Genomic DNA, 72,089 nt, shown 5'->3' with positions numbered 1-72,089 from the left:
AATTATATTAAATCAGAGGCCGACATTTGTGTTTTTTTTTAGACAAGCCTGCTTAAAGGGTATGAAGAAAAAGAGAGCAGATGGAATGTAAAATTCCGCAAGTCCATTTTCCTTGTTTATTGGTGAAACAAATGGCAGGGAAGCTGAGTGGCCTCTGGTTTGTAGTGATGACTAGGACTCAAGCCATGGGCTTTCCTGTTGCAGCAGCCAAGGAAAAAGGAGACAATGGAGGTGGTGCAGTATGCCATTCATGATGGGTTGGAGACTGGCCCTTCCATTAATTCTGCCCTCTAGTGTTTGCTTAGTGGAAAACCACAAGCTGGATTGTGAGCGTATGTACATTCGTCTGCGGACTGCAAAGAACTACTTGTTCTTGCCTATGACACCCAAGCACTATCAATTTACTGAACATGTCACTCAAGTACTTAGTCTATTGTATATAATTCTTTTGTGTGACTGTATGCATACTATTACCTTATATGTGTTACATGGTCCTTGTGCTGTGTATGACTGTTGGTACTGTGTTTTGTACCTTGGCCCCAGAAGAACACTGTTTCAGTTGGCTGTATTCATGGGTATTCATGTCTGGTTGAATGATATTTGAAATTATTATTCAAATCAGGCATTAACTTATTGTATTCTAGAAAATATTTGAGAGGCTGAATATCATCTTCTATTATGTACATTTTCTAACAGCATTCAGCTTTAATATCAAAGGGATTTTTGATAAGAGTTAATGTGAACTTAAAATTAAAATTATCTCTTGAGCAACATTTCTACCCATAACCTTTTAAAAATTCATTTGTGATCTTGTGGCAAGAACAGCATTCATTGCCCATTCTTAATTGCCCTCAAAGGTATCAATAACCGGCCTTCTTGAACCACACCAGTGCTGGTGACGGAATTCCTATTGTGTTGCTGAGTAGGAAGTTCAGAGAGACATATCATAGCATCGAAAGTGCACAGTGCTGAAAGAGGCCATATATCCTATTATGTCCATGCTGTTATAGAACATGGAACAGTCCAGCACAGGAACATACCCTTCAGCCCACAATTTTGTCCCAAACCAACTAAATTACTAATCAAATGGCCAACTAAACTGAACCCCTCTGCCAACACAATGTCCATATACTACCATTTGCCTCACGTTCATGTACCTATCTAAAATTGTATGTCCTTAAAATTCTTTAATGTATCTGCCTTTACTACCACCCCAGGCAGCACATTTCAGGCACCTATCACTCTCTTGATAAAAAAACTTGCCCCTCACATCATCTTTAAAATTACACCAACAGAATCAACAAACTCATTCGTAAGGCCAGTGATGTTGTGGGGGTGGAACTGGACTCTCTGACGGTAGCGTCTGAAAAGAGGATTCTGTCCAAATTGCATGCCATCTTGGACAATGTGTCCCATCCACTCCATAATGTACTGGTCAGGCACAGGAGTACATTCAGCCAGAGACTCATTCCACCGAGATGTAACACTGAGCGTCATAGGAAGTCATTCTTACCTGTGGCCATCAAACTTTACAACTCCTCCCTCGGAGTGTCAGACACCCTGAGCCAATAGGCTGGTCCTGGACTTATTTCCACTTGGCATAATTTACTTATTATTATTTAAATATTTCTGGTTTTATTTTGCTATATTTCTACTCCATTCTTGGTTGGTGCAACTGTAACGAAACCCAATTTCCCTTGGAATCAATAAAGTATGTCTGTCTTTCCTTAAAATGCATTCCCTCTAGTAATAGACATGCCAACCCAGGGAAAAAGATACTGCCTGTCTACTAGATCAAAGCTTCTCATAATCTTATAAACCTCTATCAAATCTCCTTTCAGTCTCCACCATTCCAGAGAAAATAGCCAAAGTTTTTCCAAACTCTCATTATAGCCCATGCCCCCTAACCTAGGCAACATCCTGATAAACCTCTTCTGCATCTTCTCCAAAGTCTTGACATCCTTCCTGTAATGGGCCTGTCCAAAGTAATTTTTAGGTTAATCCCAGTTCCCAGCTGTTGTTCCCTATCATAAGACAATACAGCAGAACTAGGCCATTTAGTCCATCAAGTCTGCACCACCATTTGATCATGGCTGATTTATTTTCATTCTCAACCCCGTTCTCCTGCCTTCTCCCCATAATCTTTGATACATTTACTAATCAACAACTAATAAAATTCTAAATCCAGTGACTTGCCTTTCAGAACCATCTGTGGCAAAGAATTCCACTGATTCACCACCCTCTCCCTTAAGAAATTCCTTAATATCTCTGTTATAAAAGGACATCCTTCTATTCAGAACCCATGTCCTCTGATCCTAAACTCCCTAGCTATTGGTAACATTCCCTGCATGTCCAGTCTTTCTAGACCTTTCAATATTTGGTAGATTTCAATAAGATTTCCCCTCACTCTTCTAAACACCAACAAGTTCAGGCCAAGAGCTTTAAAAAGCTTTTCATATGATGACCCTTCCATTTCTGTAAACTTCCTCTGGATTTTCTGCAATGCCAGCACATTCTTTCTTATATCGGACCCCAAACTGCTCAAAATACTCCAAATGTGATCTGAGAAATGCCTAATAAAGCTTCAGCATTACATCCTTGCTTTTATATTCTAGTCCTCTGAAAATGAGTGCTAACGTTGCAACAAATGAGCTGGTTGTGGACTACAGGAGGAATGGAGACAAGCTAATCCCGATTGACATCAATGGATCTGGGGTTGAGAGCTTTAAGTTCCTCGGCATACACATGGGATCTCACGTGATCTGTACATACCAGCAGTGTGGTGAAAAAAGCACAACAGTGCCTCCTTCACCTCAGACAGTTGAAGAAGTTTAGCATGAGGCCCCAAATCCTAAGGACTTTCTACAGGGGCACAATTGAGAGCATACTGACTGGCTGTATCACTGCCTAGTATGGGAACTGTATCCCCCTCAATTGCAGGACTCTGAAGAGAGTGGTGCAGTCAGCCCAGTGCATCTGCAGATGTGATCTTCCCACTATTCAGGATTTTACAGTGACAGGTGCGTAAAAAGGGCCTGAAGGATCATTGGGAACCCAAGTCACCACAACCACAAACTGTTCCAGCTGCTACCATCTGGGAAATGGTACCACAGTATTCAAGCCAGGACCAACAGGCTCCGGGACAGCTTCTTCCACCAGACCATCAGACTGATTAATTCATGCTGACACAACTGTATTTCTGTGTTATATTGACTGTCCTGTTGTACATACTATTTATTACAAATTACTATAAATTTCACATTACGTATTCAGACAGAAACATAACGTAAAGATTTTTACTCCTCATATTTGTGAAGGGTGTAAGTAATAACGTCAATTCAAATTCAACATTGCATTTGCCTTCCTTGCTACTGATTCAACCTGCAACTGACATTTAGAGAATCCTGCAGTAAGACTCCAAGTGCCTTTGCTCCTCCAATTTCTGAATTTGCCCCCCCATTTAAAAAATAGTTTATGTATGTCGTTGCATCTTTTCTGAAACTGAATAGGCTCCACAGAGAGTGAAGGATCTTTTCCCATAATTCTTTTCTAATCATTCAATGAATTAAAACTTCTTATTGATTTATTTGCAAAGGAAAACAGATTCTCTCTTGTTAATCTCTTTAGATATCTTATCAATTTTGAGCACATCAAGTATATCTTCACTTCAGCTTCCCTTTTTCCAAAGAAAACAAGATCAGCTTAACCAATCTCTCTTCACAATTGTAAAACCATTATCTTGTAAACCATTTCTCTTTCTTTTTGCACCCTCTATATCCAGGATATACTCATAGTTGCCGCTTTATTAGGTACACCTACTCACTGATGGAAATACCGTATATAATCAGCCAATTATGTGGCGGCAGCCCAATGCATAAATTACGCAGACATGGTCAAGAGGTTCAGTCGCTGTGCAGACTGAACATCAGAAAGGGGAAGAAGCGTGAGTTAAATATCTTTGACCGTGGAACGATTGTTGGTGCCAGATGGGGTGGTTTGAGGATCTCAGAAACAACTGATCTCCAGGGATTTTCACATGCAGCCTTGTCTAGAGTTTACAGAAAATGGTGTTAGAAACAAAAAAAAATCCTGTGAGCAGCACTTCTGAGGATGAAAACATATTGTTAATGAGAGAGGTCGGAGGAGAATGTCCAGTCTGGTTCAAGCTGACTGGAAGGAGACAGTAACTCAAATACATAGCAATGTACAGAAGTGCATCTCTGAATGCACACCACATTGAACTTTGAAGTTCATGGGCTACAGCAGCAGTAGACCATAAACATACGCTCAGTGGCCACTTTATTAGATACGGAAGTACCTAATAAAGTAGCCACTCAGTGTATTTTTCCAAATCAGCCCAATGTTTGACTTTGAGGTCACTTGTTGTTTTGCTATTTGAATTCTTCTTATGGGACTATACTTTGTTGATAAGCATCAAGAGAGTTTGTGGTCCTATCAGAATAGTCCATGCCAGTAGCTGCATTATATATTGATGACAGCTGCTGTTTTCTTGTGATGCTAAGAATTCAAAGGACCTGATCTGTAGCTGTATTTTTACCCAGCATGTATATTGATAGGGACTCCATTCAGTACAGTACATCTCCCCACATAGTAATGTCAAGATCTAACATAAAGTAAAAACAAAGGACTGTTCATCTCTATCCTTCCACAAGTTATGCGAAAACATTGCTGAAACATCTTCCATGCTATTGTATTTTATTTTACATAAAAATGTGCTTTCTAATTAGCTGTAGAGTACATGGTTGAATTAATACTGTAATCAAATAAACAATGCCTGTTCTCAAGTGTAATTAAGTAAACTGGACTTTTGCCAGCCTCTGCTGACCTGCACTGTCTCTATTCATTTATAGGATGTGGACATTACTGCCAAGGCCAATATTTAATGCCCAGTTGCCCTGGAGTAGTTAGTGAGGTGATTCCACCTAGTCAAGTGGATGCCCTGCCAAGTTTTTTCAGTCAACCATATTGTTGCAGGTAAGGTTGGTAGATTCCCTTCCTTCAGGGACCCTAATGAAATAAGTAAGATTTTACAATATCCCAAATATTTCAACAACCCAAAAATATTGTTACTACATTTCATAAGACTAACACATATATATTTTCTTAAATTTATGGAATTAATGTCCTGTTGGCATGAAAACTCATTTCTGGGCCACTAGAGCAAACTTTGGATTATTGTTTCTTCAGAGCGTAAGAAAATAAGAGTAGGAATTGGCATCAGTTTCTTAGTGGTCAGTATGTCATGGCTGGTCTGCCCTAGGCCTGTTTCCCACAGCCCTCAATTCCCTGGTCTTTCAAGTTTGTATCTAATTCCTCTTTGAATGTTCTGGATTGCATAATGCCCTCTGGGATGGGGAATTGAAGAGACTGACCATGGGTCTTTCAGAAGTGAGTGGCTTCTATAGCTCACTACAAGCCCATCATGAGAACCTCCCTCCAGGGACTCTGGTCTACATTTCTCATCGCCTCAGAAAAGTAGGCAACATAATTAAAGGCCCTTTCCACTCTAGATATTCTCTCTTCATCTCCTTTCTATTGGCCAGAAGATACAATAAGAAGATGAACTGATTCCACAACTTATGGCTTCACTTTCAAGGGGACTCTATGACTCACATTCTCAGTATTATTTGTTTACTTCGTGTTATTTGCGCAGTCTGTCTTCCTTAGCACATTAGTTGCTTGTCAGTCTTTGTGTGTAGTTTTTCATTGATTCTATTGTATTTCTCTGTTCTACAGTCAATGCTGGCAAGAAAATGAATCTACAGTATATGGTGACATAAATATACTTTGATAATAAATTTACTTTGAACTTTGAATAATAAACCAATTACATTTCAATAATTTATGCACTTTTACCCTTTCCCCAATAATTCAGTATTTGAATCTATTGCACTATCCCCCAGCTGTGCTGAGAACCCAAATGTGGATTTACAATAAATAACATTTATTCTTATTTTATGGTGAAATACCTTTTCTTGAGGTAGAGAGATTCACTCTTGAACTCTTGATGTCCCCATCTACCTCACTGTGCTGCACATGCTTTATCAGTCTACCTGCACTTCCCCTATAACAGTAACACTACTGTGTTCTGTTTTCTTTCAACCACAGTTATGCATGGAATGATCTGCCTGAATCACACACAGACAATTTATTTTTCATTGTATCTCAGTTCATCAAAGTCAAAGTCGAGTTTATTGTTATATCCATGACTACATGCATGCACAGTTGCAATGAAAAATTCACTTGCAACAGCATCACAGGCACATAGAATCAGATGCAGCCTGTCGGAATGTTCTCCACAGTACATCTATAGATGTTTTCGAGTGTTTGAGTTACAACCAAATTTCTTCAAACTCCTCAGTTTTGCTTTCTTTATAACTGCATCGATATGTTGAGAGCAAGTTAGATCCTCAGAGACCTTGACAGCCCAGAACTTGAAATTGCTATCTCGCTCCATTTCTGATCCCTCTATGAGAATTGGTTCATGTTCCCTCATCTTACCCTTCCTAAAGTCCACAATCAGCTCTTTGGTCTTACTGACATTGAGTGCAAGGTTGTTTCTGTGACACCACTCATCTAGCTGGTATATCTCGCCCTGTATGCCCTCTCATCTCCTTGGATGCAAGTTCAATTGTAACATTTATGAGAAGTTTGGATAGGTACATGGATGAGAGGATCTGAAAGGATGTGGTCTGGGTTTATGTAGATGGCTGTAGACAGACGGTTGGGTCAAAGTGGACTGGATGGACTAAAGTTCCTTTTCTGTTCTGTAGTACTCTATGACTCTATAACACAGAATATACCATTTTAGTGCAAAGTGATCAAAGTGTTGCCACACTGAAGAAGTTATTATGGTTTGGATGGATGGTTCAAGAACCCAATCATTGAAAGAAGTAGCTGTTCGTGATCCTGGTGGCGATGGACTTCAGACTTCATGTTACAAGAATAAACCTATAGAACTATTGTGATCTTAATAACAAGAGGATACCTTTTCTTTTCTTATTACTTCTCTAAGCTGGATTTAATGCATATTCACAACAGTTATGGGGGGCAATCCTAATTATCTGACGAGCTACAGCTTCCAGAGTCTGACCAAGTCAACTGCAATAGCCTTGAAGTTCCATGGCCATGAACAATAGCTTCTGCTTTGATCTAGCACTTTCACAGCCCCCACTTCATCTTTGACCAGAACAAATCAGGCTCTCTTTCTGTCTTCTGTGTGGTCTGTCTGTCAGCTGTTTAGCACTATCATTAATAATACAAAGTCATAATTCTGAATTGCAATCCAGGTGATTTAGTATCATTTCAGTAGTTATAGTGGGACTAACTGCAATGGGAACTTGGGTTTGAAAGCAATTCAGGGAAATTACACATTTGAAATCAGACACATTTTAGCTCAAGAATTTTCAAACAAACTTTTCCCTGTTACTGAACTAAACTAACCCTATTCCACTTGTAAACAGATACCTTCTGCATATCAGCATTTCTAAAAGCTTCTTACAATAAAAGAAGCTATTTTACAACAGTATTTGTGAATATTATAGCTGTGTAGTTATTCAAAAACCACAAGAAGCCAGGCTTCTCTCTCACTTTTTCTCCTCCATGGAAGAAAGGGAAGGGGCAGGAGCACAAAAGGGAGGTGATGGGCAGATAAGAAGATAAGGTGAGAGCGGGAAACAGGAATAGGGAATGGTGAAACAGTAGGGGCAGGCAAATACCAAATGTTACCTTTCTTCCATGGTCTTCTATCCTCTCCTATCAGATTCCCCATCCTCTACCCTGTTCACCTATCAACTTCCCAGCTCTTTACTTCACCCCTCTCCCACTCTCCCCCCCCCCAGTTTCACCTTTCACTTATCACCTTATACTTCTTCCTCCCTTCCCCCCACCTTCTTAATCCAACTTCTCAACTTTCTTTCCAGTCCTGATGAAGGGTCTAAGCCTGACTGTTTATACTTTTCTGTAGATGCTGCCTGGCCTGCTGAGATCCCCCAGCATTTCTCTCTTAATGAGCCTTTATTTGCTCAAAAAGTTAATTTTGTTCAATTTCCGGAACTGTGGGTGCAAACTCCCTCTTACAGCACCACCCCTGCACAGATGTCCAGCCCTATTAAAACAGCCGGTCTGAGGAATCTAGGGGGCAGCGATGAGAGGGGTGGGAAGCAAAAGAATCAGTTGGGATAAGGTTTTTGTATCAGTAGGCACATTGAGGTAATCTGTTGCACAGTTATTGCAATATTACACTGAGGTTTATATTTCAACTTAATTATGTATGTGTAGTGTATTTTATAGTTCAGTAATATTGTAAATAAATTGTTTGATTCATTCTTATATAATTCTTTATGGGTTATATATAAAAAGTATGTGTACAGCAAATGCCATTATGCCATGATGTCACATGTGAGAGACTCAATAATAAGTTGTTACGAACCCCGTAACTGGGTCACTTACCAGCAAAGATGGAGATGTCCGTTGAAGTCTGATGATACTATTTTTAACAGTATTTATTAGTAAAAATACGCAAAAATAATATCAATGCAAATATACAGATAATATACGTCGTCAATACTAAATCTAAAAGTGCGGGTATAATAATAATCAATAAGAAATAAGCTCTATCATTGTCTAGGGGATAATGTATTGTCCAATGGAAATATAAAGTTCACTCAGTTCATGCAGGCTGCAGCCGTTGGGGACCGCTGTGTTGCAATGGTTGGAGAGAGAGAGAGATTTGGAGAAAAACTTGCTGACTTTCCTTTTATGATTTCGATCCGTCAGGAGTCTCGTTGTCATGGCCTTTCACTTGTGGCCTCTCCTTTAGCTAGTTCTTCCATGATGAGCCCGCCACCCTGGCAAGGGAGGACTCACACGAGCTCTCACTGGCTTTCGCTATAAAACGCTATCACGGGATTTCTAACGTTTCTCCTGGTGCGTCTAAAGGGGTTGTTCCCCAGACCCCTCTTTCATCCTTACTCACGGGGTCTCAGATGTCAATCAGGTTGGGATGATGCAATCCCTCAACCAGACCACTCTGGTTGTCCCCTGAGGGTTTTCAATGAATAGTACAGTACCCAATACACAATTCCGTTTCCAAGAGACAATAGCCGTTATCAGTGGTTTCGTTTCGCTGAGGTCAGGACACATTCCAAACCTTGTGTATTCTGGATGTCTCTCTCTCATTTCCTCGGTCTCAGACCCGAATTAATAGCGATCTTGAAATTCTCAAAAAGGGGGGGGGGTGACTTTGTACCCTCAGAGTTGCTTCACGTTCATAACAAAGTAAAAAGTGAGTAGACATGCATCACTCAGCTCAGCTCCTGGGTTTTTGTTTTGATTTTTTTCTGAAGTTATAAAACATGACAGTGGCAAACTTTTTGATTTTAAAATGAACCCGGTTGAAGGGCATTTTTTTTCTTTGCAAGAGGAGAGAGAGAGAGAGAGAGATGTTCGAGTTTTAAAAAAGCGCAGCACATGTTTCTTCAGTAGGGGAAAAATACGGTGAAATTATAAAAAAAGACATAAAATAGGCAAAATTCATGGGTGCATAAACAACGGGAACCTGGCGATAATAATAAATAATAAAGTATAAATGGCTAGCTACATCAGGAAGATAGACATGTTCGATTACACAACAGATAAATGGATGATGTATACTGATGAACTGAGTAGTATTTTTAAACAAACGGTATAGCTGATTAGAATTGAGTGCCAGTGTTGCAGGGTGCAATAGATGGAGAAACATTCAGCTTGGTTAGAAGTTTGACTGCTCCAACTAAACTAGCTAAATGAGTGCATCAAATGAGCTTTGATGATATTGTGAAATTAAATCAGGAACAGCTGAAGCTAAAATCATTCTAATTGCTGAACATTTTAGGTTTCATAAGCAAAATCAAAAGGAAGGGGATCTATTCAATGTACGTGGCTGTATTGAAGGAATTGTCCAGGCATGTGATGTAACTAAATGATGCACTGAGTGATCAATTAGCTTGTGAAATCTTACAAAAAAGCATTCAGAAATAGCTCATAAGTGAAGCACAATTCACATTCAAAAGAACAGTTGAAATCACTGTATCAATGGAAACAGCAAACAGACACACAATTGAGCTGCAGTCAGGAATGAGAGTGAGCATGAAAAAATTTGCAATGTTTAAACAGAAAGCTACCTGACCAAACAAATTGTGTTACAGTTATTGCAGGGGCTCACATGTACTAGACCAATACGGGTTTAAAGGTGAAACTTGCAGAAAATGCAACAAAGTTGGACAAATACAAACAGCATGTCAGGCAAAAGAAAATGGATAGCATAGGGTAGAGATAAAGATAATAAGTCAAGTAACACACACAAACTGCTGAAGGAACTCAGCAGGCCAGGCAGCATCTAGGGAAAAGAGTACAGTTGACGTTTCAGACCGAGATGTACTGCTGAAGGGTCTCAGCCAGAAACATCGACTGTACTCTTTTCCCTAGATGCTCACTGGCCAGCTGAACTCCATTTTGTGTGCGTTGCTTGGATTTCTGCAGAGATTGCTCTTTTCTGTAAAAAAAATCAAGTTGCAGTTTCATGCAGGTGATGAAAAATTTGATAATAATGAGAGTTGTCTAGAGATTTGCAATGTGAAAACTAACAAGAGACAAGCAATGACCATAAGTGAATGGCAAATTCATGACAAGTGAATTAGACAATGGCTCAGCTGTTTCAGTAATTTCACAAGATGAGTTTGAACAACGTTTCAAAGATACTGAACCTATACTGGAGAAAAGAAAACTCATAAGAACATAAGACATGTGAGTAGAATTAGGCCATTTGGCCCGTAGTATTTGCCCTGCCATTCAATCATGGCTCATCTTTTTTTTACCCCTCCTCTGCCCCACTCTCTGGCCTTCTCCCTGTAATCTTTGATGCTATGTCCAATCAAGAACCTATCAATCTCTGCCTTAAGTACACCCAACGACCTGGCCTCCACAGCTGCCAGTGGTAATAAATTCCACAAATTCATCAAACTCTGAGTAAAGAAATTTGTCCGTATCTCTGTTTTAAATGGATGCCCCTCTATCCTAAGGCTGTGCTCTCTTGTCCCAGACTCCCCCACCATGGGAAACATCCTTTCCACATTCAAAAGGTTTCAATAAGATCTCCCCTCATCCTTTTAAATTCAGTGAGTACAGACCCAGAGCTATTAAGTTAATCCGTAAGATCATCCTTTCACTCCTGGAATCATCCTCATGAACCTCCTCTGAACCCTCTCCAATGCCAGCACATCTTATCTAAGATGAGGGGCTCAAAACTGTTCACAATACTCAAGGTGAGACCTCTTCAGTGCCTTATAAAGCCTCAGTGTCGCATACCTGCTCTTGTATTCTAAACCTCTTGAAATGAACGCTGGCAATGCTTTGACTTTCCTCACCACTGACTCTACCTGTAAGTTAACCTTTAGGGTTTTCTGCACAAGGACTCCTAAGTCCCTTTGAATCTCAGATTTTTTGGACTTTCTCCCAGTTTAGAAAATAGTCTGCCCATTTATTTCTACTACCAAGGTGCATGACCATGCATTTTCTAACATTGTATTACATTTGTTACTCTTGTGCCCATTTTCCTAGTAGTCTACCTATTTCCTCAACACTACCTGCCCCTTCACCAATCTCCCTAACATCTTCCAACTTGGCAACAAAGCCATCTATTCCATCATCTAAATCATTTATTACAGCCTAAAAAGAAGTGGTCCCAACATCAGCCTCTGTGGAGCACCACTAGTCACTGACAGCCAACAAGAAAAGGATCCTTTTATTCCTACTCACTGCCTCCTACCAATCAGCCAATACGCTAACCATTCCAGTAACTTTTCTGTAATACCATGGGCTCTAATCTTCGTAAGCAGACTCACATGTGGCACCTTGTCAAAGACCTTCTGGAAGTTCAAATATACAACATCCACTGCATCCTCTTTATTGGTCCTTTTTGAGTAATCTCAAAAAACTCCAACAGGTTTGTCAGGCAAGATTTTCCCTGAAGGAAACCATGCTGACTTCATCCTATCTTGTCCTGTGTCTCCAAGTACTCCATAACCTCATCCTTCATAATCGACTCCAACATCTTCCAAACCACTGAGCTGAGGCTAATTGGTCTATAATTTTCTTTCCGCTGTCTTCCTCTTTTCTTAAAGAGTGGAGTGACATTTGCAATTTTCCAGTCCTCTGGCACAATGCCAGAGTCCAATGATTTTTGAAAGATCATTACTAATGCCTCTGCAATCCCTACCGCTACCTCTTTCAGAATTCCAGGGGGCAGTTCATCTGGTCTGGGTGACTTATGTCCCCTTAAGTCTTTCAGATATTTGAGCAATTTCTCCCTTCTCTTCCCTCACATCCTTCAACATCTGGTGCACCACTAGTATTTTTTCCACAGTGGAGACCGATGCAAAATACTCATTTCCAAACGTTTGTAGTTTATCTGCCATTTCCTTGTTCCCCATTATTATTTCTCCAGCTTCATTTTCTAGTGGTCCTATATCCACTCTCAACTCTGTTTTATTTTTTAAATACTTGAAAAAGCTTTTATTATCCACTTTGTTATTGTTTGCTTGCCTGCTTTCATATTTTATCCTTTCACTCTTAATGATTCTTTTAGTTGTTCTCTGTAGGTTTATAAAAGCTTCCCAATCCTTTATCTTCCAGCTAATTTTTGCTTTGTGGTCTGCCCTCCCTTTTGCCTTTACATTAGCTTTGAATTCCTTTGTCAGCCACGGTTGTACTACTTTGCTATATGTGTATTTCTTCATTTTTAGAATATATCTGTCCTGCAGCTTCCTCATTTTTCCAAGAAACTCACACCATTGCTGCTCTGCTGTCATCCCTGCCAGCATCTCCTTCCAATTTACTTTGGCTAACTCTTCTCTCATACCACTGTAATTTCTTTTACACCACTGAAGTACTGCTATTTGTCAGGCTAGATTTTCCCTTGAGCAAACCATGCTAACTATGGCTATTTTATCATGTGCCTCCAAGTATCATAAGACATCATCCTTAATAATGAACTCCAACATCTTCCAAACCGCTGACATCAGACTAACTGGCCATAATTTTCTTTCTTCTGGCTCTCTCTATTCTTGGAGAATGCAGTAATATTTGCAATTTTCCAGTCTTCTGGAACCATTCCAGAATCTAGTGATTCTTGAAAGATCATTACTAATGCTACCACAATCTCTACAGCCACCTCTTTCAGAACCATGAGTGTGTACCATCTGGTCCAGGAGAGTTATCTACCTTCAGACTTTTCAGTTTCCCAAGAACCTTCTCTCTAGTTATGGTAACTCCATACACTTCAGGACCCCTGACAGCTGGAACTGCCACCATATAGCTAATGTCTCCCACGGTGATGACTAATGCAAAATACTTATTCAGCTCATCTGTCATTTTGTTGGCTTTGACTTCTCTTGTTAGCCATGGTTGTGTCATCATTCCTTTAGAATGCTTCTTCCTCTTTAAGATGTTTATATCCTGGAAATTCTGAATTGCTTCCAGAAATTTCAGCCATTGTGGGTCTGCTGTCATCACAGCCAGTGTTCTTTTCCAATCAACTTTGGCAAACTCCTCTCTGATGCCTCTGTAATTTCCTTTACTCCATTGTATACCAATATATCTGACTTCAGCTTCTCCTTCTCAAATGGCAGGGTGAATTTGCTCATAGGGTGATGACTTCCCCCTAAGAGTTCTTTTAATTTAAGCTCTCCAATCAATTCTGGTTCATTGAAAACACCCAATCTGGAATAATTGATCCTCTAGTGGGCTCAACCACGAGCTGCTCTAAAAAGCCATCTCGTAGACACTCTAGAAGCTCCCCTGCCTGGAATGCAGCACCAACCTGATTTTCCCAATCTACATCCATATTGAAGACCTCAGGACTGTTGTAACATTGCACTTTGGCCATACATTTTCTACTTCCAATTGTAATTTGTAGGGCACGTTCTACATGGGGGTGTGTATAAAACTCTCATCAGGGTCTTTTTACCTTAGTGGTTCCTTAGCTCTATCGACAATGATTCAATACCTTCCAAACCTATGTCGCCTCTTTCTAATGATTTGATTTCATTTTTACCAACAGTGCAATGCCTGCCTTCCTGCCTATCCTTTCAATGCAATGGGTTTCGTTGGACATTTAGCTCCCAGCTATCATCTTGTTTCAACCATGATTCCATGATGCCTACAACATCATACCTGTCAATCTGTAACTGTGCTACAAAGCTCATCTACTTTATTCTGTATTTGGTGCACATTCAAATACAACATCTTCAGTCCTGTATTCATCCGTTTAGAATTTGTCCACCTTTTGCATTGCAACTCATCTTGTTGACTGCAATTTTGCCCTATCAGCACACTGCCTCTGTTTGCAAACCAGTTGCCTCAACTTCAGCAATACTATCTGCCTTTCCTACAGTACTTCTTGCATTGAAATACGTGCAGCTCAGAACACTGGTCGCACCATGCTCAACCTTTTGATACTGAAATTTGTCTGAGGTCTTACCAATATCTGCCTCCACAACCTCTCCTCTAACTGTTCTGGAACTCTGGTTCCCATCCCCCTGCAACTCTAGTTTAAACCCCAACATGCAGCATTAACAAACCTTTCTGCTAGAATATTAGACCCTCTCTGGTTCAGGTGCAAACTGGCCCTTCTGTACAGATCCCACCTTCCCTGGAAAAGAGCCCAGTGACCCAAAAATCTTATGCCTTCCCTGCCAAACCAATTCCCTAGCCACATATTAAACTGTAGAATCTTCCTAGTTCAGGCTTCATTAGCATGTGGCATGGGTAGCAATCCTGAGGACACATCCCTGAAGGCCCTGCCCTTTAACTTAGTACCTAACTCCCTGAACTCCCTATGCAGAACCTCGTCACTTGTCTAACCCATGTCATTCGTATCGACAAGGTCCACAATTTCTGGCTATTCACCGCCCCCCCCCCCCCCCCCCCACTTAAGAGTGTTGTGGACTCGATCTGAGACATCCCAGACCCTGGCACCTGTCTGGGAATTTTGTTCTCACCTACAGATCTTCTTGTCCGCTCCCCTAACGAATTCCCTATCACTATAGCGTGCCTCTTCTCCCCCTTTCCTTCTGAGTCACAGAGACAGAATCAGTTCCAGAGCGTGACCACTGTGACTTTCTTCTGTTAGGTCATTCCCCCCGCCCAGCCCCAATATTATCCAAAGAAATATACCTATTGTTGAGGGGGATGGCCACTTCGGTACCCTTTCCCCATCCTGCCCCTCACTTAATTTCCTGTGTATTAATCTCCTTAGGTGTAACTACCTCTCTACATGTCCTATCTATCGCCCCCTCAGCCTCCTTAATAACTGGAGTTCATTCATTTCCAGCTCCAACACTGGAGTTCTCCCTGCCTTTCCACATCCCACAAGAGGAGCATTCAACTATCCTCCCTGACATCTCTACTGTCCTAGGTATGAAGAAGGGAAGAATAAAACAAGCTTAACTTTGAGCTTTTCTTTTCTTTGGGGTGTAAGACATTTCAACCAGTACTTGTATGGGAGAGAGTTTACCCTCATTACTAATCATCAACCACTTGTGTCCATTTTCACTCCACAGAAGGGTGTTCCACTAACAGAAAGCAACATGAATGCAGAGGGGGCTCAGTTTCTTGGGGGACACAATTACAAGAACAAATTCAAGAGTAACAACCAATGATGAAAATGCTGAAGGTTAGAATGTTCTCCACAGTGTATCTGTAGAGGTTTTCGAGTGTTTTAGGTGACAAAGCAAATCTCAAACTTCAAATGCCTTCTTTATCACTGCATCAATATGTTATGATCAGGTTAGGTTCTCAGAGATACTGACACCCAGGAACTTGAAATTGCTCACTCTCTCCATTTGTGATCGCTCTATGAGAATTGGTGTATGTTCCCTCATTTACCCTCAGAAATGGAAATACCTAAAGAATTTACAAAACAGGACACTGTCTCAAGTCCACATGGCAACTCAAAATGGCTGGAATGTGAGGTAGTAATTTCAGTTCCCCCATTTTTACTAGCACCAGGATGAAATTGCCCTTGAGGGGGTTTCCTTATGTGGGGATTGAGAGCTGTTGTATCATCCAATCTAAGAGCTAAAATGTTGGAGGAGCCACATGCTGATCATCTAGGCATGGTCAAAATGAAAGCATTAGCCCAACTCTCTGTCTGATAGTTTGGGATACATCAGCAGATTGAACAACTTCCAAGCAGTGTTCAGGATGCCAACACATCCAGAAGATGTCAAGAGCTGCACCTCTCCATCCCTGGGAATGGCCTGCATTGCCCTGGCAGATAATTCATGTGGATTTTGCTAGATTATTCATGGGCACAAATTTCTTAGCACTAGCGGACACAGCGACAAAGTAGCCAGAGATGTTTCCAATAGCCTCCACTACAGCCTCACATGCAGTTGACGTGTTGAAATTTAAAATTTACTATGCTCCGGATGTCTATATACTAGTTGTTATGTTTTGTAACTTCAAAACATTAAATTAATTCAAAGGAAGACATAGTAGTCTGAAATGTGAGTGTAACATTGGGTTTACTTTAAGTGAGGCATATATGTATCACCTGATCGCATGATGACATAAGCAATTCACGTAATTGTACATATAACCCATAATTAATTATTTAAACAAACAAAAATGCTTAATCAAACAATATATATACAAGGTTGCTCAAATATTGTTGAAATATTAAACACATAACAGTCCTCCCTGGTTAACTATAAACTCTAACCCAATAGAGAATGCATCTCAACTCTATACACAGTATATTGTATAATACAGCTACTATATACTAACATCCACAGTGTAGTAAATTTTAAATTGTCCCATTCCCCCAAGGGTTTAATTGCTGTGGAGGATTTCTTACTCTTGTGGGATAACATCTTTCCTGACAAGAGTCATCACTCTGCTTGGCAGGTGAGGCTTGTGGCTGTAAAAACAATCTCAGTTTCTTGGGCTGCCTCTGTGGTGCTTGTAGGTGTTGACTCAGATGGCACAAAGAGGTTCTCTCAGCAGTAGCCACCTTCCTTCTTCTTCCCTTTTCTTCATCTATTTTTTACATCTTAGTCTTGGGAAGATGGATTTAGTACTCTGGATTATCTCTTTTAATTATTCCATTATCTGCTTTACAATCAGAACTTCCCTCTTGGTTTCCGCATCCACAACATCATCTGACAAATCCTCTGTTTTCATATTTCCATTGACTCCTTTCTTTTCGACCTTCCACTCGTTCAGCTGGGCTTTGCATCTACTTTTACAAGCAGCTTCTTGTCTCCCACTTGATGTTCATGCAGTAAACTTAATGCACACAGAGTAGATTCTGGTTCATTGTCCTCACAAAAGCCAAATGCTTGCAACTTTCCTGGAGCTCCTTGAACGCTCTTCCAGCTTGAAACCAAACCACATTTTGCAAGTAACTGTCTGATTAAAATATCGGAAACTTTCTCAGATATGTTGCCTACGAAAACAGTCACAGTATGACCATTGCTATCGTCATTTCCATGATTCTTCTAAATATCATGATCCTTCCTTTGCCCAATGTGCTTTCCAACCAGACGCACAAGGGTAGGTAACAACACCTGTTGTCCTCTGTTGGACAATGGTTCATAAAGTACAGCATGGAGACAGTGTAGCATCTTCCAGTACAATTCGTACTTCGCTTTTATATGGTTTCATTATAGGGGATGTGGCGTGCAAATGGTGGATGGATCTTCAGTCAAGTTGTAGTTGCCTCAGCCAATCACAGTCTCACAATGCTGGTCTTTCTGTTTCTACCACATACAAGCTTAATGTATTTAGTTGGTTGTTGTATTTCAGTTCTGGATGTCTTTCCCACCAGAGTTTTTGTTTTCCAGTACAAATTCTTAGTTAGGTATCCATAAGCTTCAATTTGGCATCATTGAAATGCCTTTCAAACTTGTTTCGTGGAATGGTGGAAGCAGCTTTTTCATTAATTTGCCATTCACTTCTTGTAAGCCATATTGCTTGTCTATTGTTAATTTTCACACTGTTAATCTCAAGGCTGCACAATTCTCTGTTACTCTCAACATTATCAAACATTTCATCAACAGTGTGCTCTTTTTGCAACTACAACTCGAAATTTTATCTTTTTGTCTCCCCTGTGCAGTCCATTTGTTTTTGTCTGCCCCACATACATTTTTTATGTGTCCTACTTTGTTGCATTTCCTGCAAGTTTTGCCTTTAAATCTGCATTTGTTTGGTGAATGTGAGTCACAATAGTAACACAATTTGTTTCGCCAGGCCAGTTTGTTTAAATGCTACAATTTTATTCATTCTAGCTTTCATTCCTTTTTTAAATTTTTTTTTATTGAATTTTAAAATAGGTTACAGAAAGAAAAAAAAATTATCAACCCTTCCCCCCTCCCCTTAACCCCTCCCCCCTAACATATCCCTATAGAAAAAAAAGAGAAGAAAAAAGAAAGAAAGAAAGAATGCCTGGATATCGGAAGATCTCCACATGCTTCATGGAGTTCATAATAGCTTTATTATGTATATTTATTTCTTTCCCCAGATAACCAATAATTTTATCTTCGGAGCACCTATATATTTAATCCTATTTTTTGTAAATAAGGGCGCCAAATTTTCAGAAATATTTCATTATTTATCTCTTAAATTATGTAATTTTTTCAAGTGGAATGCAGCTGAAAATTTCATTCTTCCAACAATCTATACTTAAGTATGAATCCGATTTCCAAGTAACTGCAATAGCCTTCTTGGCTACTGCCAATGCAATTTTTATGAATTCTTTCTGATATTTATTCAATTTGGATTTCGATTTTATCCCTTCAATATCGTCTAGTAAAAATAATGTTGGATTATGTGGAAGTTGTATTCCAATAATTTGTTCCAATAAAACTCTTAAATTTGTCCAAAAAGGTTGAATTTTAAAACAAGACCAAGTAGAGTGTAAAAAAGTACCAATTTCTTGATTACATCAAAAACATTGATCGATAAATTTGAGTTTAATCTATTTACTTTTTGTGGTGTAATATATATTTGATGTAAAAAGTTATATTGTACTAATCTTAGTCGAACATTTATTGTATTTGTCATACTGTCAAGACGTAATCTTGACCAACTTGTTTCATCAATTTTAATATTCAAATCAGTTTCCCATTTTTGTCTTGACTTATGAATTCCTTGTTTAATTGCCTGTTTTTGAATCAAATTAAAGACACCAGAAGTAAATTTTTTAATTTTTCCTTTTTGAATTAAAGTTTCTATTTCATTAGGTTTCGGCAATTACATTGCTTGACCCAGTTTATCTCTTAAATAAGCCCTTAATTGGAAATAACAGAAAAGAGTGTTATTTGATATTTTATATTTATTCTTTAGTTGATCAAATGACATTAATATACCTCCTTCAAAACAGTCTCCTATATATCTAATCCCTTTGTGAAACCAGTTATATAGAAGTTGATTATCCATTGTAAAAGGGATAAGTTTATTTTGAATTAAAGGGTCTCTTTGCTAGTAAAGATTTCTTTATCTCATCATCAACATTTATCTTATCCCATAAATCAATCATATGTTTTAGTATAGGAGATTCTTTCTTTTCCCATATCCATTTAGATTCCCATTTATATATAAAATCTTCTGGTATATTTTCTCCTATTTTATCTAATTCTATTCTAATCCATGCCGGTTTATCTTCATCAAAAAAAGATGCAATAAATCTAAGTTGATTTGCTTTGTAATAATTCTTAAAATTTGGTAATTGTAACCCTCCTAGGTCAAATTTCCATGTCAATTTTTCCAACAATATTCTTGACATCTTGCCTTTCCAAAGAAATTTCCTCACACATTTATTTAACTCTTGAAAAAACTTCTGCGGTAATTGTATTGATAGTGTTTGAAATAAATATTGTAATCTAGGGAATATATTTATTTTTACAGCATTGACTCTACCTATTAATGTTATTGGTAACATCATCCATTTATCAAGATCTTCTTGAATTTTTTTCAATAATGGCAAATAATTTAATTTATATAAATTCTTTATATCATTATCAACTCTTATACCTAAATACTTCATACCATTTATCGGCCATCTAAATTGAGTTATTAATCGACATTGACTATAATCTCCTTTAGTAAGGGGTAGAATTTCACTTTTATCCCAATTTATTTTGTAGCCTGATATTTTCCCATATTCTTCCAATCTAGAAGATAATTTACGCAACGGATGCAATGAGTTAGTTAGATAAATCAGAACATCATCAGCACATAAGTTAATCTTATATTCCTCATGATTAACTCTGAAACCCATAATATCTGAGTCAGTTCTAATTAATTCAGCTAATGGTTCTATCGCCAACACAAATAAAGCAGGTGATAATGGACAACCTTGTCTAGTTGACCTTGTTAACTGAAATGATGTTGATTTGTTAACTGAAATGATTTGGCCATTTGTCACCACTTTAGCTTTGGGGTTAGAATTTAAGGTTTTAATCCATTTTATAAAAGATACTCCTAATCCATATTTTTTGAATACCTTAAATAAAAAATCCCATTCCAATCTATCAATTGCTTTTTCTGCATCCAAAGCAATTGCCACACTCATTTCTTCCCTCTTTTGTGCCAAATGAATTATGCTAAGTAAACGAGTTACATTATCTGCCGATTGTCTATTTTTAATAAATCCTGTTTGGTCCATGTGTATTAATTTTGTTAAGTATTTAGATAATCTATTAGATAAAATCTTTGCTATTATTTTATAGTCCGTGTTCAACAAAGAAATAGGTCTATATGATGTTGGCTTTAAAAGATCACTGTCTTTTTTTGGCAATACTATTAAAATAGCTGTCGAAAAAGATTCTGGAAGTTTATGCGTTCTTTCCGCTTGGAGTATTAGCTCCATAAAAGGAGGAATTAATAAATCTTTAAACTTTTTGTAAAATTCAGGCGGAAAACCATCTTCTCCTGGGGATTTATTACTCTGAAGTGATCCTAGAGCTTCTTCGACCTCTTTTAATGTAAAAGGCACATCTAATCCCTTCTGTTCTTCCGAATTCAATTTTGGGAGAGTTATTTGTGATAAAAACCTTTCTATTTCAACAAAATCATTTTGTGATTCTGATTGATACAGTTCAGAATAAAAAATTTTTAAAGTTTCATTGATTTCTAAAGGTTTATAAGTAATTTTATTTACACTTGTTCTAATTGCATTTATCATTTTGGAAGCCTGGTCTATTTTTAACTGCCAAGCAAGAATCTTGTGTGATCTTTCACCTAATTCATAATATCTCTGTTTAGTTCTCATAATTGCTTTTTCTGTTCGGTATGTCTGAAGTGTATTATATTGTAGTTTCTTATTAACAAGTTGTCTTTGTTTTTCTTCTGTCATATATCTTTGAGATTCTTTTTCTTATTTTGTAATCTCTTTTTCCAATTGATCTATTTCTATCATATATTCCTTCTTAATTTTAGAAGTATAACTTATTATCTGGCCTCTCAAATATGCCTTCATCGCTTCCCATAATATAAATTTATCATCAACTGAATGTGAGTTTGTATCTAAAAAAAACTGAATCTGTTTTTTCATAAAATCACAAAAATCTTGACATTTTAATAATATTGAATTAAATCTCCATCTGTAAATTGATTCCTCCTTATCCATCATTATCATTGTCATTATCAAGGGGGAATGATCTGACAATATTCTTGCTTTATATTCCATATTTTTCACTCTGTCTTGAATATTCGCTGATAGTAGGAAAAAATCTATCCTTGAATAAGTTTTATGTCTATTTGAATAAAATGAATAATTTCTCTCTCTTGGGTTAATTCTTCTCCATATATCAATCAAATTTAAATCTTTCATCAATGATAAAGTTAATTTTGCTACTTTTGGTTTTGTAACAACCTTTGTTGACCTATCTAAAACTGGGTCTAGACAAAAGTTAAAGTCTCCACCTATTAATATTTTATCGTGTGCATCAGCCAAATTCAAAAAAGCCTCTTGTATAAATTTTACATCATTTTCATTTGGTGCATAAGTATTCATAAGAGTCCATAGTTCTGAAAAGATTTGACAATGTATAATTACATATCTTCCTGCAGAATCAATCAATACATTTTGTATTTTAATTGGTAAAGTTTTGTTGACCAAAATTGCATCTCCCCTCTCTTTTGAATTAAATGAAGCTGCTATAACATTTCTGACCCAATCTCTCTTTAATTTCTGATGTTCTATCTCTGTTAAATGTGTTTCTTGTATAAAAGCTATATCTATTTTCATTTTCTTGATGTTTGTTAAAATTCTTTTTCTTTTCACTGGTCCATTAAGCCCATTAACATTAAAACTTTAAAAATTCAGTAAATTAGTCATTATTTTTAACGGGGTTACTCCAGTCTGTAATAATACATAATATTTCAACTCTCATAGTACCTTGGGGAATTATTTTAAAATTCTCCATGTTGCTATGTATCTCCCCTCCGATCATCCAGGCAAAGAAAGAAAGATAAAAGAAAAATAGATTATAAAGAAAAAAACCAAAAAAAAACCTGCTAATGTTGTGAATGAAAAAAAAACATTACCCCCCTCCGTTGTGCAGGTCATGGCAAACGCCATGATTACACACATGAATCCCATAGCAATCGATCCGAAGTTCCCCCAGCTCCCCCATAACATGAAAAATGTATATATAGAGAAGAAAAAATAATATCACTACTCTCGATTAATATTTCTCAAATTTTTACCTTTCTCCCCCTGCATCATATAATTAAGAGTATATTTAAATATTCTTCTGTCCTTAATGTCCATCAACTCACTTCAGTGTCCCCATCTTCATTTTTAATCTGTTTCATTTTTAAATCTTTACTGTGTCTAGCAAATATTTGGGAGTTCTTGTGCAAACTCCTCTGCATCCCGATGATCAGTAAAAAATCCTCTTTTTCCATCATCCAAAAAAATTATCACTGTTGCCGGGTGGCGCAATATAAATTTATAACCCTTTTCCCATAAAACTTTTTTCTCTGGGTTAAATTCCTTCTTTCTCTTCAAAAGATCATAACTTATATCAGGATAGAAAAGAACTGCTTTCCCTTCTATCATCAATGGCTTATTTCTCTTTCTGGCACATTGGGCAGCTGCCTTCAGTATCTTTTCTTTATCTTGATATCTTAAGCATTTTATCAAGATTGGTCGTGGGTTTTGATCAGGTTGAGGTTTTGGTCTTAAGGCTCTGTGAACCCTTTCGATTTCAATCAACTGGGTTCCCTCTTCCATTTCCAAATTTTCCGGGATCCATTTTTGAAAAAATTTTATTGGATCCTCTCCCTCTATCCCTTCTTTAAGACCAACAATTTTAATATTATTTTGTCTACTAAAATTTTCAAGCACGCCTATTTTTTCCAACAGTCGTTTTCTTTCTGATGTCCAGGGAAGAATATTATCTTCCATTTTATTCACTCTATCAATAGTGTCTCCCATTATTTCTTCCAGCTTTTTAACTTTCTTGTCCATTTTCTCCTGTTTTTTCACCATTTTATCAAGCATAGTCTTCATATTTTTAATATCTTCTTTAATTATTTTTAATGTTTTAAATTCTTTTAATTCATGCATTATTTGTGCCAAAGCTTCTCTTATGTCTCCAGAATATCTTCCACCTCCAACCTCTTCCCCTTGTTCTTCTTTTACCTCCTCATCTTCATCTGTATGTTCCAGAGAATCCGAATCCACCTCGGGTTCATTTTCACTTCCACTTCCAATCGTAGCTGGGATTTGTAGTTCAAATTGCTCATGTTTGCGCATGCCCTTTCCTGCGCGCACGCGCAGTTCCTGTTGTTCCTTCTTGGAGACTGTTAATGTTGCTGCTGATTCCTTTTCTGTATCGCTGGAGGTAAGATGCACTTGAGTCCGAGGCTTCTTCATGGTAGCCGGCCCTGCTTGTACTGTCTTCAAAGTAGAAGTTTTCTTCTTTGTCTGTTTAGGAGGCATATCTAAGGAAAATCCTGAGTAGTTTAGATGTAATTTTTAGAAAATATTTACTAACTTTTCTTCACTTAAACATTAATTTATTAGTTTTTTACGGGAGAGCTGGATTTCCACGTCTCGATCCTATGTCATCACGTGACATCCCCTTGGCTTTCATTCCTGACTGCAATGCAATTGCATCTTTTTCTGTGGTTTCCATTGAAATAGCACTGGAAAGTGCTTTTATATAATATTCTTTTGAGAAGTGTAGAAAAGTGTGTATGGAACCAGAGGAGATAGCAGAGATACTTAATAAATACTTTGCTTCAGTTTTCACTATAGAAAAGGATCTTGGCAATTGTAGGGATGACTTACAATGGTTTGAAAAGCTTGAGCAGATAGACATTAAGAATGAGGATGTGCTGGAGCTTTTCGAAAACATCAAGTTGAGTAAGTCTCCGGGACTGGACAAAATGTACCCTGGCTATTGTGGAAGGCGAGGGAGGAGATTGCTGAGCCTTTGGCAATGATCTCTGCATCATCAATGGGGACGGGAGAGGTTCCAGAGGACTGGAGGGTTGCTGATGTTGTTCCCTTATTCAAGAAAGGGAGTAGAGTTAGCCCAGGAAATTATAGACCAGTGAGTTCATTAAGAAGAAGGACGCCTCACGTCTTAATAAGCTGATAAGGAAGGCGGGCTCTGTCGTGGGCAAAGTACTGGAGAGTTTAACATCGGTAGCTGAGCGAAGGGCGCTGAGTAGGCTACGGTCAATTATGGAAAACCCTGAACATCCTCTACATAGCACCATCCAGAGACAGAGAAGCAGTTTCAGCGACAGGTTACTGTCGATGCAATGCTCCTCAGACAGGATGAAGAGGTCAATACTCCCCAATGCCATTAGGCTTTACAATTCAACTGCCAGGACTTAAGAACTTTTTAAAGCTATTATTAATGCTTTTTGAGCTAGTGATTTAGATGCATATCATATTATTACTGAGTTAAGTATTGTATTGTATGTAATGAGTTTTTGCTACAACAAGTGTACGGGACATTGGAAAAAATGCTGAATTTCCCCATGGGGATGAATAAAGTATCTATCTATCTATCTATCTATCTATCTTACTTCAGTGGCTGGTAAGCTAATGAAAAAGATCCTGAGAGGCAGGATTTATGAACATTTGGAGAGGCATAATATGATTAGGAATAGTCAGCATGTCAAAGACAGGTCATGCCTTATAAGCCTGATTGAATTGAATTTTTTGAGGATGTGACTAAACACATTGATGAAGGTAGAGCAGTAGATGTAGTGTATATGGATCTCAACAAGGCATTTGATAAGGTAGCTCATGCAAGGATTATTGCGAAAGTAAAGAGGCATGGGATCCAAGGGGACCTTGCTTTGTGGATCCAGAATTGGCTTGGCCACAGAAGACAAAGAGTGGTTGTAAGATGGGTCATATTCGCATGGAGTCGGTGATCAGTGGCATGCCTCAGTGATCTGTTGTGGGACCCTTCTCTTCGTGATTTCTATAAATGGCCTGGATGAGAAAGTGGAGGGATGGATTAGTAAATTTGCTGATGTCATAAAAGTTGGAAGTGTTGTGGATAGCATGGAGGGCTGTCAGAGGTTACAGTGGGACATCGATAGGATGCAAAACTGAGCTGAGAAGTGACAGATGGAGTTCAACCCAGGTAAATGTGAGGTGGTTCATTTTGATAGGTCAAACATGATGGCAGAATATAGTATTAATGGTAAGACTCTTGGCAGTTGGGAGGATCAGAGGGATCTTGGGCTCCGAGTCCATAGGACAGTCAAAGCTGTTGCGCAGGTTGACTCTGTGGTTAAGAAGGCATGCAGTACATTGGCTTTCATCAACCGTGGGATTGAGTTTAAGAGCTTAGAGGTAATGTTACCGCTATATAGGACCCTGGTCAGACTCCACTTGGAATACTGTGCTCAATTCTGGTCATCTCACTACAGGAAGGATGTGGAAACTATCGAAAGGGTGCAGAGGAGATTTACAAGGATGTTGCCTGGATTGGGGAGCATGCCTTATGAGAATAGGTTGAGTAAACATGGCCTTTTCTCCTTGAAGTGACAGAGGATGAGAGGTGACCTGATAGAGGTGTACAAGATAATGAGAGGCATTGATCGTGTGGATAGTCAGAGGCTTTTCCCAGGGCTGAAATGGTTAACACGAGAGGACACAGTTTTAAGGTGCTTGGAAGTAGGTACAGAGGAGATTTCAGGGGCAAGTTTTTGTTTTTTTTTACATAGAGAGTGGTGAGTGCATGGAATGGGCTGCCAGCAACGGTGGTGGAGGCAGATACGATAGGGTCTTTTAAGAGACTCCTAGATAGGTACATGGAGCTTAGAAAAATATAGGGCTATGGGTAAACCTAGGTAATTTTTATAGTAAGTACATGTTAAGCACAGCATTATTTGCCGAAGGGCCTGTATTGTGCTGTAGGTTTTCTATGTTTCTATCTCTCTATTAGTGTGCATCAGTTAGGAGCCATTTTTGAATGCTTTCGTTTAAGATTCCACAAAGTAAAACAATTTCTCAGTGTATCATTAAGCCCATTTCCAAACTGACAACGCTCTGACAATCTCTTCAATTCAGCCATGTACACTGAAATGGACTCCCTTTCCTTTTGATTCCGCTTATGAAACCTAAAGTGTTCTGTAATCAACAGTAGCTTTGGTTCTAAATGGCCCTGCATCACTTTGACAGTATCGGAGCTGTTCATTTCTGCATTTTTGGTTGGAACAGTAAAGCTTTGAAGCAAACTGCACTATATTTTAACTTGAACGTCTCACTGCACATGAATGGGTCGGTTAGCTGCCTTGGATTTGTTTTAAAAATACCTCGTTGCCAATGTTATGTTTTGCAACTTCAAAGAAAGTCTCGAGAGACTGAAATGTGGGTCTAACTTCGGGTTCGCTTTCAGCGAAGAGTGCACATATCATGTGGTACACCATAATTAATTATTTAAATGAACAAGCGTGCATAATCAAACAATAAACTTACAAGATTACTCAAATATTATTGAACTATTAAAGACACAATAGTACTTGTATTATATAGTACAATATAGTATAGAGAGAGAGAGAGAGAGAGAGAGAGAGAGAAGTATTGTAAATACATTGTTTGATCAAGCATTCTTTGTTTGTTTACACAATGCATTATGGGTTATACACAAAAAGTATGTGAATAGCATGCACCATTTTGCCACTATGTCATAAGTAAAAAGTAAGAAGACATCTTCCAGCTCCCATGTTTTCCTTTTGATTAGTTTCTGGAGTAGCAAAACATAACAGTACGCATGTTCTTAATTATGGTGGTACCTTTGATCTTCAGTAAACACTGTCTTGGATGTAACAAAAGAGTTCTGATTTTACAGATGTTTATAATACTCAAAATAACAATCTATATGGTCACCATTCCTCCACAGCATTATAATGAATGACATCAAAAAACACATACTAAGAAGGAAAATTTCAAACTATGAAAAACACAAATTAATTTTGCTAGAAATTAGTGAATACTTTTACGTTGGGCTTTTCAATTTACTAGTATTGTGGAGCTCAAACATGTGCAGGGACTTCCATATGTTCAGGTATTTGTTACCAAGGGATGGTCTGTAACACTAACATTAGTCACACGCTCACACCAAATTTCTCAAATAAGCACTCACAAATGAAAAAAAAATTAAGGATATGCTCAAAGCCTGAAGAAATGCAACACTTCCACTGACTCCTGGGGATCCCAACTCACACTCAATATTTAGAAACAGCTTCTTCTCCTACACCATCAGAATCCTTGGTGGTTCCTGAACCCGTGTACACCACCTCATTATTATTTTCCATTGCACTATTTATTTATGTTTGTAATTTGTAGATTTTTATGTCTTTGCGCTGTACTCCCACAGCAAAACAACAGATTTCACGTCATATGTCACTGATTATAGATCTGATACTGATTTTAAAAGCATATGTTACACAGACCTATAAAGGTGTACTTGAATCTTTGGATTGCTGCCTGTATCACATGCCAGTGAGGGTAATCATATGATCATTTGGCAGATGAATGTGTGCCTGAGGAGTTGTTGCAGGGGGTAGGGGAAGATATGACCTGTACAAAAGGGATGGGTTACACCTGAATCCGAGGGCGTCCAACATCCTTGCAGGCTGGTTTGCTGGAGTTGTTCAGGAGGGTTTAAGCTAATTTGGCAGGGGAATAGGAACTGGAGGGATAGGGCTGAGGATGGGGTAGTTGTTCACAAACAGAGGTACTGTGTAGTAAGACCGCTAGCAAGGAAAGGCTGATCATAGGGAGAGCTTGCATTCAATGGGATGAGTTGCCATGTAAAAGGGAGACAAAATCAAAAAGAGTGATGAATGGAGGACTGAAGGTATTATGCTTGAATGCACACAGGATACGGATTAACGTCAATAAACTTGATGAGCAGGAACAGATTGGCACGTATGACACTGTGAGCATCTCAAAATCGTGACTGAGGGGGAATATCTAGAATGTTTCTGAGATGCCTTTTTAGAGAAGCTCATGGTTGAGCCCACCAGAGGATGAGCTATTGTGGATAGGGTGTTGTGCAATGAGTCAAAATTGATGACAGAGCTTAAGGTAAAGGAGCCCTCAGGGACAAATGATTGTAATAAGATAGTATTCACCTTGAAATTTGAGAAGCAGAAGCTACAGTCAGATGTATCAGTATTACAGTGATGTAAAGGGAATTACAAAGGTATGAGAGAGGAGCTGACCAAAATTGATTGGAAGGGAACACTAGCAGAGATGATGGCAGAGCAGCAATGGCTGCATATTTGGGAGCAATTTGGAAGGCATGGGATAGATACATCCCAAAGTAGAAGATATATTCTAAAGGCATATTGGCACAATCGTGGCTGACAAGAGGTTCAAGTCAAAGTCAAACTAAAAGCCAAAGAGAAGGCATATAATAAAGCAAAAATTAGTGGGAAGATCGAGGGTTGGGAAGATTTAAAAAAAACAACAAAAGTCAATTAAAAAGGCCATGAAGATGGAAAAGATGGAATATGAAGGTAAGCTAGCTTATACTATTAAGCAGGATACTACGTTCCTTCAGACATACAAAGTGCAAAAGAAATGCGAGAGTGGACATTGGACTGCTGGAAAATGATGCTGCAGGGGTATTAATGAGAGACAAGAAAATGGCGGATGAAATAAATATTTTGCAATCAAGAGAAAATCTGCAGATGCTGAAAATCCAAGCAACACACACAAAATGTTGGAGGAACTCAGCAGACCAGGCAGCTTCTATGGGAAGAACTGAGGAAGGGTCACAGCCTGAAATGTCGACAGTACTCCTTTCCATAGATGCTGCCTGGCCTGCTGAGTTCCTCCAGCATTTTGCGTATATTGCAAGTATTTTGTATCAATTTCATTGTGCAAGGCACTAGCAATATGCCAGAAGTTCGAGAGTATCAAGAAACAGAAATAAGTGAATTTACCATTACCAGTGTTTGGAAAACTGTAAGGTCTCCTGGACCAGATGGTCTCCACCCCAGGGTTCTGAAAGATGTAGCTGAAGAAACTACAAAGGCATTAGTAATGATCTTTAAAGATTCAATAGATCCTGGAATGGTTCTGGAAGACTGGAAAATTGCAAATGTCACTCCACACTTCAAGAAGTGAGACAGACAGAAGAAAGGAAATTATCGGCCAATTGGTCTGATCTCAGTGGTTGAGAAGATGATGATGTTGACTGTAAAGGATGTGGCTTTGAGGTCTGTGTAAGTGTCTTCCGGGTGAGGCGCCACTTCACTGCAGAGTCTGTTGGGGTCATATACTTAGTCTGGTGCACCCAGTGTGGCCTCCTGTATATCAGTGAGACCCGATGTAGATTGGGAGACTGCTTCGCTGAGTACTTATTCTCCGTCCACCAGAAAATGCAGGATCTCCCAGTGGCCACCCAGTTTAATTCCACTTCCCATTTCTATCTATGATCTCCTTTACTGTTGTGATGAGGCCACACTTAGGGGGTTGGAGAAACAACTTATATCCCCTCAGGGTGGCCTCCAACCCGATGGCATGAATATCGATTCCTCGAACTTCTGGTAATGCCCCCACCCCACCCCACCCCCAGTCACCATTTCCCATCCCCTTTTCTCTCTCTCACCTTATCTGTTTGCCTGCCCATTGCCTCCCTCTGGTAATCCTCCTCTCTTTTCTTTCTTCCATAGCATTCTGTCTCTTTCAGCAATCAGCTTCCCAGCTCTTTATTTCATCCCCCACCTCCAGGTTTCACCTATCACCTTGTGTTTTTCTTCTACCTCCCTCAACCTTTTAAATCTACTCCTCGGCTTTTTTTCTCCAGTCCTGCCAAAAGGTCTTGGTCCGAAGCATCAACTGTACTCTTTTCCATAGATGCTGCCTGGCCTGCTGAGTTCCTCCAGCACTTAGGGTGTTTCCAATGGTGTGGGAGTATAAGACCAGAGACAGTCTCAGATCAGAGGACACAACCTCAATAGAGGGATTTCCATTTAGAAAGGGGATGAGGAGGAACTATTTTAGCCAGTGAGTGGTTAATCTGTGGAAATTGTTGCCATAGGTAGCTGCAGAGGCCAAGTCATTGAGTGTATTTAAGGCAGAGCTTGATTAGTCAGGGCAGAAAGTGATACAGGGAGAAGGCAGGAGACTGGTGCTGAGGGGGAAATGGATGAGCCATGATGAAATGACAGAGCAGACTCAATGGGACAAATGGCCAAATTCTTCTCCTGTATCTTCTTTTCTTATGGTGTTATGGTCTACCCATCTCTCACAGAGGCATAGAGTCATACAACACAGAAAGCGGCCCTGCACCACGTCAGCCAAACTAGTCCAAACTACTGCACAGGACCAAAGGAAGCTGCAGAAGGTTATAAATCTAGTCAGCTCCATCTTGGGCACTAGCCTACAAATTACCCAGGACCTCTTTAGGAAGTGGTGTCTCAGAAAGGCAACGTCCATTATTAAAGACCTCCAGCACCCAGGGCATGCCCTTTTCTCACTATTACCATCAGGTAGGAGATACAGAAGCCTGAAGGCACACAGTCAGCGATTCAGGAGCAACTTTTTCCCCTCTGCCATCCAATTCCTAAATGGACTTCAAAGCTTTGGACACTACCTCACTTTTTAAAATATACAGTATTTCTATTTTTGCATGTTTTTTAATAATCTAATAAATATGTAATTGATTTACTTGTTTATTTATTATTATGTTTTATTTTATTTATTGCTTCTCTCTCTCTCTCTCTACTAGATTATATATTGCATTGAATTGCTGCTGCTAAGTTAACAAATTTCACGTCACATGCTGGTGATAATAAACCTGATTCTGATTCCAATTTGTCTGAGTTTGATCCATATCCCTTTAACCTTTCCTACTCATGTATCTGTCCAACTATCTTTTAAATATGATAGTTTTCATTTTAAAATAAGAAAGATTAATGTTTCAAGATTCAAGATTGCTTATTATCATAAGGTCAAAAGGCCTCTAAGATATAAGAGAATTAGACAAGTTGTCCCATCGAGTCTGCTCCACAATTTTATGATGGCTTCTCCAATTTTCCTCTCAGCCCCAATCTCCTCCCCATATTCCTTCATGACCTGACGGATCAAGAATCTATCAACCTCTGCCTTAAATATACACAAGACTTAGCCACAGCAGCTGTCTGTGGTAAAGAATTCCACAGATTCACCATTCTCTGGCTATAGAAATTCCTGCACATCTCCATTCTAAAAGGACACCACTCTATTCTGAAGCTGTGTCCTCTGGTCTTAGGCTCTCCCACTATAGGAAAGATCCTCTCCACTTCCACGCTATTGAAACCTTCCACAATTCGATAAGTTTCAATTAGGTCACCCCTCATGCTTTTGAATTCTAGTAAGTACAGCCCAGAGCCATCAAACACTTTTCATATGACAAGCCATTCAATCCTGGAATCATTTTTATGAACCCCCTTTGAATCCTCTCCAGTTTCAGCACATCCTTTCTAAGGTAAGGAGCCCAAAACTACTCAAAATACTCCAAGTGAGGCCTCACTAGTGCTTTATAAAGTCCTTGCTTTTATATTCTAGCCCTCTTGAAATGAATGCTAACATTGCATTTGCTTTCCTCACCAACTTAACCTTCAGGGAATCCTGCACAAGGACACCCAAGTCCCTTTGCACCTCAGTTTTTGTATTTTCTCTCTATTTAGAAAATAGTCAACCTTTTCATTTCCTCTATTAAAGTGTATGTCAATATACTTCCCAACTGTATTCTTTGCCAATCCTTTGCCCATTCTCATAACCTCTCTAAGTCCTCTGTAGCTTCTTTACTTCTACAAAACTACCTGCCCCTCCACCTATCTTCATATCATCGGCAAACTTTGTAAAAATTACCATCCAAACCTTTTACGTGTAAAGTAAGAAGAATCGGTCTCAACACAGACCCCTGTGGAACACCATTAGTCACAGGCAGCCAATCAGAAAAGGCTCCCTTTATTCCCACACTTTGCCTTCTGACAATCGACCACTGCTTTAGCCATGCTAGAATCTTTTCTGTCATACCATGGTCTCATAGCTTGTTAAGCAGCCTCATATGTGGCACCTTGTCAAAGGCCATCTGAAAATCCAAGTACAAAACATCAACCTTTGTTTGTCTTGCTTGTTATTTCTTCAAAGAATTCCAACAGATTTGTCAGGCAAGATTTACCCATGAGGAAACCATGCTGACTGTGGCTTATTTTATCCTGTGCCTCTAAGTAACATAAGACCTCTCACTTAATAATCAATTCCAACATCTTCCCAGCCACTGAGGTCAAACTAATTGACTTATAGTTTCCTTTAGAAACATAGAAAACCTACAGCACAATACAGGCCCTTTGGCCCGCAATGCTGTGCCAAACATCTACTTAATTTAGAAATTACCTAAGATTACCCATAGCCCTCTACTTACTAAGCTCTATGTACCTATCCAGGAGTCTCTTAAAAGACCCTATCGTATCTGCCTCCACTACCGTCGCCGACAGCCCATTCCACTCACTCACCACTCTGCGTAAAAACTTACCCCTAACATCTCCTCTGTACCTACTTCCAAGCACCTTAAAACTGTGCTTTCTTGTGCTAGCCATTTCAGCCCTGAGAAAAAGCCTCTGGCTATCCATATGATCAATGCGTCTCATCAGCTTATACACCTCTATCATGTCACCTTTCATCCTCCATCGCTCCAAGGAAAAAAGGCCAAGTTCACTCAAACTATTCTCATAAGGCATGCTCCCCAAACCAGGCAGCATCCTGATAAAACTCCTCTACACCCTTTCTATAGTTTCCACATCCTTCCTGTAGTGAGGTAACCAGAACTGAGCACAGTACTTCAAGTGGGGTCTGTCCAGTGTCCTACATAGCTGTAAAATTACCTCTTGGCTCTTGAACTCAATCCCACAGTAGATAAAGGCCAATACACTGTATGCCTTCTTAACCACACAGTCAACCTGCACAGCATCTTTAAGTGTCCTAAGGACTCGGACCCCAAGATTCGCCTGATCCTCCACACTACCAAGAGTCTTACCATTAATATTATAATCTGCAATTTTATTTGATCCACCAAAATGAACCACTTCACAGTTATCTGGGTTGAACGCTACATGCCACTTCACAGCCCAGTTTTTCATTCTACCGATGTCCCGCTATACCCTTTGACAGCCCACCACACTATCCACAACACCCCCAACCTTTATGTCAGCAGCAAATTTACTAACCCATCCCTCTACTTCCTCATTCAGGTCATTTATAAAAATCACAAAGAGAAGGGATCCCAGAACAGATCCCTGAAACACGGTAAGCTCCATGCAGGATATGACTCATCTACAAACACTCTTTGCCTTCTGTGGGCAAGCCAGTTCTGGATCCACAAAGCAAGGTCCCCTTGAGTCCCATGCCTCCTTACTTTCTCAATAAGCCTTGCATGGGGTACCTTATCAATTGCCTTGCTGAAATCCATATACACTACATCTACTGCTCTACTTTCATCAATGTGTTTAGTCACATCCTCAAAAAATTCAATCAGGCTCGTAAGGCACGACTTGCCTTTGACAAAGCCATGCTGACTATTCCTAATCATATTATGCCTCTCCAAATGTTCATAAATCCTGCCTCTCAGGATCTTCTCCATCAACTTACCAACCACTGAAGTAAGACTCACTGGTCTATAATTTCCTGGGCTATCTCTACTCCCTTTCCTAAATAAGGGAACAACATCTCCAATTCTCTAGAACCTCTCCCATCCCCATTGAGGATGCACAGATCTCAGCAATCTCCTCCATCGCCTCTCCCACAGTATCTCGTCCAATCCCAGTGACTTATCCAACTTGATGCTTTTCAAAAGCTCCAGCACATCCTCTTTCTTAATGTCTATATGCTGAAGCTTTTCAGTCTGTTGTAAGTCATCCCTACAATCACCAAGGTCCTTTTCAATAGTGAATACTGAAGCAAAGTGTTCATTAAGTACCTCCATTATCTCCTCGGGTTCCATACACACTTTTCCACTGTAACACATGATTGGTCCTATTGTCTCACATCTTATCCTCTTGCTCTTCACATACTTGTAGGATGCCTTGGTGTTTTCCTTAATCCTGCTTGCAAGGCCTTCTCATGGACCTTTCTGGCTCTCCTAATTTCATCCTTAAACTCCTAATAAAGTTCTAGATCTCTACCATTACCAAGTTTTTTTGAACTTTTTTAAAGTTTTTCTTTTCTTCTTGGCTAGATTTTCAACAGCCTTTGTACACCACAGTTCGTGTACCCTACCACCATTTCCCTGTCTCTTTGGAATGTACCTATGCAGAATGCCACGCAAATATCCCCTGAACATTTGCCACATTTCTGCTGTATATTTCCCTGAGAACATATGTTCCCAATTTATGCTTCTAAGTTTCATATTTCTGATAGTTTCCTATTTTCCCTTATTCCAATTAAACACTTTCCGAACTTGTCTGTTCTTATCCCTCTCCAATACTCTGGTAAAGAAGATAGAATTATGATCAGATTCCAAAATGCTCTCCCACTGAGAGACCTGACACCTGACCAGATTCATTTCCCAATAATAGATCAAGTATAGCCTCTCCTCTTGTAGGCTTATCTACATATTGTGTTAGGAAACCTTCCTGAACACACCTAACAAACTCCACCCCATCTAAACCCCTTGCTCTATGGAGATGCCAATCAATGTTGGGGAACTTAAAATCTCCCACCATGACAACTCTTATTATTGCACCTACTGCCACTCTCCCTTCTTGAAGAGTGGAGTGACATTTACAATTTTCCGGTCTTCTGGAAGCATTCCAGAAACTAATAATTCTTAGAAACATAGAAAAATAGAAAATAAGTGCAGGAATAGGCCATTCGGCCCTTCGAGCCTGCACCACCATTCAGTATGATCATGGCTGATCATCCAACTCAGAACCCTGTGCCTGTTTTCTCTCCATACCCCCTGATCCCTTTAGCCACAAGGGCCATATCTAACTTCCTCTTAAATATAGCCAATGAACCGGCCTCAACTGTTTCCTGTGGCACAGAATTCCACAGATTCACCACTCTCTGTGTGAAGAAGTTTTTCCTCATCTCGGTCCTAAAAGGCTTCCCCTTTATCCTTAAACTGTGACCCCTCATTCTGGACTTCCACAACATCGGAAACAATCTTCCTGCATCTAGCCTGTCCAATCCCTTTAGAATTTTATACGTTTCAATAAGATCCCCCCTCAATCTTCTAAATTCCAGCGAGTATAAGCCTAGTCGATCCAGTCTTTCTTCATATGAAAGTCCTGCCATCCCAGGAATCAATCTGGTGAACCTTCTCTGTACTCCCTTTATGACAAGAATGACTTTCCTCAGATTAGGGAACCAAAACTGCACATAATAGGATTCGGTCTCACCAGGGCCTTGTACAACTGCAATAGAACCTCCCTGCTCCTGTACTCAAATCCTTTTGCTATGAATGCCAACATACCATTTGCCTTTTTCACTGCCTGCTGTACCTGCATGCCCACCTTCCATGACTGGTGTACAATGACACCCAGGTCTCGTTGCACCTCCCCTTTTCCTAATCAGCCACCGTTCAGATAATAATCTGTTTTCCTGTTCTTTCAACCAAAGTGGATAACCTCACATTTATCCACATTAAATTGCATCTGCCATGAATTTGCTCACTCACCTAACTTATCCAAGTCACTCTGCATCCTCTTAGCATCCTCCTCCCAGCTAACACCGCCGCCCAGTTTCGTGTCATCCGCAAACTTGGAGATGTTGCATTTAATTCCCTCATCTAAATCATTAATATATATTGTAAACGACTGAGATCCCAGCACTGAGCCTTGCGGTACCCCACTAGTCACTGCCTGCCATTCTGAAAAGGTCCCGTTTACTCCCACTCTTTGCTTCCTGTCTGCCAACCAATTCTCTATCCACATCAATACCATACCCCCAATACCGTGTGCTTTAAGTTTGCACACTAATCTCCTGTGTGGACCTTGTCAAAAGCCTTTTGAAAATCTAAATATACCACATCCACTGGCTCTCCCCTATCCACTCTACTAGTTACATCTTCAAAAAATTCTATAAGATTCGTCAAACATGATTTTCCTTTCACAAATCCATGTTGACTTCATCTGATGATTTCACCTCTTTCCAAATGTGCTGTTATCACATCTTTGATAACCAACTCTAACATTTTCCCCACCACCGATGTCAGACTAACCGGTCTATAATTCCCTGGTTTCCCTCTTCCTCCTTTTTTAAAAAGTGGGGTTACATTAGCCACCTTCCAATCCTCAGGAACTAATCCAGAATCTAAGGAGTTTTGAAAAAATTATCTCTAATGCATCCACTATTTCTTGGGCTACTTCCTTAAGCACTCTGGGATGCAGACCATCTGGCCCTGGGGATTTATCTGCCTTTAATCCCTTCAATTTACCTAACACCACTTCCCTACTAACATGTATTTCCCTCAGTTCCTCCATCTCACTAGACCCTCGGTCCCTTACTATTTCCGGAGGATTATTTATGTCCTCCTTAGTGAAGACAGAACCAAAGTAGTTATTCAATTGGTCTGCCTGCCATGTCTTTGTTCCCTATGATCAATTCACCTGTTTCTGACTGTAAAGGACCTACATTTGTCTTGACCAATCTTTTTCTTTTCATGTATCTATAAAAGCTTTTACAGTCAGTTTTTATGTTTCCTGCCAGCTTTCTCTCATAATCTTTTTTCCCTTTCCTAATTAAGCCCTTTGTCCTCCTCTGCTGGTCTCTGAATTTCTCCCAGTCCTCAGGTGTGCTGCTTTTTTTTTGCTAATTTATATGTTTCTTCTTTGGACTTGATACTATCCCTAATTTCCCTTGTCAGCCACGGGTGCACTACCTTCCCTGGTTTATTTTTTTGCCAAACTGGGATGAACAATTGTTGTAGTTCATCCATGCAATCTTTAAATGTTTGCCATTGCATATCCAGCATCAACCCTTTAAGTATCATTTGCCAGTCTATCTTAGCTAATTCACATCTCATACCTTCCAAGTTACCCTTAAGTTCAGAACTTTTGTTTCTGAATTAACTATGTCACTCTCCATCTTAATGAAGAATTCCACCATACTATGGTCACTCTTACCCAAGGGGCCTCGCACGACAAGATTGCTAACTAACCCTTCCTCATTGCTCAATACCCAATCTAGAATGGCCTGCTCTCTAGTTGGTTCCTCGACATGTTGGTTCAGAAAACCATCCCACATACATTCCAAGAAATCCTCTTCCTCAGCACCCTTACCAATTTAGTTCACACAATCTATATGCAGATTGAAGTCACCCATTATAACTACTGTTCCTTTATTGCACACATTTCTAATTTCCGGTTTAATGCCATCCCCAACCTCACTACTACTGCTAGGTAGCCTGTACACAACTCCCACCAGCATTTTCTGCCCCTTAGTGTTATGCAGCTCTACCCATATCAATTCCACATCCTCCAGGCTAATGTCCTTCCTTTCTATTGTGTTAATCTCCTCTCTAACCAGCAATGCTACCCCACCTCCTTTTCTTTCCTGTCTATCCCTCCTGAATATTGAATATCCCTGGATGTTGAGCTCCCATCATTGGTCACCCTGGAGCCATGTCTCTGTGATCCCAACTATATCATATTCATTAACAACTATCTGCACATTCAATTCATCCAACTTGTTACGAATGCTCCTCGCATTGACACACAAAGCCTTCAGGCTTGTTTTTACAACACTCTTAGCCCTTATACAATTATGTTGAATAGTGGCTCTTTTTGCTTTTTGCCCTGGATTTGCCTGCCTGTCACTTTCACTTTTCACCTTACTACTTTTTGCTTCTACCCTCATTTTACACCCCTCTGTCTCTCTGCACTTGTTCCCATCCCCCTGCCACATTCATTTAAATCCTCCTGAACAGCAGCAGCAAATGCTCCCCCTAGGACGTTGGTTTCAGTCCAGCCCAGGTGCAGACCGTCCTGTGTATACCAGTCCCACCTCCCCCAGAACTGCTTCTAATGCCCTAAAAATTTGAATCCCTCCCCCTTGCACCATTTTTCAAGCCACGTATTCATCTGAAATATCCTCCTATTTCTACTCTGACTAGCACGTGGCACTGGTAGTAATCCAGAGATTATTACCTTTGTGGTGCTACTTTTTAGTTTATCTCCTAACTCCCTAAATTCACCTTGTAGGACCTCATCCCATTTTTTTACCTATATCGTTGGTACCTATGTGCACCACGACCACTGGCTGTTCACCCTCCCATTCCAGAATGTCCTGCAGCCGCTCAGAGACATCCTTGACCCTTGCACCAGGGAGGCAACATACCATCCTGGAGTCTCGTTTGCGGCTGCAGAAATGCCTAACTATTCCTCTTACAATCGAATCCCCTATCACTATAGCTCTCCCACTCCTTTTCCTATCTCCTATATATCTAATCCCTTTTTGAAACCAGTTGTATAAAAGTTGGTTATCCATTGTAAAAGGAATAAGTTTATTTTGAATTAAAGGTCTCTTTGCTAATAAAGATTTCTTTATCTCATCATCAACATTTATCTTATTCCATAAATCAATCAAATATTTTAATATAGGAGATTCTTTCTTTTCCCGTATCCATTTAGATTCCCACTTATATATAAAAGCGTGTGTGTCCTTGAGCAAGGCACTTAACCTCACACTGCTGCTGCACGTTTATAGCCCAGTGGCAGCAGTTGGTGCAGTACGGACAAGACAAGACAAGGCTTCCCACTAATTTTTGCTCTATTATACCACCTCTCTTTGGCTTTTATTTTGGCTTTGACTTCTCTTGTTAGGCACAGTTGTGTCATCTTGCCTTTAGAAAACTTCTACCCTTTTGGATGTTCCTTTGCTTTCAGAATAGCTTCCAGAAATTCCAGCCAGTGCTGCTCTGCCTTTATCCCTGCCAGTGTTCTTTGACTTAATGAAAGGAAGAATAGAAATCTTTACCTGCTTTCTCTGACTGAAGCTTCTCTTTACTGAGCCGCGGAGAGCTAAAGCCTCAAGATCACCACTCTCACTCTGTCTACTTCTACATCAGCTGCTGCGATGATGACTGCTGCCCTTGCCCCTACCTTGCTTTAATTTCACCCTTGCTAACAGATACCAAACACACACTGGTCACTGTTCAAAGCACTATTACACTGCAGTGACCTGCAGCTCCCTTTTCTAATCAGGCCGTGGATCTGAGTGAAATCCGCTCCCTTCAGAATTTCCTGTGTCCCAATTGGCCATTGATCAAGGATCTAGTTTTACATTCTTTGGTATACAAGTGTAAAGGAGAATGAAATAACTGTTATTCCAGATCTGTTCCAGCATAAAGTACACAATAAGCACGACCAGAAACAAAATTGGAATCAGGCTTAATATAATAACATACGTCAATGATATTAGACCTTGCTGCTGCCGCAAAAGAACAAATATCACAGCAGCAACACATTCAAATATTATAAACTATATATAATTTTTTTTCTTTTTAATTAAGTAATGCAAAAAGAGAGAAAAATAATGAGTTGGTGCTCATGTGCTGGCTCATTTTCTGTTCAGAAATCTGATGGCAGAGGGAAGAAGCTGCTTCTAAAATGGTGAGTGTGCATCCTCAGGCTCTGATGATAGTGATAAGAAGCGAGTTTGTTCTGTCTGATGGGGGGCCCACCTTTTTGAGGCATCGCGGTTTGAAGATGTCCTCGTTGCTAGGGAGTCTAGTTCCCATGACGGAGCTGGCTGGGTTCGCAACTCCTGCAACTTTGTCTGCTCCTGTGCAGTGGTCCCTCCAGATGCAGATGGTGACACAACCAGTTAGAATGCCATAGAAAAAAGCACAGTGAATCAAAATATAAAAGCAGTCCTAAAAAAACACTATGTGCAAGTAACTTGTTGAGTGTGGCTGGACATACATAAGAGTAGTTTATGTACATAGACTGATTGTATGTACATAAAGGGATGCTATGTGCAGGAGCATCAGAACATATGGTGACTCTGACAGGAAATGATGAAGTGACAAAGTGACTCTTGGTAACAGGAACTCATCTAGGTACAAGAAACATGAAAATTATGAGTTATCCACACATTCAATTGTATGATTTTTTTACATTTCTGAATACTTACTGCTTATTTTCAGAAACTGTACTGCTGTAAATCAACAAGCTTGTAAAACAACATCACGAAAGTCAGTTATAATAAACCTGCTTCCGATTCCCATTCAGTTGCTCAGAGTGGAGTGTAGATGTCAAGAATCTCAAGTCCATCTATCAGGACCGGGCATATGCAGAGAGAGGAGCACAGAATCTCACCAGCTACCCACTCTCTTAGGTACCTTCACTGCCAGTCGTAGGAGAGAGTCTATGGCACCCATAATAGTTTCATCAATCATCCCAAGCCTCACAAAATCAGAATGGAAGCAGGTTACCCTTGATCCCTGCGGACTACCTAAGAAGAAGAGAAGTTTAGTAACCAGGAGCAAAGGCTGCCTGGGGGCTTCCTATGCAATATCCAGGAAAGGTCATGCTTTTCTCTTCCAAGTTATAGTATTTTTCCTCAGGGATATCTTTTAACAAGCTAATTATTTGACGGCAAGTTATTCAAAATTTCTTCCTGCTCTGTGATAGCTAATCAAGCCCGTCTACCCACACTACATTATTCATCTTTATCTGGTTGTTTTCCATGTCATGACCTTTCTATGGTCCCAGAAGCTTGAAATCATTGAGTATTTGATCATTTCTCTTTATACAGTTAGAAACCAATTATCCAAAAATCATTCATTCAAATCAATCAGTTAACTGGCTGGATCTCTAGAATGTTAAGCAATTATTTAATTGGGCTCTACATTAGTTTATTTTTGGTAGCATTGAAATTAACAAGCACAGTGAAACCTGTATCATTTGTGCTTCAATTATCTGCCTTCCTATCTAAACTGTGGGTAATCCCAATGTGTTGCATAAATTGTCACCTGACTGGAGAGTCTGGTAACTTAATCAATCTCACAGTCCAAGAAAAATGCAATTCAAATGATATGGTTTGGACAGTATTTGTACTTTCTGCCGGCTCATAGGCACACACTCTGTGGCCATTTTATTAGGTACCTTCTGTACCTAATATAGTGGCCACTGAGTGTATGTTCATGGTCTTCTGCTGTTGTAATCCATCCACTTCCAGGTTCAATGTGTTTTGCTTTCAGAGATGCTGTTCTGCATACTATTCTTGTAATGCATGGTTATCTGAGTTACTGTTGCTTTCACTTTAAGAACATACAATCAATGTATATGAGTTATATTATGTATTTATACTCATTGTGATGATGATTATTATTATTATGTTCTTTATCTTATTCTGATTTTTTGTGCTGCATCAGATCGGGAGCTACGGTTATTAAATCTCTGTTACACTTGTGTACTGGAAGTGACATCAAAAAATCTTGAGTCTTCCTGTTAGGTTGAACCAGTCTGATTTCTCTGATTAACAAGGCATTGTTTCCCCCACAGAACTGCGGCTCACTGGATTTTCTTGTTGTTTTTCACACCATCCTCTGTAAACTCTGGAGGCTATCCATGGTATGTAAGACCTCTGGATATCAGCAGTTTCTGACATACTCAAAGCCCCCTCTCTGGCACCAAAAAGCATTCCAAAGTCAAAGTCACTTAGATCATTCAGTTAGAGTGGAAAGCAGCTTCTTTACCTGAGCCATGTGACAACTGAACTCCCTGCCACCATGCAGTTCTCATCACATGTGATGGCCAAATAGTGTAACACTGTTTACTTCTAAGCACGAGTCGTAACTGCACCATATGCTAAACATCAATCTTCTGGTATATGTTTGTTTTTCAAAGCATTACTGATTAATATTTCCATTTTCACCTTGTTCATACTTTACTAAATGTGAAGCAACAATATTGCATCTGCAACTGATGACCCCTTCTCCCATCTTCGACCCTCCTCCTCTTCCTGGACACTCCTCTCTGGTCGTCTGCCTGCTCTGGACCTTTTCATTGCTAACAACCGATGAGATATCAACTGTCTCAGCTCTACCACTCCCCTCTCCAATTCAAATCTCACTTCTTCCGAACCTGCTGCCCTCCACTCTCTCCGCACTGATCCTAACCTCACCATTACACCAGTAGATCAGGGGGAGCAATAGTAGTCTGGTGGACTGACCTCTACCTTGCTGAGGCCAGGCGACAACTCTCAGACACCTCCTTTTACTTACCCCTCGAACAGGACTCCACTGTGGAGCACCAGGCCATTGTCTGCCACACCATCTCTGACCTTATTAACTCCGGGATCTTCCATCCACTGCTAGCAACCTCATAGTTCCCTTACTCTGCCCTTTCCAATTCTACCTCTGACCTAAGATCCACAAACCTGACTGTCCAGGTAGACCTATTGATTCTACTTGTTCCTGCCCCACTGAACTTATATCTGCGTACCTCGACTCTGTTTTATCTCCCCGATTCAGTCCTTTCCTATCTACTTTCGTGACACCTCACATGCTCTGGATCTTTTCAATGACTTCAAGTTCCCTGGCCCCTGATATATATTTACTTACATCTTTTACAAACCCACTGATTCTCACAGCTACCTGGAGTATACCTCTTCCCACACTGTCACTTGTAAAACTGCCATCAGCTTCTCTTAGTTCCTCCTTCTTTGCCACAACTACTCTCAGGATGAGGCTTTTCAGTAAAGAGCAAGACAATAAGTAAGTAATGCCAAACGTTATGTGGATTTTCTGGTGTAGTCTATTATGTCATGTACTTTTGTGATATCATTCTGGAGGAACGTTGTCTCATTTTTTAAACTGCATTGCATTTGTGGTTTCTTAATGACAATAAACTGAATCTGAACCTGAAGTAGATTGTGCAGCCAAGAGTCTATCTTGTCACACAAGAAGCTGATAAAAGCCGGATAGAAGCTGTCCTTGTACCTGCTGGTATGTACTTTCAGCCTTTTGCATTTTCTGCCTGATGGGAAAGAGAAGGGAGAATGTCCGGTGGAGGGTGTGGGAGTAGGTGAGGGTCTTTGATTAAGCTGATGGAGTAACAGAGTATTTTATTAACAGACTAGATAACATTTCAAGTCTTGATATCTGTTTTGCCGAAAGGGGTAATGTTAAGTGTATTTTGAACCCAAGAATATCTTTTTCTTAAAACTTCACCCAGTGGCCACTTTATTAAGCACCTCCTATACCTAATAAAGTGGACAAAAAGTGCATGTTCTATGTCTTCTGCTTTTGTAACCCATCTACTTCAAGGTTCGACGTGGTGTGCATTCAGAGATTCTTTTCTGCACACCACTATAGTAACGCATAGTTATTTTGAGTTACTGTCACCTTCCTGACAGCTTGAACCAGTCTGGCCATTCTCCTCTGACCTCTCTCATTAACAAGCTATTTCTGTCCACAGAACTGCCGCTCACTGGATGTTGTTTTGTTTTTTTCACAATTGCACTGGATAACAATTTTTTTTTCCAAAAGATTTTTTTTGGTTCTGATAGATTGCTTGAATCTGAACACAAGCATAATTTCAGACTATTTGTATTACCTCTGAATTTGGAGAAACAAGAAATTAACTTTTATTGAATCTGATGCATTTAATTGCATAACAGCGCTGACATTTTGCAATAATTCAATAAAACTAAAAATGTTTTGTTGATGATTTTCATTTTTATCCAGCGTCTGAGGCTTTTCTCTTAGGCGTCCAACAACAATCAGCCAGTATTTATGGATTCCAGTTGCACTGATGGTACAAAAATGTTGAATACACTATTTGCTGCGCGTGGTGGTGGTAGAATTGGTTGAAACAGGGCCGCGATGTAAACGCTTCTACTTTGGCCCCATTGCGAGCCAGTCCACTTGCTCTTTGCTATTCCACTGCCGAATACGTCTGTCCTGCATGGGAAAGGTCTACTCATGCTAGGAAGATGGATGCCATTTTGAATGCAAACTGCCAACTTATCACAGGTTGTTTAAAACCAACAAACACCAACAGCCTATATATCCTGGTGGGTATCGCTCCCCCTGATATAAGAAGAATGGCAGCCAGCAAGAAAGAATGACTCCGTCAAACATCAGATGAGAGGCACCCTCTACATGGTCATACACCCAAAGTCAAGGAAGAGCTTCTTATTCCATTACAATCAACCCCATCTGAAGCCTTGTGGAAAGACCAGCTCGCCAGTCTCAAACAACCCCCAACGATGGAAATTCCACTGGATGAAAGCCTTCCCCCAGGAGCTAATGGCAACTGGGCAAGTTGGATGTGCCTTAACAGACTTAGGACTGGTGTAGGTCGTTCAAAGTTGCCACTAAACAAATGGGGATTATACAACCAGCCCGACAACTAGTGAAAGTGGAACTGAGCCACAAACTATGCAACATCTCCTGTAATGCCCATCACTAGAGGAACCCTGTACTGTTACAGATCTTGCCGAATCCAACAACAAGACCCAAAAATGTGTCCAGTTCTGGCTGGGCCATGTATAGACTGTCCGTGGACATGATAAGAAGAGAGTTGCACTGATACCGTTTCTCAATGTCCTGGCGAAACCTTTCACTGTGCTCGGCACTGACTTCCAGGGAAGAAGTCTAAAAGGGAATGCAGAAAATGAATCTTTAGTGACATGTTGCACTTCATCGTTTTGTATGCTTGAAGCAAGTTGTCAACCAGCAGCACATAGTTTGGTGCTCTGTAAACGCCAAGAAAATTTTGAACAACATCCTCAAATGCCTTCCAAACGATTTTTTCCGGTCCCACTTGAAGTTCGGCGAATTGCCTGTCATTGATGACCTCTTTAATTTGTGGACCAACAAAAATGTCTTCCTTAATCTTAACATCAGCTATTCTGACTTGAATTCTGAACTGAAATAACAAATATAGGTTTCAAAAAATGATGTAAGATAAGAAAATTTCATGATTTTCAAGATTAGTGGTCCAAAATCCATTAAGGTACACCCAAAAGTTTTCAAGAAGCAAAATCTTTGTTGTCCAGTGCTCTCTGTAAACTCTAAAGACTGTTAAGCATGGAAGTCGCAGGACATCAACAATTTCTGAGCTACTCAAACCACCCCATCTAGCACCAGCAATCATTCGATGCTCAAATTCATTTAGATCACATTTCTTCCCCATTCTGTTGTTTGGTCTGAACAACAACTGAACCTTTTGACCATGCCTACAGGCGTTTATGTATTGAGTTGCTGCCACATGATTGGCTGATTAGATGTTTGTGTTAATGAGCAGATGTACTGGTGGAGCTAATAATGTGCTCACAGAGTATATGCTTTTTTTCATAAAGTACCAATTACAAAATTTGCATTTACAATAAAACAGAACAAACATTATCAGGATTTGTGGGTGTAAAACAGAGGAGCAACATATTCTGGTAAAATTTGGGACTGCTGAGAGGAGCATTGGGGTCTTTCTTCCATTATATAGAGGTTCTTAACATTGTCAAGTACCATTCCCTTCCATCCCACAATCACTGTGACTCCCTACCATCGGGAAGGAGGTACTGAGGCATTAGAACAAGAACTGGTAGGATGGGAAGCAACTTCTTCTCCTAAGCCTTGAGACTATTGAGTCCCCTGCCACTATCCAGGTCTCGTCACTTGTGAAGTGCCAGTAGCGTCATACTGTTTTGCTGCAACACACGCAAAATGCTGGAGGAACTCAGCAGGCCAGGCAGCCTCTATGCAAAAGAGTAAACAGTCGACGTTTTGGGCCGAGTCCCTTCTTCCATGCTGCCTAGCCTGCTGAGTTCTTCCAGCATTTTGTACTTGCTGCTTTGGATTTCCAACATCTGCAGATTTGCTCATGTTAGTTATACAGTTTACTTTTCAACTTGTGTCGTAAATGCACCTTATGCTAAATGTCAGTCTTCTAGAACATATGTTATTATTATTTGTTAATTTATTTGTGGTAACATTATTTTGTGTTATGCATGAGTTATATGTACAGAGTTGTGCACCTTATTCCAGAGGAACATTGTTTCTTTTTGAGTTATACAAGTATACAGTTGAATAGAAATAAACTTGAACTTGAATTTGAACTTGATTAGCCTTGATAGACTTTATATTTCAAAGTATTGCTGATTCATATTTTCATTCTCATCTTATTTATATTTTACTAAACTTGAGGCAATGGTATTGGTATTGCTATTGCTATTAGTTTATTATTGTCACAAGATACAGTGAACATCTTGTCTTGCATTCTGTTCGTACAGATCAAGTCATTATTGTGTGTATTGAGCATGAATAAGGTAAAGCAACAGCAATGCAGGATACAGTATAAAAGCTACCAAAAAAGTGAAGGATAAAGTCCAAGATTAATGAGTTAAGAGACCACCTTTCATACAAGAGTCTGATAAGAGTGGGACAGAAGCTGTCCTTGAGTCTGGTGGTATGTGGTTTCAGGCTTTAGCATCTTCTGCCTGGTGGGCGAGGGGAGACGAGGGAACATGGTAAGGGGTGAATGTGGTAAGAGAGGGGTGGTATGCTGGTGAAGTAACACTGTGTCTCCCAGGTGGAAATGATCCCAATGAGAATGCAGAATGGCTGTTCTCCCTGTGCCTGTCCAATAATTATCCCACTAACCAACACCAGTCATTTATTTAGATGTGGGATATTGCTGTGTGCTGTGTACAGCAGACTAAATAACATTTTAAGTCTTCATTTCTATTTTATTGTTAATCTGTAGCTAAAATGTGTAATGCTAAGTGTACTTTAAATCCAATAATAATTATTTTCTTACAACTAAAGTCCTCAAGAGGTAAGACAAATACAAGGATATGACTTTAAAACTAATTGACACAGTATATACAGTAACATTATGATTGATTGATACCTAAGCAACTTCTGGTGTGTTTTATAAATGAACATACTGAAAAAGAAGCCATGTGCACACAGCAATATCCCACGGCTAAATAAATGTTGATTAGTGGGATAATTATTGGACAGTCAGAGGGAGGACAGCCCTTCTGCATTCTTACTGGGAACGTTTCCACCCGAGAGGCACAGAGTTCCTTAAGGTAACATCTCACTGGAAACGCAATACCTCCAGAAAAGGTACTCTTCATCTGTGCTACCTCAAAAAGGCCTTGCACCCTATTGTCTGTCTCCGCTGCACTTTGCCTCTTTTGCCATAAGCAACTTTAATTGATGGTCCACTTAAAGCATCCTATCTGGATGCACAATGGCTTTATAGGGCAACTATTCTGCGCGTGACCACAAGAATCTGTGAAGAGCCGTTGGCACAGCTCGGCACATCACAGAAACCAATCTCCCCTCTATGGACTCTATGTAAGCATCTTGCTCCCTCAGTAAAGCAGTGAACATAATCAAAGACCCCAGACATTCTCTCTACTCTCGTCTTGCATCAGGCAGGAAATACAAAAGCCTGAGAGCAAGCACCAGCAGGATCAAGGACAGCTTCTACCCCACTACTATAAGACTATTGAATTTTTCCTTGGTACAATAGGATGGACTCTTGATCTCACAATTACCTTATTATGAGTTTGCACTTTATTGTTTCCCTGCACTGCTCCTTCTCTGTAAGTACTACAATTTATTGGATATTGTCTTTGTTTTACCTTGTAGGCAAGACAGATTTTTCACTTTACCTTGATACATGTGACAATGATAAACCAATACCAATTACACTTTCTCTGAAGCTGTAACAATATATTCTGTAGACAGCTGTTGTTTTTCTTTGTACTTTAATGTACTGGTGTGATAAAATGATAGCGTGCAAGACAAAACTTTCACTGTACATGTATCAAAAATAAACCAATTTACTGATGTGAACTACTGTACTGTTAGATTTTCATCTTTTATTGACATTTACTATTCCTCAGCCCATCGTAATTGGTCAGCATCCAGCTGAGGACCAACAGCTTCCCTCACTCCCGTCATCTTCCTCTTCTGCTTAGTTTCTGAATGTTTCATTTCGCTCAATACTTCTCACGCCAATGGCCAACACTTCCTGAGGAGCCCAAACATATTCACATTCCTATTGATGAGGAATGCAGACTGGTTGGTTTTGCAAAGCTGATAAACATTGATCATCTGGATAGCCAGAGGCTTTTTCCCCAGGGCTAACACGAGGGGGCATAGTTTTAAGGTGCTTGGAAATAGGTACCAAGGGGACGTCAGGGGTAAGTTTTTCACACAGAGAGTGGTGGGTGTGTGGAATGCACTGCCAGTGAAGGTGGTAGATGCAGATACAATTGGGTTCTTTAAGAGACTCTCAGATAGGTACATAGAGCTTAGAAAACCAGTAATGTTCTGTAAATTTCTATGTTCTATGTAACTCAAGACATACAGCAAAATGCGCTATATTGTGACGAGGATGAGCTGGTGTCAAAATACTTAGTTAGTTTGTCCTCCACAGGTGACTGTGGAGGCCAGGACACTGGGTACATTTAAGGCAGAGATTGATAGGTTCTTGATTAGTTGGGGCATGAAAGGTTACGGGGAGAAGGCAAGAGAATGGAGTTAAGGGGAAAATAGATCAACCATGTGAACTGAAATGACAGAGAGCAGATTCAACAGACAGAATGGCCTAATCTGCTCCTCCTGTGTCTTATGGTCTAATGGAGTCATGTGCCATCCTTTGCTACAATCAATCTACAATTGAAGTCAAAGTCATAGTGAACTTATTGTCAATGTACATATATGTTACCATATGGTGGCCTTGCGATTCATTTGCTTTCACTTACTTGCAGGCATTTACAGGAAAACAATGAAATACGATAGAATTAATGAAAAAGTCTATATGCAAACAAACACTGACAAACAACCAATGTGCAAGACAAGTTGTGCAAAATATATAAATAAACTACCAAACAAACAGAAGAGATAGATAAATACACAAATAATACTGAGAACGTGAGTTGTGTAGAGTCCTTGAAAATGAGTCTGTAGGTTGTTGAATCGTTTCCGAGTGGCTGTGAGAGAAGTTAACCACATTGGTTCAGGAGCCTGATGGTTGTGGGTTAATAACCGTACCGTTAGCTCCTGCCCTATGGTACTGATGCACGACCTGGATCATGCCAGTCTTTGATGATGGATGCTGCTTACAGTGGCAGCTTGTATACCTGGCATGCAGATAGTTTAGTTATATGTATTAATTCCACCCAGGCTTGTGAGGATGATCATCATCACCCATTGTCCTTCGAGACAGACGGATGCCAATCTCCACCATGCCATTAATGAACTCTTATTAATCTTTGGTATACTTTGCATTCAGTAGTATTTGCCAGCACCACATGAGGAGGACAAGGGCGTAATTAATCCATCAAAACAATCGCAGACAGGGTACGGACTTTGCAAAGCTACAACTGATGCCCATCGATGCTGGTTTGCACATAATTCTTTCGTATGCATTATGCCTTTGAGCTACGCGGTTAAACCCCCACTATCTCAGAATCTCTCTCAGTGATTCATGCTCAAAGCAAAGGTACTTCTTAATTAAATGAAAAGCTCACAATGTCTGTATGGCACTTTTCCTGTGGTGTTCTCTGCAGAGTTAGAGAGCTTGTCTGGAGCTCTCATTCTTAAAACAAGCAGTTAGATTTATTACATTAGATTTATTACATTAGATTTATTCATCACATGTACATCCAGACATACTGTGAGATATGGCATTTGCATCAGCACCCAACACAACCTAAGGATTTGCTGGGGGCAATCCTCAAGTGTCATCATACATTCCGGTGCCAACATAGCATGCCCAAAATGTTCTGAAGAACAACTCACAGCCAACATGCAATGGAGCAACAAAACATGCCCCTTTCCCACCCACCCATACAAGGCCGGACCTCCAAACACAGGACTGGCTGCCTCCAGGCCTCTGACCTTCAGTACTTGGCCCAGCCTCTGGACTCACAGGCATCTGGCCAGCCTAGGAGATCCCTGGACTCACCGACCCCACGCATCAACCTTTGGGTCATGAAATGTAGTCCATTAGATCATATCGCACTGAAGCAGAAATGATTGCACTCAACCACAAACACAACTGCAGTTGCTCATGATCGCAATGCTTGCACATAACACCCCTATCATTTCTTTCCAAAAATGAAGGAAAAACTAAAAGAAAAAAAAAAATCCCAAATAATAACCCTCACCAATTTTTACAGTTGCAGCACATAAAGCATCCTATCCAGATAAATCAAGTTTTGGTATGGCAACTGCACTGTCTGAAACCATAAGAAATTGCAGAGTTGTGGACACGGCCCAGTCCATCACAAAACCAAGTCTCCCCTCCAAAGGATCTGTCTACAATTCCTACCAACGTATTCAAGGGCCCCTTCTACCCAACTTAATCCTTCTATTTAATTAAGAGTGGGACAGAAGATGACTTCAATTCTGGTGGTACGTTCTTTCAAACTTTTAAATCTTCGAGCCAATGAGAGAGTAGAGCAGAGGGAATGGCTGGGGTTGAGAGGGTCCTTGATTATATTGGCTGTTTTCCCAAGCAGCAGGAAATGTGGATGGAATATAAATGTACAAGGTGGTGAGATCAGGTGAATGAACTACCATTTTTTTAAGGATCTGTGGTGAATTACATATACCTGTCTGGACACGCTCCCCTGCTGACTGCTCCTGTGGCTCCTCCCACAGACCCTGTATAAAAGGCGGTTGGAGGCACTGCTCCTCCCTCAATCTCCAGGATGTTGTATGGTGGTCTCTTGCTGCTGATAGTGCTCTCTCTTCCAGTTAATAAAAGCCCATCTCTCGCCTCACGTCTCCGAGAGTTATTGATGGTGCATCAGGATCTCTCCTGTGCCTTTTGCCAACTGTGATGTTTCAGTTTCATCATGAAATTCCTCAGATATTATGTTGATTTCCAACCGTATCTGTTGGGTGATGGGTGGAAACTAATTAAATATGAGTTATCTTTAACAAGGTTTTATAAGTTTGAGGAGATTGGGTTTGTCACCTAAAACTCTCAAAAGCTAGCATTCTGACTAGCTGGTATGGGGTGGGGGTTTACTACACAGGATGTACTAAACTGCAGAGTTGTAAAATTAGTCAGTTCCATCATAGCTATTAGCCTTTGTAGTATCCAAGACATCTTCAATGAACGATGCTTCAAAAAACCAGTTTCCATCACCAAAGACCCCCACCACCCAGGACATGCCCTCTTCTCATTGTTACCATCAGGAAGGAGGTACAGAAGCCTGAGGGCACACACTCAGCAATTAAGGAACAGCTTCTTCCCCTCTGCCATCCGATTCCTAAATGGGCACTGAACCCATAAACACTACCTTACCATTTCTTTGAAATATATGTTATTGCATTGTCTGTTAACAAAGTTAACAAACTTCATGACATATGTCAGTGATATTAAATCTGATTCTGAAAATCTAATAATCCATCCTTTGCTTCCTACACAGCGAAAATCTTTGCTAGCAACTCTGTACTGGAAAAATGTACTCAGTGGCCATTTTATTAGTTACACCGGTACACCTGCTCCTTAACGCAAATATCTAATCAGCCAATCATGTGGCAGCAGCTCAATGTAAAAACAACCTTGAAGTGGATGGGCCACAGTAACAGAAAACCGCAAACGTATATTCAGTGGCCGCTTTATTAGGTACTGGTGGTTCCTAATAAGGTGGCCACTGAGTGTAATTTTCATTAGTCACACTCTTCAGAGTGGTATCGTGGTCAGTTAGGTCAGGACAAATTCTCAACTTGCTTCTTGATTTCTCGCAGGCTGTTTACTGTATGGCCGAGGGTAGACATAACTCTTGTAACTGCCATCCTATTCAGTTCTGCTCTTCAATGTGTTTTTGCTTGAAAAGCACGGGAACTTTCCTTGGTGTGTGCATTGCGGCTGCTTCTCTCGCCTAGCAGGAGATGGTATTTGCCTTCTGGTTTTCCTGTAAAATTAAAGACACTTGGATATTCATTTATGAGTTGTGAAGCTGAAGTGACTGCTTGCATTGAAGCAGCTTTCATGATCACATCACAGTGTAACATTATCAGTCCCATCTGCTGTATTGTAGGGCTTCCAAGAATAGGTGTCGCTTCTTCCTGGTTGCAATGAAATCCACATAACATCACTCTTAATCTTCTGGGTTCACTGACATTACCGAGCATCTCCCTCCAGCGTGGTCTTGTAAAACCACACAGCACGTGACTGGGGCATTTTACTTGCAACATAGTGAGACTGACAGCTTGCTTTGGGAGAACATTGCACGTTGCTCCCGAGTTGAAATATCACTGGTTGGCCTGGCATCAACATCCTAGCATAGAAATGATGAGTGGATCTTCCTTCCAGAGAATCGTCCTCATCTTGCATCACGTGCAATGCTCTGAAAACGATCTAATTCCACGCACTCAATGATGTTTTGATCTTATTCAGTTTTGTTATTATTTAGAGATACAGCATGGTTTGCAAGGCCCAACGCAAGGGAATAGCATTGTCCATGATCTCTCCCAACTGTCCAACAATTTCTTTGACCCTTCCCCCCTTCCGTCAGCAGGAGGCACCATTGCAATGGGAAAAGTACTGTTAAGACCATAAGACCATAAGATATAGGAGCAGAAGTAGGCCATTTGGCCCATTGAGTCTGCCCTGCCATTCAATCATAGGCTGATCCAATTCTTCCAGTCATCCCCACTCCCCTGCCTTCTCCCCATACCCTTTGATGCCCTAGCTAATCAAGAACCTATCTATCTCTGCCTTAAATACATCCAATGACTTGGCCTCCACAGCCGCTCGTGGTAACAAATTCCGCAGATTTATCACCCTCTGACTAAAGTAATTTCTCTGCATCTCAGTTCTACATGGACGTCCTTCAATCCTGAAGTCGTGGCCTCTTGTCCCAGACTCCCCTACCATGGGAAATAACTTTGCCAGATCTAATCTGTTCAGGCCTTTTAACAGATTGTTAGGGTAGGAAACAGTTTCTTCTCCCAGGCCATAAGACTACAGAACTCCATGCCATCATTAGGTCCCACCAAATATTAAAGACCAGGAGCATTACACTGTTTTCTTTGTAATTTGCGTTATAAATGCACCTTATTGTTTGTGGTTATATTACTTGATGAGTAGTGTGTGAGTTACATATACTGTGTTGTATACCTTGGTCTAGAGGAACATTGTTTCAATTGGTGGTATACAAGTGTACAGTTGAGTAACAATAAACTGAAATTGAACTTGAACTTAAACTAACAGGCCTTTCCAGTTCAAAAAGCCTGCACAGTCCAATTATATCCATGTGGCCAATTAGTGCACAAATCATCCTGTCTTTGGAACATGGGAGGAAACTGGAGCGAGCACTTGGAGGAAATTAGGGCACATGGAGGAAACTAACATGCTCCCAGGGAAACGTACAACACTTTGCAAACAGTAACAGAATTTCACCAGGGCCGCTGGCGCTCTAATAGTGTTAAGTTAACTGCTACACTATCATTAGCCGGCACTCTTTGAAGAAATAATTCTTCAATACATGTTGGTCTGCTCTTTTCACCATGCACAGGGTAGGTTTTATTTCTGATTTCATATTGCATTTACAATTCTTGCGCAGAATGCCATGCAAAAAAAAACTTACAACACCAAAGCAACCTTGGACACACCACTTAAAATTCCTGCTTCTGTCACCCAAACTTTCCAGCTTTGCTAGGGATGTCTCTTCAGCTTTGCTCAACTGCATGCAATATTCCGGAATCTACACAGTCTCGCACCAATAGTCATTCCTTAGGCTTGAGGCTGAATTCCATTTGTTACCTGATCCCTCTTGAACAACATCTTCAAATCAATTTAATGCACACAAGATGCCGGAGGAACTCAACGCGTCAGGCAGCATCTTTGGAGGGGGATAAACTATCAACCTTTCAGGCGGAGACCCTTCATTAAGACTGGAAAGGAAGGGAGAAGCAGCCAGACTAAAAAGTTGGTGGAGCTAGAAGGTGATAGGTGAAGTCAGGTGAGGTGGAAGATAGTTGGGTGGGGGAGAGGGGATGAAGTGAGAAACTGGGAGGTGATATGTAGAAAAGATAAAGGGCAGAAGAAGGAATTTGATAAGAGAGGAGAGTGGACAAAGGGAGAAAGAGAAAGGGGAGAGTCCCCAGAGGGAATTGAAGAACAGGGGTAACAGGGGAACCAGAATGGGGAAAATCAGTAACATGGCAAATATCCTTCGGTAATTTTAGTTCTGTTGAAAAAGAATTAATGTTCTCTTTGCTTCTGAGTGGGATAACGGTGAACTGTTTTATTTCTGGCTGCAATCCACCTAACGCATTCGCTGGAGTCTTTTTGAGAGCTTTAAATTAGTGTATAGTTGTCTCCCACTGTGACCAATGAGATAATTGCCTGTCGTTATTGGTTTATCATTCTCACATACCCTGAGATACAGTGGAAAGCTTTGTTTGCTTGCCATCTAGATATTTTGTTTCATACTCAAGTATATCAAGTAATACAAAAGGAAAACAACTACTGGAAACAGACTTTAGTGTTACAATTATAGAGGAAGTGCAACGCAGGCAGACAAATAAGATACAAGAACCTTGATGAGAGAGATCAAACAATCATCTTTATAGTACGAGGTCCATTTAAGAGTCTCATCACAATGGAATAGAAGCTGTCCTTGAGCTTGGTGGTACGAGCTTTAAAGCACTTGTATCTGCTGTTTAATGGAAGGGGGATGAAGGGAATGTCCAGGTAGAAGGAATCTTTGATTATGTTGGCTGCTTTCCTAAGGCATTGGGAAGTATAAATTTATCTGTTCCAATTTAAATTTTCCGGACAACTCAATAAACATAGTAAAAAAAAAGCCTTCCTTCCACTGAACCTGTTTTTAGGGAGGTGGCCTAACTGGAAGGCCTGCAAAGAAACTGTTCTCTTTGTCAGTGGCCACTTTATTAGGTACACCTGCACCTTAATGGAAATATCTAATCATCCAGTCATGTGGAAGCAACTCTTGCATAAGAGCATGCAGACATGGTCAGAAGTTGCTCTTCAGACCAAGCATCAGAGTGGGGAAGAAATGTGATCTAAGTGACTGACCGTGGAACAATCGTTGGTATCCGACAGGGCAGCGTGAGTATCTCAGAATCTGCTGATCTCCTGGGATTTTCACACACAACAGTCTCCAGAGTTTACAGAGGACTGTGTGAGAAACAAAAAACATCCAGTGAGCGGCTGTTCTGTGAGCAAAAACACTTTCTTAATGAGCAAGGTCAGAGGAGAACGGCCAGACTGGAAGGTAACGGTAATTCAAATATCCACGCATTATTATAACAATGCTGTGCAGAAGAGCATCTTTGAACATACAACACACTGAACCTTGAAGTGGATGGGCTACAGCAGCAGAAGATTACAAACATGAACTCAGTGACCACTTTATTAGCTACAGGAGGTACAAAGAGCCAACCCACCTACTTCAACTAGCCTAATCACGGGACACTTTACAATGACCAATTAATCCACCAACTGGCATATCTTTGGAATGTAGGAGGAAACTGGAGTACCTGGAGAAAACATGGGGAGAACATACATCCTCCTTACAGATGAAGCCAGAATTGAATGCCAAACTCTGATGCCCCTAGTTGTAATAATGTTGCACTAACCACTCTGCTGCTATGGCATCCTGCATTCGGAACACTCTCCCCATATTTTCTTTTATTCCCAGTAAAATGACCTACTTACTTATTAGAAGTCCACATACATTTGCCTCGAAAATATTCAATGACAATTGTTCAATGCCCACTGAAGGAAAAATTCCAAAGAATGACTCCCAAAATTGTAAAGTCTAAAATCCTGAGTTGTCTTCACAGAACAGATGTGGGGAGAATGGTTCCTCTTGTCAGAAAGTCTAGAACTAAGAGTCACAGTTGATAAACAAAAGCATATCTATTAATTCCCATGAAGTGATAGTTTCTTTTTTCTTTTGGGATCATGATATTTTGAAATTTATACCAAATGAAACTGGTTGTATAACTGCCATCACACATGACACATTTTGCACAACTCTCACATAAACACAGGGTAACATATGAGGACAGCAGCCCCTATCAAAGGGTCATCAGTAGGAATGGTGAGCAGCTTCAAGATCCTGGCTGTCATCTTCTCTGAAGAACTAACCTTGGCCCAACACGTTGATGCAATTATGAAGAAGGCATGCCAGTAGCTATATTTCATTTGGAGTTTGTGAAGATTTGGTATGTCACCAACTCTAGCAAATTTCTAAAGATATACTGTGGAGAGCATTTCAACTGATCCATCTGATTTGGATGTGCCAATGCACTCAATCATTAAAAAAAACTACAGTGGGTTGCTCCATCATGGGCACTAATCTCCCCACTATTGAAGACACCTCCAAAAGACCATGCCTCAAGAAGGCCGCATCCATCATTGAGGGCCTCATCATCCAGAGCATGCCCTCTTCTCATTGCTACCACCAGAGAGGAGTAACAGGAACCTGAAGACAAACACTGAGCATTTTAGGAGCAGCTTCTCTGCCTCCACCATCAGATTTCTGAATGGTCCATGAACCCAGGAAGAGCATCTCACTATTTGCTCTCTTTTTGCACTGCTTATCTTTTATATTTTGATTGTAACTTATACTGTTCTTAAATCTATTGCACTGTACTGATGCCGCAAAACAATAAAATTCACAATATATGATACTGATAATAAACCTGATTCTGATTCTGAAAATCCCAACCAAAACTGATACAACCAAGCAAATTTTGTAGTCCCTCGAATGAGGTATTCCTCTCACAACTGATGAAAAATGATTGCAATCAATGTTAAAATTGAATTTTGCATTATCTGCCAGTAGGATACTTATAAGAGAATGGATGATAGGCAAGTTATTTGGACTAAATGGAAGATTCAGGTCAAAGACAAGAGTAGCTCACTGGCGAGACCGCATCACTACAGGAAGACAGATGCTGGCGCTATAATTGGATTATTTGATGCTCAGAGAAAGAACTTGTTTTTTTCAGAATAGCTTTATTTGTGATATGTACATCGAAGTATCCAAACATCCAGTAAAATAGATCATTCATGTCACGACCAGCACAGTCTGACGATTGCTCTGGACCACACTTGAGGCCCCAGCATAACATGCTCACCGCTCATTAACCCGAATTCTATACGTCTTTGGAAAGTGGGAGGAAATCAGAGTACTCATTGAAAGGCCACATGATCACAGGGAGAATATACAAACTCCTTACAAAAACCGTAAGATCATAAGACATAGGAGCAGATTTAAGCTGTTCAGACCATTGAGTCTGCTTCACCATTCCACTATGGCTAATTTGTCATCCCTCTAAACCCTGCTCTCATGCCTTCTCCCCATAACTTTTGATGCCCTTACAAATCAAGAAATTGAATCCCAATTCAATTGTGTTGTGGGAGTCAGAAGATCTACAGCTGTGTGCGCAGAGACCTGAGATCTTTGGGCACAGAGCTCGGAAGAAGCAACGCAACAGACTTTTAACATCATAAACCAGCAAGCTGTTTGTTATTCTTCCTTCTTGCTGTGAAGCAGAGACATCTCTTTTTCCCTTATTAGAGAGAGAGCCTGTGGCATGTTGAATACTGGGTGAACGAGTAGTCTTTGGGGTACTGCAAGTCGGTGTCTTTGCTGTTGCTTTGCTGCACGCTTGAGTGCTCGGTGACGGGTGCCGATGCATTTTTTTACTGGTGGGGGAAGGGGAATCGTTGCTTGCTGCTGCTTATATGCAGGAGGGGGGAGCTGGGGGGACTTTGGGGTTCTAACATTTAACTGCCATTCATTCTTTGGGGCACTACTCTGCTTTCATGGATAGTTGCAAAGAAAAAGCATTTCGGGATGTATATTGTATACATTTCTCTGACATTAAATGCACCTTTGAAACCAATTGGTGATCACTGGCATGGTTAATTGATTCCACTGATTGAGTTGTTAAGTCTCTTTACCTTTTTCTCCTCCTTTAGGTTGTCACATTTCACACATCACAACTTCATTTTATTATAAACTTTTTTGAATGTATTAGGGTCATGAGAAGCAAAATAGAGTCTGAAGTCTTTATTTTCTTTTTATCACTTTGACCAACTGTTCAGACCCAATATCTCTACATGAATGTGACTGTCAACTTTGATCTGATTACATTCCTGTGAAGATTCTTCGGATGGCTTAACAATATTTGGGTAGTATTTCCATAATATCCAAGACATCTTCAAGGAGCGGTGCCTTAGCAAGACGGTGTCCTTCTTTGAGGATCCACACCACCCAGGACGTGCCCTCTTCACACTTGTTATTGTCAGGAAGGGGGTACAAAAGCTGGAAGGCACACACTCAGTGATTCATGAACCCCTTCTTCCCTCTGCCATCTGATTTCTAAATGAACATTGAACCCATGAACACTACCTCACTACTTTTTTCTATTTTTTTGCACTGCTTATTTTAATTTAACTATTTAATAGACATATATATACTTAATGAAACTCAGTTTTTTTCTGTTTTTATATATCATGTATTGCATTGTACTGCTGCTGTAAAGTTAACAAATTCCATGACCTATGCTGGTGATATTAACTCTGATTCTGATCCTGATACTATATAAATGCAGAAGCATTGCAAGTTAATCATAGGCCAGCACAGAAAAGTCAAAGTAAAGTTTATTGTCCAATGAGAAAGTACCTGCATGCACAAACACAATGAAAAACTTACTTACAGCTGCATCACAGGCACATAGAATCAGATACACAGCATTCACAAGAAAAATATAAATTAAACATAAAATATTCATCATTTTTACAAGCGGACTGTGACCCACAATGTCCATGCTGATCATGGCGTCTATAAAATTTGCCATCTCATTTGCCATTAGGCCCGAATCTCTCCTCTTTTCCATTCCAGGTCGACATACCTGCCAAAATGCTTTTTTTAAAAAAAATGTTGCTATTGTGTGTCTGCCTCTACAAAGACAAGACCTTGGGAACCTGTACAGTGCAGGGAATGTGGAAAGGGTTGGTAGAGCAAAGGTTACAAGGATTCCACATCAGGGGGCAGGCAAGCATTTCTACAATATCCTATGTGAGATTGAGGAGATTTGCTATGCCACTGAAGCCAGACCAGATCTCCTCAAACTACAGGACACAAATTTCTACAGATATACTGTGAGGGACTTTCTAACTGGTTGCATCACTATCTGGTAAAGAGGTGCCAATGTACAGAATTGGGAAAAGAACTGGTTCAAGAGCCGAGTGAGCCGGCAGCAGAGTGAAAGCTTAAGGGCTTGGGCTCAACGGGATTAGGCGGAAACGGGCGAGGCAAGGTAGGTTCAGTTTTCAATTTTTCCTGTTATTTGAGGAAAGGGGGAAGTATGAGTGGCAGCTTGTTGTTCTCGGTGTCGGATGTGGGAGGTCCTGGAGTCTCCTAGCCTCCCGGATGTCCACATCTGCGCCAGGTTCGCTGAGCTGCAGCTCCTAAGGGACCGTGTTAGGGAACTGGAGCTGCAGCTCGATGACCTTCGTCTGGCCAGGGAGAGTGAGGAGTTGATAGAGAGGAGTTACAGGCAAGTGGTCATACCAAGGCCATGAGAAGCAGACAGGTGGGTCACGGTTAGGAGAGGGAAGGGGAAGATTCAGGTACTAGGGAGTACCCCAGTGGCTGTACTCCTTGACAATAAGTACTCCTGTTTGGGTACTGTTGGGGGGGACAGCCTACCTGGGGCAAGCAACTGAGGCCGTGCCTCCGGCACAGAGTCTGGCCCTGTAGCTCAGAAGTGTAGGGAAAGGAAGAGGAAGGCAGTAGTAATAGGGGACTCGATAGTTAGGGGGTCAGATAGGCGTTTCTGTGGACGCGATCAGGAGACCTGGATGGTAGTTTGCCTCCCTGGTGCCAGGGTCCCGGATGTTTCTGATTGCGTCCAAGATATCCTGAAGTGGGAGGGTGAGGAGCCAGAGGTCGTGGTACATATAGGTACCAATGACATAGGTAGGAAAAGGAAAGAAATCCTGAAAGGAGAACACAGGGAGTTAGGAAGGGAGTTGAGAAGAAGGACCGCAAAGGTAGTAATCTCGGGATTACTGCCTGTGCCACACGACAGTGAGTATAGGAATGGGATGAGGTGGAGGATAAATGCGTGACTGAGGGATCGGAACAGGGGTCAGGGATTCAAGTTTCTGTATCATTGGGACCTCTTTTGGGGCAGGTGTGACCTGTACAAAAAGGACAGGTTGCACTTGAATCCCAGTGGGCCCAATATCCTGGCGGGGAGATTTGCGAAGGCTACTGGGGAGACTTTAAACTAGAATGGTTGGAGGTGGGAATCAAATTGAAGAGACTAGGAGAGAGGAGGCTAGTTCCCAAATAGAGAAAGCTAGTAGACAGTGTGTGAGGGAGGATAGGCAGGTGACAGAGAAGGGGAGCGCTCAGACCGAAGATGTAGGGGAGAAGGAAGAAAAAGATAATAAAGTTGTTTGCATCGTTAGGGATAAACAGAGAGTAAGAGGTGGAGAGTTTCTTAAATGCATCTATTTTAATGCTAGGAGCATTGTAAGAAAGGTGGATGAGCTTAGAGCATGGATTGATACCTGGAAATATGATGTTGTAGCTATTAGTGAAACATGGTTGCAGGAGGGATGTGATTGGCAACTAAGTATTCCTTCAGGTGTGTTAGAATTGGAGGGGCAAGAGGGGGAGGTGTTGCATTGCTTGTCAGAGAAAATATTACAGCGGTGCTTTGGCAGGATAAATTAGAGGGCTCGTCTAGGGAGATTATTTGGGTGGAATTGAGGAATGGGAAAGGTGTAGTAACAATTATAGGGGTGTATTATAGGCCACCTAATGGGGATTGAGAATTGGAGGAGCAAATCTGTAAGGAGATAGCAGATATTTGTAGTAAGCACAAGGTTGTGATTGTGGGAGATTTTAATTTTTCACACATAGACTGGGAAGCCCATTCTGTAAAAGGGCTGTATTGTTTGGAGTTTGTAAAATGTGTGCAGGATAGTTTTTTGCAGCAATATATAGAGGTACCAACTAGAGAAGGGGCAGTGTTGGATCTCCTGTTAGGGAATGAGATAGGTCAGATGACGGAGCACTTCGGGTCCAGCGATCACAATGCCATTAGTTTCAATATAATTATGGAGAAGGATAGAACTGGACCCAGGGTTGAGATTTTTGATTGGAGAAAGGCTAATTTTGAGGAGATATGAAAGGATTTAGAAGGAGTGGATTGGGACAATTTGTTTTATGGGAGGGATGTAATAGAGAAATGGAGGTCATTTAAAAGTGAAATTTTGAGGGTACAGAAACTTTATGTTCCTGTTAGGTTGAAAGGAAAGGTTAAAAATTTGAGAGAGCCATGGTTTTCAAGGGATATTGGAAACTTCGTTCAGAAAAAGAGGGAGATCTACGATAAATATAGGCAGCATGGAATAAATTAGGTGCTCGAGGAATATAAAGAATGTAAAAAGATTCTTAAGAAAGAAATTAGAAAAGCTAAAAGAAGATACGAGGTTGCTTTGGCAAGTAAGGTGAAAATAAATCCAAAGGGTTTCTACAGTTATATTAATAGCAAAAGGATAGTGAGGGATAAAATTAGTCCCTTAGAGAATCAGAGTGGACAGCTATGTATGGAGCCAAAAGAGATGGGGGATATTTTGAACAGTTTCTTTTCTTTGGTATTCACTAAGGAGAAGGATATTGAATTGTGTAAGGTAAAGGAAACAAGTAGGGTATTTATGGAAACTATGATGATTAAAGAAGAGGAAGTCCTGACGCTTTTAAAGAATATAAAAGTGGATAAATCTCCAGATCCTGACAGGATATTCCCTAGGACCTTGGGGGAAGTTAGTGTAGAAATAACAGGGGCTCTGACAGAAATATTTCAAATGTTGTTAGAGACGGGGATGGTGCCGGAGGATTGGCGTATTGCTCATGTGGTTCCATCGTTTAAAAAGGGTTCTAAGAGTAAACCTAGCAACGTAAGTTTGACGTCAGTGGTAGGTAAATTAATGGAAAATATTCTTAGAGATGGTATATATAATTATCTGGATAGACAGGGTCTGATTTAGAACAGTCAATATGGATTTGTGCGTGGAAGGTCATGTTTGACAAATCTTATTGAATTTTCTGAAGAGGTTACGAGGAAAGTTGACGAGGATACAGCAGTGAAAGTTGTCTATATGGACTTCGGTAAGGCCTTTGACAAGGTTCCACATGGAAGGTTAGTTAGGAAGGTTCAATCGTTAGGTATTAATATTGAAGTAGTCAAATGGATTCAACAGTGGCTGGATGGGAGATGCCAGAGACTAGTGGTGGATAACTGTTTGTCAGGTTGTAGGCCGGTGACTAGTGGTGTGCCTCAGGGATCTGTACTGGGTCCAGTGTTGTTTGTCATATACATTAATGATCTGGATGATGGGGTGGTAAATTGGATTAGTAAGTATGCAGCTGATACTAAGGTAGGTGGCGTTGTGGATAATGAAGTAGGTTTTCAAAGCTTGCAGAGAGATTTAGGCCAGTTAGAAGAGGGGGCTAAAAGATGGCAGATGGAGTTTAATGCTGATAAGTGTAAGGTGCTACATTTTGGTAGGACTAATCAAAATAGGGCATACATGGTAAATAGTAGGGTATTGAGGAATGCAGTTGAACAGAGTGATCTAGGAATAATGGTGCATAGTTCCCTGAAGGTGGAATCTCATGTGGATGAGGTGGTGAAGAAAGCTTTTGGTATGCTGGCCTTTATGAATCAGAGTATTGAGTTTAGGAGTTGGGATGTAATGTTAAAATTGTACAAGGCATTGGTGAGGCTAAATTTGAAGTATTGTGTACAGTTCTGGTCACCGAATTATAGGAAAGATGTCAACAAAATAGAGAGAGTACAGAGGAGATTTACTAGAATGTTACCTGGGTTTCAGCACCTAAGTTACAGCGAAAAGTTGAACAAGTTTGGTCTTTATTCTTTGGAGCGTAGAAGGTTAAGGGGGGACTTGATAGAGGTATTTAGAATTATGAGGGGGATAGATAGAGTTGACGTGGATAAGGTTTTTCCATTGAGAGTAGGGGAGATTCAAACAAGAGGACATGAGTTGAGAGTTAAAGGGCAGAAGTTTAGGGGTAACATGAGGGGGATCTTCTTTACTCAGAGAGTGGTAGCTGTGTGGAATGAGCTTCCAGTAGAAGTGGTAGAGGCAGGTTTGATTTTGTCATTTTAAAAAAGTTGGATAGGTATATGGACAGGAAAGGAATGGAGGGTTATGGGCTGAGTGCAGGTAGGTGGGACTAGGTAAGCGTTCGGCACGGACTAGAAGGGCTGAGATGGCCTGTTTCTGTGCTGTAATTGTTATATGGTTATAAGATCAACTAGTTCCATCATGCCTAGCCTCCCCACCATTGAGGACATCTTCAAAAAGGCAATGCCTCAGAAGGTGACATCCATCATTAAGGACCCTCACCACCTTGGACATGCCCTCTTTTCATTATTGCCTTCATACAGGAGGTACAGGAACCTGAAGAGACACACTCAACATTTTACAAACAGCTTATTCCTCTCTGCTATCAGATTTCTGAATGAACAATGAACCCATGAAGACATTGCTTTCTTTATATATATATAAAAATCTTATTGTAATTTCTAGTATATGTGATGTATTGCTCTCTGCTGCTGCCAAATACTCCACTTTGACTGTGATAATAAACCTGATTCCGATTCTGATCCCTAGATGGAATTTCCATCCACGATATCACAGGCCAGCTGCAGAGAATTACAGAGTTGGGGGTGTGGTGGGGAGTAAGCAGCCTGAGTTTAAGTCCAAAGCAAAGGCAGCAAAAGGGATAAAGTCACACTAGTAGATTTCAATGATCTAGGAAAGAGATTAAAAAGCAAACCTCAAAATCAGTAATCTCCAGATTATTCGCTGAGCCAAATGAAACTAAGTATAAAATTAGTAAATTGGCTTATTATTGTCATATGTACCGTGAGAAACGTTGTCTTCCATGCCATCTATACAGATCATTTCATCCATCAGTACATGGAAATACTGAAATGAAAAGCAGTAACAGAAATATAAGAGGATAAAGTAGAGAGGTTTATAGCTGGAGAGATGATTCAGAAGGGAGGCTTTAGACACTTGTGGTTTTGAGACCAGTTCTAGGGGAGGTGGGGTGTACGGGCAGACAGACTGAACTTCAATGGATTCCTGCTGGAGGAGCACCCACAGGTCAGGCAGCACCTATGGAGAGGAACAAATTGTTGACATTTCAGGCTGAGGACTGACAAAGGGTCTCAACGCGAAATGTTGATTATTTATTTCAGTAAATGCTGCCTGACCTGCTGAGTTCTGCATGTGGTGCTCAAGATTTTCAGCACCTACAGAATCTTTTGTGTTGTTGAACCTCAACAGAGCTGGGACAACTGCCCCTCACTAGGCTGCTTGTTAATGCTTTATGGTTGTGGATTAAACCAACTTGACAGGGTTAATTTGTCACTGAAAATTAGAGGAATGGTGCAAAAAAAAGGTTGGATGAGCTTAACAAGATAAGAAAAAGAAAGTCTTTAGACAGGATAAAACCAAGGCACAGACATCGATATGCAGATTATGCTCTTTAATAAAGGCTCTAGATCATTCCAAGTACAGGCCCAGAGATTAGATCCCAGAGTGAATCTAAAGATGAGATTCTTAAATGAGTTTCAAATCAGATCCAGGAGTTAATCTACAGATCAGGTTCCAAATTAAATTTATAAAGGTAACCTGTGCTTGATAGAATACCTGACCAGTACAACCGTGCTTCTCTTTACAAGGGGCATGTCTGATATTTCTCCTAGAGATAGCTTCAGTGCTAATGGTTTGTACAAGATCTTTAAGCCTGATTCAACATCAATCATGATCATGACTAATTCATTTCAGTACCATGTTCCAGCCTATCTCTTGATTCCTTTAGCAGGAAGAAAGGTATCAAGCTCTTTCAAAAAGGACTTAATGACTTGGCCTCCACTGCCGTCTGCTGGAGAGAATTCCACCCTGGCTAAAGGAATTTCTCCTATTCTCAGTTCAAAACGTTTTATCGCATATCTTGACATCGCCCTTGATTCTGGACTAAGTAACCATTGGGAACATCCTGCCCTGTGGCTAGTCTATCCACAGTCATATAGTTCTAAAGCACAGGAATAAGCTGGTAGCTCATTACCAACCACCATGAATCAGAATTAGGTTTACTATCACTGGCGCATGTCATGAAATTGGTTATTTTGTGGCAGCATTACAATGCACAGCATCAAAATTATAATATTCTTAATAAATAGATACATAAATAAGTGCTAAAGAAAAATAGTGAGATAGTGTTCCCGTGATCGTGCACCATTCAGATATCTGATGGTGGAGGAGAAAAATCTGTTCTTAAAGATTGAGTATGGGTCTTAGAGCTCCTGCACCTCTTCCCCAATGGTAGTAACAAGAAGAGGGCACATCCCGGATGCTGAGGGTCGTTAATGATGGATGCACAGTAAACCTATCTGCTCCATTAGTTTCATATCCTTCTATGCTCCACTTATTGAAGTACCTGTCAAAATGCCTCTCAAATGTTGATACTGTTCCTAACACCACCACCTCCTCTGGTAGCTCATTCCAGAAATTCTGTTAGTATTTCAATAGATTATATGAGATCCCCTCTCATTCTTTTGTACCCCCGGAGTATATCAGTTTAACCAGTTCAATTTCCCTCCATATGTCAGTCCTGCCATCCCAGGAATTAATACACCAAACTTTCATTGCACTTTCATTCCATTGTAAGAACATCCTTCCTCAGATAAGGAGCCCAAAACTACACATAAAACTCCTTATGCGGTGTTATCACCGCTTGCCCAGTTGCTGGACTACATCCTCACTCCTGCATTCAAATCCTCTTACAATAAAAACCAATATACCATTAGTTGCTTGCAGCACTGAATGCTTGCTTTAAACGATGGCAAGAACATCAAACGTGTACAAGAACATCCAAGTCTCACAACACTTTTCCTTCTCCTGATCTCAACGAACATGTTTTTAACTGACTTGTATTCTTCAAACTAAAGAAAAATTATTCTGATTTTAGGAGCAACTTAGATAGTCTCACCTTTACACCTTTAGCCAGAAGACTGGATCCCTGTTGTGGGGTTGGAGGACTGACCATATGTGTAGGTGAGCGGAGAGGAGGCATGGGGCTTGTTGTGCCAATGCTCTTTTGTTGCATATTGTGTTCTGTTCTTTGTTGTGTTCTGTATTGTTCTGCCAAGCATTGTGGGCATGTTAAGTTGGCACTGGAATGTGTGGTGACATTTGTGGGCTGCCTCCAGTATGTCCTTAGCTTGATTGCAAACAAGAGAAAATCTGCAGATGCTGGAAATCCAAGCAACACAAACACAAAATGCTGAAGGAACTCAGCAGGCCAGGCAGCATCTTGGAGTAAACAGTCAACAGTTCAGGCCAAGACCCTTCATCAGGACTAGAGAAAAAAGATGAGAGGTCAGAGTAAGAAGGTGGGGGAAGGGGAGGAAATACAAGGCGGTAGGTGATAGGTGAAACTGGGAGGGGGAGGGGTGAAGTAAAGAGCTAGGAAGTCAACTGGTGAAGGGGGAATCTGATCGGAGAGGACAGAAGGTCATGGAAGAAAGTGAAGGAGGAGAAGAACCAGAGGGAGATGGGCAAGGAGATAGGTTGAGAGAGGGAACTGGGAATGGGGAATTTTGAAGGGGGAAAGGGGGCATTTCTGGAAGTTCAAGAAATCAGTGCTCATGTCATCAGATTGGAGGCTACCCAGACAGAATGTAAAGAGTTGCTCTTCCAACCTGCGTAAGGCCTCATCACAGCAGTAGAGGAGGCATGGACTGGCATGTCAGAATGCGAATCCTTAGATTGTGTTGGTTGTTAACGCCAACGACACAATTCACAGTATGTTTCAATGTACATGTGATAAATAAATGAATCTGAATCTGAACCCACGTTAAGGTGTAGTAGGTGTAGAAGTCATGCATCTGCCAACTCACACAACTCTAACTGGAGCCTCCTTGCATCCTTCCCACAGCTCAAAACAACTGCCAGCCCCAGATCTGCATTGTTTCCAAAGCTAAACATGTTGCATATGTTTCACCTTCCCATATTGTTATTGTGTATTGTAAATACATGGGCCCCAAAGACTGAACCCTGTTAGTTTCTGTTTGACTCCGAGGAAAGATCCATTCTTTCTATTCACTGTCTGTCAACCACAGAAATATATTCTCCCCAATTCCATGTGCTTTAATTTTTCACACAAATCTGTTACATAGGACCATATCAAAAGCATTCTTATAACCCAAGTTCACCACTATTTTAATTGCTATTATTACATAACTTTAAGGTTTGGAATATAGTCAGGTAAATTTACAGAATTACATATTTATAGTGGTAGCACATCCCAGCTAGCAGAACCTTTTTGAATATTCAACACTGTTGTCTGTTCTAAAGTCAGAAACCCTGTTGGTCCGGTGTTGAGGGATAGGCCCATGAATACACAATTACCGTAGATTCCGGACTACAGAGCGCACCTGATTAAAAGCCGCTGGCTCTAATTTTAGAAATAAAATCAATTTTTTACTTGTAAAGGCCGCACCGGATTTTAGGCCGCACCGGATTTTCGGCCGCAGGTGTCCCACGTTGTAATATGAGATATTTACACAGAAAGATATTACATGTGAGGATTTTTTAACTTTTAATTAAATCCATATGGTAACAAAAACAAATACATATTGCAAATGCTTTTTTTCGAACCATGCCCGTAACGCGGCTACTTTTAAATATACGTTGCGTATACTTCTTTACTGAACAACATTCCAATATCTCCTAATGACTGGTAAAAAATATATATACTGCAGCCTACCAGGAAAAGTTATTGATCGCCTTTAACTTAAAAGCAGCGTTTTCGCTCCGCCGCTCCGCCGCTCCCCCCCCCCGCCGTCCCGTTTATCGCAAACCGGTATCCCACAAGACGCGGCGAAACCGGGTGTGATGTCATAGCATCCCGCGATGTAGTACAGAAAACAAATATAGTTAAAACTCTTCTAACTTTAACTAGAAAATGAATTACTAAGCGAAAATATTATAAACTAAATAACTGCCATAAAGGCAGCACAATGCTTTTCTTCGAGTGTTTTCCATGTTGATGAGGGTGAGTACAAATGACTGATTTACAATAATTTAATTGTGAAAGTGCGCTTGATTTATCGTACAATTTCATTGGACCTCTGTGAACTACTCATCAATTTTATTGGTCTACTGTTACGAGGCAAAATGTTTACGAGGCGGCATGAAAAAAAATCCGCTCTGGATTAAAGGCCGCAGAGTTCAAAGTTGTTCAAAATGTGGGAAAAAAGTAGCGGCTTAAAATCCGGAATCTACGGTAACCAGAAAGTTAAGTGACTGAACAGGTCTCTCCTGAACATTATCTCCTGTCATTAAGTGACAGGGAAACACCTCTATCAATGCGCCAATTACAAGAACATTCATCTATTCTCTTTCCTTATGTTCAAAGTAAACTTAATATCAAAGTACATATACGTACAACCCTGAGATTTATTTTCTTGTGGGCACTCACAGTAGATACAGAAAAAACACCATAGAATCAATTAAAAAAACAAACACAGCAAGATAGACAAACAACCCACGTGCAAATGATGACAAAATGTAAATACAAAAAAAAATCAAAGTCAGATATTGCATCTTAGCTGTCTAGACATGCAAGCCTGGCCCACTCTCCTCTCCTATCAGATTCTTTCTTCTTGAACCCTTTACCTTTTTCACCTCCTAGCTTCTCACTACATCCCTCCTCCCCCACCCACCTACCTTTTCCCTCGTCTGGCTTCACCTACATTTTCTAGCTTATACACCTTCTCCTACCCTCCCCCCCCCATTTTATAATTCTGGTTTCTCCCCTTCCTTCCCAGTCTCAATGAAGGGACTCATCCCAAAACGTCAACTCTTGTTCTTCATCATAGATGCTACATGACCTGCTGAGTTCATCCAGCAATTAGCATTTGTTGCTCTGTTTATGTAATTAAAAATGGGTTAATTAATCCCTGTCTCTACATCTCAGCGAATTCCTTTCAGATTATTACTTTGAATGTAAAATTCTAAAACTTTCCTACACTGAAAAGGCAAAGTATAAATTTCTGACGATTTTCAGCAAAGAGCAATATCCTGTAATGCAATGATATTCTAGATATATATGATCCACTACCTCTCACTGCCAGCAACAATGTAAATGTATGACGGGTTATATTAACTTGAAAATTGCTCAGTTATCACACAACTCGGGATATTTCGTGTTGGTGTTTGCTGTCTCCAAATAACCATTGAAATCTAGAGGCTATGGTTACGGATCCCACACCCTGCCTGCGTCGTAGGGGTACTACACAGATGAGCGCTGCACCAATTGCCTCCATCTCTCATGGTTACGAGCAAGTGCCTGGGCTGCGGAAACGCTCTCTCCGGTCTACTCTTGTGGCTACTGCAAGGATATTTCTCTGCAAATGAGGACAAGACCCAGAAACAGGTCTCTGACTGGCTTGGACAAGCGCTTGGAGAAATTTTCTAAGTCTGGAAGTAGAGTCTTCCAAGACAACCACCCCCAGCTTGTGTGCCTCTGAATTCTTCACATTCTGGAGGCTCATGACAGGAGGTCCTCAGGTTATGACAGGGTACTCTTCCTAAGAACTGATTACATCCTGAATATTATTGTTGTAAGTTGGAAGTGAACAAAGATAATGTGCAGGAAGGGATCACATAGACGGTGGTGCTGAGCTGCTGTGTTTCCAATAATAAAAGGATATGCAGATAGTGGGAGAGGTAGCAAAGAGGGATGAATGGGACATGGCCACTGGCATACCTCAGTTAGGCCAAATAACTCTTTCTGAACTTCACCCATTTGTAGTTTCCCTGGAATTAAGTACAGGTATAGTTCTCACAATATGTAGTAATATAGAAACGTGGAAAACTTACAGCACAACACAGGCCCTTTACCCCATAATGCTGAGCCGAACATGTACTTACTTTAGAAATTACCTAGGGTTACCCATAGCCCTCTATTTTCCTAAGCTCCATGTACCTATCCAGGAGTCTCTTAAAAGACCCTATCGTATCTGCCTCCACCACCGTCGCCAGCAGCCCATTCCACACACTCATCACTCGCTGCATTAAAAAACTGACCCTGACATCTCTGTACCTTAAAACTGTGCCCTCTCACGTTAGCCATTTGTTTAACAACACAGCTTTGTTAAAACTCATACCTACAGCTCAGAGGCAGAACGGATTGAGATTGTCTACATCTAAGTTGAGTGATAGTGAAGAAAGGTAGGGAAAAAAAACACCAATCAGATTCCTTCTTCTTCATTTGCCACCTATCACCTCCCAGCTTCTTACTTCATTCCCCTTCCCTCACCCACCCACCTTACACCTGATCTCACCTATCAAAAGTCAGCATGTACTCCGTTCCAACCCCTCTCTACCTTCCAATTCTGGCTTCTTCCCTCTTCTTTCCGATTCTTGATGAGAGGTCTTGGCCTGAAAAATTGACTGTTTATTTCCCACCGTAGCTGCTGCCTGACCTGCTGAGTTCCTCCAGCATTTTGTGTTTGTTGCACTGCAGAATCCCGTGTTCATTTTAAACAATTTAATCAGTTTAGTTTGTGGTTTCTTCACTGGATTGAGCAAGCCTGTTGGTTGTAATTAGAATTCTGCTGTGTTGGGGCTTATTAGGACCGTGAAATTTGAGTCACTCGGGTTACAATGTGACATAGGAATGTGCGTCAATCACAGAACGATATAGAAGTTTGACAGGCAGCTGAAAATCTGCTCAGCTAAAATAATATTTACTTTAAAAAAAAACCCGAACATTCCTTAGCTAGATATTCTACGTAATAAATTATGAAGATGTAGTAGTGTCAGAAGACTTAATGAAAAGCATTATTAATAAGCACATTCCAGGTAAAGAAAAGAATTTTCTAAAATGTACCCAGAATTATTGCTTAACACTCTGATGACAAAAGAAGATTATGCAAATCTAGGAATATGGAACCCGGAAAAGGATGTATAGAATTTGAGAATAGAACAGAACAGAGTACAACATGTACCTTATAGAGTAGCCACGGAGTGTCAGTTCATGTTCTTCAACTGCTGTAGCCATCCAGTTCAAAGTTCAATGTATTGTGGATTCAGAGATGCTCTTCTGCACTCCACTGTTGTAACGTGTGGTTATTTGAGTTACTGTCGCCTTCCTGTCAGCTTGAATCAGTCTGACCATTCCCCTCTGACCTCTCACATTAATAAGGTTTTTTTCACCTTGAACTGCCACTCACTGGATTTCTTTTGCTTCTTGCACTGTTCTCTGTAAACTCTAGAGGCTGCTGTGCATGAAAATCCCAGGAGATCAGCGGTCAATGAGATACACAAACCCCCCTGTCAGGCACCAACAATCATTCTACGATCAAAGTCATTTAGATCACATTTCTTCCCCAATCTGATGTCTGGTCTAAAGAACAACAGAATTTCTAGACCATATTTGCATGCTGTTA

The sequence above is a fragment of the Hemitrygon akajei genome, chromosome 14, assembly GCF_048418815.1.
Source record: "Hemitrygon akajei chromosome 14, sHemAka1.3, whole genome shotgun sequence".
Classification (NCBI taxonomy): domain Eukaryota; kingdom Metazoa; phylum Chordata; class Chondrichthyes; order Myliobatiformes; family Dasyatidae; genus Hemitrygon; species Hemitrygon akajei.
The sequence above is the reverse complement of the archived record's forward strand: the minus strand, read 5'-3'. Positions refer to the sequence as shown.